The sequence below is a fragment of the Mauremys reevesii genome, linkage group 1 (genome assembly GCF_016161935.1).
Source record: "Mauremys reevesii isolate NIE-2019 linkage group 1, ASM1616193v1, whole genome shotgun sequence".
Classification (NCBI taxonomy): domain Eukaryota; kingdom Metazoa; phylum Chordata; order Testudines; family Geoemydidae; genus Mauremys; species Mauremys reevesii.
Genome location: NC_052623.1, coordinates 317362313 through 317434401, shown reverse-complemented (window position 1 = coordinate 317434401; position 72089 = coordinate 317362313). Strand labels below are relative to the sequence as shown.

The window sequence follows — 72089 nt, the reverse complement described above, 5'->3', positions numbered from 1 at the left end:
GGCCGCCCTGTAGGGTTTTTTGTTTGGTTTTGTTTTGTTTTTCCCCTGCTTTGTCAGCCATGCCATTGTTTCCACCACCCCCCCGCTTTGCCGCTCCAGCCGTGCCATGTTCCCCCCCCCCGCTTTGCTGCTCCAGCCGCGCCGTGTTCCCCCCTCCACCAGCTTTGCCGCTCCAGCCGTGCCATTTTTTTCCCCCTGCTTTGCTGCTCTGGTGGCCTCGCCCTTTTTTTTTTTTCTGCTTGGGGCGGCAAAAAAGCCAGAGCCGGCCCTGCTTGAGGCCCTGGGTTCTCCGCAGCATCTGGAGCTGGAGAGAGAGAAATCCTAGGAAGCATGGGGGTGTGGGGAAAGGGACTTGCTCCCAGAGGTTCAAGTCGATATTGGGGACATCTGAGGTCTGTCACATAGGTTTTTTAAATAGTGTTGGCAACCTTTCCTGGAAGATGAATAGAAGTTCTTTGCAAATGAGCTGAGCAAAGGGCACAATGAGAAGCAGATTGGGAAACAGTTACTGAGAGTGGTTCCTCACATTGAAAGAAAGGCTGGGAAACTGCAAGTTTCTTTGAACTACTCAGGAGCAGCAGTTCAGTGTGCCTCATGGGGTGAATAACACATTTTCTATCTTTCCTATACTGTTTGTACAATGCAGCATCCTGATGCAGAGTAGACATCCTGCCAGCATCATGTGAACTGAAATGTACAATACATGTAATTTTCATTGCATAGAAATGTGTACTTTGGAACATATACAAAGAAATATTGGTCTTTGGCAGGAGGCACATTCCCTCAGTTGGCAGTAAGAGAAACAATTAGTAAGAGCTGGTCTACCATTTCTTGTTTGTCTAAGCTAATTAATTATAGTCATTTTTAAAATAAAATTACTTGGTGTACAACAATTTAAAATTACCCTTTTCTATCCCACGAGACCCAACTTGGGCAGAATCTTCCTGCTGATTATGCTCCATCTTTTGGTCCCTGAGACACCACAGAAGCGTGCCATGGATGCACCACAGGGACTGGGCTCTGCAGGTTTTCCAAAGCAGGAACAGATGGAGCCAGAGACCAGTTGCTTTTAATAGTATCATTTACAGGACTCTACACTAAGCTGCCACTGAGTAGCTGTGAGACACTTGGCCACAGCAGCTGAGCTTCTACTGGAGTCATAATGCCAGTGGGAAGAAGACTAGTGGAAAAATGTGGTAGGGGCACCAGCTTCATTGAGCAATCCCCAAATTCCAAACCTTCTGTTTGGGAGTGGAGAATCCCACTTGCCTTCCACTAGGTCACAGTCTCTTGGACTTCCATAGCTTTTGGGGAGTCAGGAATTAACCCCAGAAATAAATGTTGTACTCGGGTATAATATTATTACCCCTTTTTGACCCAAGCAATTAGCCAGTATTTGGGGTCTTGTTGATTGTTTCTGTTAGGAAAATAAATTGATGATGGAACCAGATATTTCTTTGATACAATCCTGTTTATTTACAAAGAATGTACACAAAATCCTGTTTCCCTAAACACAGTAGGAATAAAACAATGGGGGTTAATTTCATTGCTCAGAGTTCCAAGACTCTTTTTAGCTAGCTACCCAAAAGTGCTCTCTGTCTATATCTCTTAGCTTTTTCCTCAAGGTCTTGCTACAAGTGCTTCTCTGGCTATCTCTAGGGCTTCCTTCTTTGTGTAGTTCAGGGATGTTTTTGCTGCTTCACACACACACACACACACACACACACACACACACACACACACACACACACACACACACACACACACACACACACACACACACACACACACACACACACACACACACACACACACACACACCTACCTCCTTTAAGTAGGGTTCTGGGGTGGAATGACCACTCCTCTCTCTGCCTTTCCCCTAATTAATCAAGGCTTACATGGGGTAGGGTTGGCCCATCCATGCTGGTGACACAAGCATGTGGAGTGAGGATCTCCACAATGGCAGAAAGACCAGCTCGAGCCCTCCATGTGGCCACCTCCTATTTCTGGGTATCTAGAATTTATTTTATTTATAGTATGCTATTACCTAGAGGCTCAAAGCAGATTGTACACACATTGTGTTAGGTATTGTACAAACATATAGTTAGAGTCATTCCCTGCCCCTAAGAGCTTACACGTTAGTTTGCCCTCTCTGTGGAACCCCAGAATCTGCATCTACACTGCATTCTGCCCACTCTGCACCTCCCAAATCTTCTCTCACATAAAAGAACAATTTCCTGGCAGCTCAGCAGGGTCAGTTTTGCTATGTTGCCCATCGCCTTGCCCCACCACCTTGCAGGTGTCTCTGTGAGAGAGGATTATCTCACTCCAGATGTGTAACAACTATAAGAACAGACATATGACACCTCAGAAGACTGTGTTGGCAAGACAGGAATGGTTGTTAACTTTTTAAAGGGCAGGGGTATGTGGGGAGTCTGCCGATCATTTACACTTGTTATCTGAATTTTGTGGTGAAAGCTTTGTATATCTAATGCTGTATAATAGACTATATCAAGGGTAGGCAACCTATGGCATGAATGCAGAAGGCGGCACGCGAGCTGATTTTCAGTGGCACTCACACTACCCGGGTCCTGGCCACCAGTCCGGGGGGCTCTGCATTTTAATTTAATTTTAAATGAAGCTTCTTAAACATTTTAGAAACCTTATTTACTTTACATTCAACAATAGTTTAATTATATATTATAGACTTATAGAAAGAGACCTTCTAAAAATGTTAAAATGTATTACTGGCACACGAAACCTTAAATTAGAGTGAATAAATGAAGACTCGGCACACCACTTCTGGAAGGTTGCCAATCCCTGGACTATACCTTTCATGGAATGGCAGAAGAAGGAGAGCAGTAAAACAAAACCCAAACATCTGCTGAAATGAGTGGACGAACAGAAAAGTTATAAGTAGAAAGGAGAGGTTATTGTTATTAACCTTCAAATGTAGATTTTAAAACCTTTTTGTTCTTCTGTAAAGGGAATTGTGACAATATAAGTAGATATGTCATTCAACTGCCTTTGGAACATGCTTCCACTGAATTAGCAAAGTGTGCTATTAACTCTTATCCATTCCTGCCTATGGCACCTTTTAAAGATTCTTTTTATTAATGTTATGTCTGAACTGAAAAATCTATTAAAGATCAAATATTACATTCCACAAAAGGTATAGGCACCTGATATTTAAATATGGTACTTGCAGAAAACCTCTGAGAATATTATAAAGGAAAAACAGAAACATTCTCTTGCTGATATGAAGCACTAATAAACTTAGGGCTTGTCTACACTGGCAAGTTTTCTCACTAAAACCTGCCTTTTGGCAACACAATAGCAAGAGCATACACACTACAATGGGACTTTTGTCACAAAAAACACTCACTTTGGGCAACAAAAAACTTCCACCACTAGGAGAGACTTTTGTCTTTTCTCCTCACTCTATTGTCAACAAAGAGCCAGTGTAGACACTGCTGATTGTTTTGTCTACAGACCTGGCTTCCGCCAGTGTCCCATAATGCCTGCCCTGATCGCTCTGCTTGGTGTTTTGATCTCTGCTGCTCTGCAGGCATGCGCGCCTCCCCTTTCAAAGCTCCAGGAAGTATCTGTGTGCTGCTCCATTTGGGGAACAAACAAAGAGCAAATAATTGGAATGCTCCTGTTCTTCCCTGCACTAGGAACACAGCAGCAGGCAGACTGCTGCTGCAGCGGGAGCGGGACAGACTACTGTGCTGCTTTGCCATCCTTCAACATGGAGAGCTGACAGAGCTACTCATGCTTCTGCTCTCGTCAGGGGCGGCTCTAGACATTTCGCCGCGGCAAGCACGGCGGCACGCCATGGGGGGCGCTCTGCCGGTCGCCGGTCACACAGCTCTGGTAGACCTCCCGTAGGCGTGCCTGCGGAGGGTCCACCAGAGCCGCGGGACCAGCGGACCCTCCGCAGGCATGCCGCAAAAGGCACCCTGCCTGCCGCCCTCCCAGCGACCGGCAGAGCGCCCCCCACGGCATGCCCCCCCCAAGCATGCGCTTGGTGTGCTGGGGCCTGGAGTCGCCCCTGTGTCCAAGAGTTTGGAGAGTTTTGTTTCAGGTTCAGCTCTGATTTGTTACTATTTTTCTACACATTGTCATGCTGATTTATTATTTCAAAAAGCTGATGTATTTGTGGCTTGTAAACTGAGATCTGACAGTGTGGATCATAAAATGAGGAGACCTCTTAACAGAGCATATTTATTCTGTATGTCTTTCTCATTGTAAGGAGAGTACTGAATATTATACAGGCTATGTGTATAGAAAGTCACAATTAATCCCACCCAAGAAGCTATTCAAATACTGCTTCAGAGTGGACATTTCCAGGCACATTTTCTCTCTTTTTTAGGAGGGGGTAGAAGAAGAGAGAAGAGCAGGTTTAAGTGCCTTTGTGTTCTGATTATACTTTTTAGTTATTATTTATAATTTGAGTGAATGAAAACTTGGGGAAATCATATTTTCCAGTTTGACTTGGGCAGCAAAAAACCTAGAGCATTTCCTGATCAGTTTTCCTACAAATTCCTGGGTAAGTTTATTTCGCTCTAATTTTTTGTAAATTTCCAAGGATTTGCATCTTATTATTTAAAGAGAGCATTGTTATAAACAGCCACTTAAGTCTGCAAGATAAATGTTTCCTGAAATTATACTACTGCATGGAAAGCAATACTTTTTATACCACCAAATATCCAAACTCCAAAAAGCTGGCTCTGCACTCATAACCAACAGCCTAGTGGTTTCTAAAACAAGCTGGCTCATTCACAACTTCAGGGTAAGATCAGTTAAGGCAGAGAATTAGTTTGTAATATATGAACATGAGGTCTATACTTACTTATGATAAGCCATATTTTTTAAAAATCATGAGGAACTGCTTTGACACCAGATCAGTGAATTATGACTGACAATTTCTTATGAGAAGATCCATTGCCAAGGGCCAGAGCCAAAGGGTTCAGCTGATAATCTGCAGCCTGGAGACATAGCACTGGAAAGTTTTGACCATGTAGTTGTACATATTATTTTCTTCCATTGGCACAGAGTCCTAGATCCACATAGGTTACAGAGGCCTGGGTATAATTTTTTTAGCCTATGAATAATTATATGAATATATCGTGTTTTTTTCATAAAGGGACAGTGCTCATTTAGTTTATGTTTGTAAAAATTAGAGCTGAATCCCAAATACCTAAAATGAAGATCAGGAACTAAGCCAAACATGCTCAAAGCTCTGGGGTGTTTGGATTGAGGGATTTTGTTCTGTTCATTATGGTGGCAGCAAGTATATGTGTATATGTTTTCTGGAATCATAGGCATTTACATGGGATCAACATAAACATTTCAATATATTGTTTCTTATTCCAAAATTTTAAAAAGTAAGAATTTTATTTTTAATTAATAGATTACATTAAATAATAATAAATGCGGTGTTATAATCCAAGCAAAGATTTGTTTAAAATGGCTTTTAACATGAAAGTATCTCTTAAAATATGATTACACTCTAGCACAGTGTTTACAGCAGACTGAAAAGAGAGGTGTTGAGGTGCCGTCATTCCAGTCAAAATAAATGTTTGTGCACTTGATACAGACAATTCACAATTTTTGGATACATAACAAAAGCATTCAATTTTTAGCTCAATACCTGGTTGTTATTGTTTTTCAATGAGACAAAAGGCCTCATACAAATCAATTAAATAAAGTATCAGAGGGGTAGCCGTGTTAGTCTGGATCTGTAAAAGCAGCAAAGAATCCTGTGGCACCTTATAGACTAACAGACGTTTTGCAGCATGAGCTTTCGTGGGTGAATACCCACTTCATCGGATGCAAGTAGTAGAAATTTCCAGGGGCAGGTATATATATGCAAGCAAGAAGCAAGCTAGAGATAACAAGGTTAGTTCAATCAGGGAGGATGAGGCCCTGTTCTAGCAGTTTTTGAGGTGGCCATAAAAATATTGGCATATTGTGGGGCCATGCGGGTGCCCATAGCGGTGCCACTCCAGAAAACACCATCCTAGCCACCATGGATGTGGAGGCTCTCTACACAAACATCCCACACACTGATGGAATACAAGCTGTCAGGAACAGTATCCCTGATGATGCCACAGCACAACTGGTTGCTGAGCTCTGTGCCTTTATCCTCACACACAACTATTTCAAATTTGATGACAATATATATCTCCAGATCAGTGGCACCGCTATGGGCACCCGCATGGCCCCACAATATGCCTGGAACAACGCTTCCTCAACTCCCGTCCACTCCTATAAGGAATCACACATACCACCCAGCAGTAGTACAATGCACTGAGTCCCCAATTCTTATAGAGAGAGAGAGCATTATTTTCTTCTAACCTAAGGGTCCAAACTCCCCCTCCCTCTCCAGCCTCAGTGTTTTAGTCCCAAAGTAGGGTATCTCCCTTGCTCTCCCCAGCTGCTCACCACATCTGGCTCCAGGTGGCTCCAGTCCCAGCTCCAGTTCCACTCTGCCTCAGCACTGATGCTGCTCTGCTCTGTGGCCGTGCTCCATGGGTGGCGGGTGAACCCCAGCTTTGGAGGGGCAAGCCCGCCAGCCCTGCTCCTTCCACCCAAGACTCCGAGCCTCCAACCTTCACACACCAGAGCCCTGAGACCCCCCCTCACACCCTGTAAAAGGAGAAGGCCTGACTCTGAGGGGCTCCCACGACCAGAGGAGCCCCAGCCCACCCAACCCAGCCGCATCGGGCTGAGCTGCTGTGAGCCCCCTAGTGCCAACTCCTTCCACCCCTGAAGGCCCTGCCACCCTGCTGAGCCGCTGGCCCCAGCACCTGAGGAGGAGGGATGTGGCAAGCAGCAGGGACAGGGTTGTTTGGAGCAGAGGAGATTGTGGAGGTCTTGGGGAAGGGCTGGGGCCATTGCGGCCCAGATGTCCTGCCGCCCAGGCCCTGCTCCCAACATGGATCTGCTCCCTGGGCTGCTTCTCTGGTTCTCTCTGGCAGACACAGCCCTGCTCCCCAGCTCAGCTCGGGCTCCTGTTCGCTCCTTAGCTTGGCCTCATTCTGTTCCAGGCAATTCCAGCTCAAACGGAGGACAGGACACCCCTGGGGTCTCCCTCATTAGCCTCCCCAGCCTGTCAATCAGGCTGACCTGGAGCATTGGCCTCTCCCGATTGCTCCTGGGGACTGTCAATCTCAGGGTCCCAATTTCCCATAGACCTTCCCCTTTCTTTTTGTACTGGGAGTTAGTCAACCAAACCCACACTGAGTTTTAGTAAGGGGCCAACAGTCCCCTTATACATTCAGCCCCCTCCCAGGGGCTATGGTGGGGAGAGGTGCCTCTCTCCCAGCCCCAGCCCCAGCCCCAGAGCTGCTACGGTGAGGAGAGATGCTCTTCCCAAGCTCAGGTGCTGCTGTGAGGAGAGAGGGCTAGGGGGAGTCCTCTCTCCCTGCTGCAGCCCTGGGGCAGCCTGCACCCGAAACTCCTCATCCACGGCCCCACTGCAAAGGCTGCACCCCTGGCAGGCCTCACTCCCTCCCCACGAACCCCAACCCTCTGCCTCAGACCTGAACCCCTCATCCCCGGCCCCACCCCAGAGCCTGCACCCCCAGATGACCTCACCCCCTTACCCCACACTCCAACCCTTTGTCTCAGCCCTGAGTTCCCTCCCACACCCTGCGTCCCTCATCCCTGGCCCCACCCTAGAACCCACACTCCCAGCCGGAGCCGTCACCCCCTGCACCCAAACCCTTTGCTGCAGCCCTGAGGCCCCTCCCACACTCCAAACCCCTTGGCCACACCCCCACCAAACATCACCTCCATATTGGTGCACACGACAAAATTAATTCCGCACATGGATGGAAAAATTAGAGGGAACATTGGTTAGAGGTCCCTCTCAGCGTGAAGTGACAGTTGTGACATACTATACCTTGGGGGGAGCGTCTTGTAACCTCCATATTCTTCATCTGTATATAATTGTGATATTGTATATAAAGCATGCCATGTGAGGTATCAGGGAAAAGGTTATGATCGGCTGAAAGTCACTGTTCTATCTAAATATGTATATCTTTAGTGCATATGAAGTTATGAGATTGTGTTTTATGGTTGTCACTAAAACATGCTGTAAGTTGGGCAATCAGCCAGATATTAGCTCCCCAGAGACAACAGCAAGGAAAGTAACCAGTGCCCGGGTGGGGTGTCAAACAACCATCAACAGTCATTGTCCAGCAACGGAGCTACAATTCAACGACTCACTTGCATAAGGCCACACCAGGGGAATTGCTCAACCTTGCCTGGGGACTCAGCAATGCCCACCACACGTCTGGACTTGTGTTCTCCAAGCACATGGACTAAAGATATAAAACAGAACACAGGGGGCTCATGCTTCGCCTTTCTCCTGCCCCCACCTATGCTGCAAGCAACCAAGACACTCAGAAGAAGACTGAAGACTCCAACAGAGGAGAATGGCCTGGGTTTAAGAGACAGACCTGTATATTAAGGACTGCAGTATCCAGTGGGGTGAGAAAAACTGCTTAATCTAGATGTTGCCCAGTCTAATAGAGTTGAGAGTTTAGACTGTGTGCTTATATTTTATTTTATTTTGGTAACTAACTCTGACTTTTTGCTTATCACTTATAATCACTTAAAATCTATCTTTTGTAGTCAATAAATTTGTTTAACTGTTTATCTTTACCGGTGAGTTTGCCTGAAGTGTGTGGTAAATCTGCTCACTTTTGCAAAGGCTGGTGTAAATCCACTTTCCATTGATGAAGTGGTGAACCAATTAATAAATCTGCATTGCTCATCTTGAGCAGTGCAAGACGCTATATTCCTGGCATACAGTGTTGGGAGCTGGGGGGCTTTGGCTGGTGCCTTTCTCTGTGTGATTCATGAGTAGCTCTGGGAGCATTCATGCAATCTAGCTGGGTGCGGGGCTCCACATGCAGTTGTGCTGAGCGATAACAGCACCTGGAGGGGCTTGCTGCTTGTCACTAGCAAACCACAGTGAGACACAGCCCGGGCTGGAAAGGTAAGGGGGCAGAGCAGTCCCACAGTCCCAGGCTGCACTCCAGGGATCTCATCACAATAGTGTTAGGACAGAGTTGGGGGGGGAGTCTCTCTGGTGCTGCAGTGGGATTCAGTGGGCCTGGGGTCTCTCTGGGAATAGGGGACTGGGGGTGCAATGACAGTCAGTGGGAATGGGGTTCTCTCTGGGGCTAGGTATATGGTGACAGGCAGCGAGGTCAAGGAGCTGAAGTGACAAAGCAGTGAGAATGGGTGGATCTTTGTGGCTACATTAAGTCCCTGAGGCCTGTGCCAAGGAGTTCTGTCCTTCCTGGGGTGCTACCTCTGCCCGCTTCTTCTCACTGTTCCCCACCCAGTCTCTCCTTGCTGCCCAGCTCTGAGCCTGTCCCTATAAGGTGCAGGGCTGCCAGCCAGATATGATGTGTCCCCCCTGCCATTTCTCTTGACCACTTTCTTGCTTCTAGACTGCATCAGGGCAGAGACCACACCAAAACTGCTGCATGTGCTGCCCTTAGGGCTCAGTCAGCTCCACTCTGCTCCTCTTCCCCACAGACACAGGCACTCCCAGTCCCTGGGTGCTGACTCCAGGGCAGCTATGCCAGTGAGTCGGCAGTGCCTGCCAATAGGGGAATGGATTGGAAGGGAGCCGTGTGAGGTGGCAACGCTGGTAGAAGCTCTGCACCAATCAGAGACTCCCCCCCTGGAACTTTAAAATTCCTCTCCTGAGCTGTTGGCAGAATCTGAGCACAATGGAAAAGAAATTTTGAAACAGAAAATATCCTTCTTTAATATAAATTTATTTTCACTGTGTTTATGAGGATCAGGGCTTGTGAAATCTTAGAGGAAGTATAAGTGGAAATGGCTGGGTAGGCAGGGTTCAGGCCTATATCATCTTTGTGTTCAGAGCAATAGCAATTACAAGTGATTTGGAAAAATAACAATTTGGTTTAATAAGCATGTAACTGAAATAAATGATACTATACAAAGTGGAAATTTGATGGAAATTCAGTAGATTTCAACTCTAAAACAATCAAGCAGGAGTTCAAGAAAAGTACTCTCAACCAACTCCAAGTTAGAAGCATTACAATGATTTCATTATCAGAGCAAACTCTCATTGGCTGATCCTGTCCAGAGGGCATGATTACAGCCAGAAAGTGACAAAAAGCTGAATCTCCTCAGTGTGGAGAAGTCTCCAGCTATTCTAGTTGGCCATGATTCCCCTTGAAAATTCCACTGGGAGGGGGGCATAGCCAGAGTGCACTGTGTTCTGCTCATTCCTAGCTGATACCCTTGAGTGCTTGAAGGCTGGCACAGAGCCTGCTCCAGAATCACAAAGCTCCCCCTCTCAGCTGTGCCCTGTTCCTACTGAGCACAGCTGAAAAACTGGCCATTGTTTCCAGCCCTTTCTGAATTCTGCTTCTATCACATTACAATTTGTTACATACGTTACAATAAATGTTACATACTGTACTGCAAAGTAGAATTTCAGTATAGTTCTTCTGTCTGGCTTACTACAATGCTATGGACCTGGGCAGGCCTCTATAAACCATGCATACCTTGTGTTGGTGGCCTGATTTGCTATTGCTATGGGAAATCAGGCAATTTCTTTCTTTCCTTCTCTCCTACGGTGGGAGCCTGGGGTGATAAAGGGGAATTATTCTTTTTAATACTGATGGTCAGTGAAGGTAAGTATCAGTGACCCTTATACTAAGTATAGTGAACACTGCTGGATACATTATTATCCTTTTCTTTTTGTTACTAGTTTGGAAATATCACTTTTTAAAGAGTATTGTGGGGAAGCTCATGGTTAGGCCTGGTTGAAGTATTTTGGATGACAAATTTTTCCACTTTTGGAAAGGAATGAAAAGACAGTGTTTTATCCCCACTTTCTCTCACTTTTTATCTCCCCCAAAAACATTTTTTCAGTACATAAAAACCAGGAGAGAAAGGGAGACAAAACCAAAAATGATTTCTTTTAAAAAGAAACAAACATTTTAGTTTTGGTGTTAAAAATTTCATGTAAAATTCTGTTCATCAAAAAAAGAAAGAAATGAAAAAATGTGAAAATGTGAAAATTTTCAAATAGAATTAAAACTATTTTCCCCCCAAAATGTTAATGAACCTTCACCTTCCCTCCCCCAAAATTAAACCAGCTTTACATAAGACCTCAAGAAGAGCTCTATGTAGCTCAAAAGCTTGTATCCCTCACTAACAGAAGTTGGTCCAATAAAAGTTATTACCCCACCCACATTGTCTCTATGGGTATGTTTACACTGCAATTAGACACCTGAGGTTGGCTCTTGCCAGCTAACTGGGGCTTAGGCTAATGGGGCTATTTAATTGCAATGTAGATGTTTCAGGCTTGGGCTGAAGGCTGAGCTCTAGGACCCTGTGATAGGAGAAGTTCCCAGAACTTGGGCTGCAGCCTGAGCCAAAACGTCTACACCACAACTAAACAGCCCTGCAACACAAGTCAGCTGGCATAAGCCAACCACAGGTGTCTAATTGTAGTGTAGAGTCAGGCAAATAAGGGCTTTGATACTATGATGATTGGCACTCTAGAATTACAATAGGATAGTTAGGATAGAAAAGACATCCATCTATGTTCTATTCCTGGATTTCCTACAGACTTCCTGTGTGTGACATTAGGAAAATCTCTTAAGGTTATTTTCAGAGATACAAAGCACCCTTAGCTCCCACTCTGGATGTTCAACAATTCTGAAAATCATGCCCTTAATATCTCTGTGTTCCAGTTACTCCGCCTCTAAAACAAATATAATAATACTTCCTCTCACACAGGGCCGGCTCTAGGTTTTTTGCCGCCCCAAGCAACAACACCGACAACAAAGGTGGCTGGAATGCTGCTCAAGCTGGGGACAGTATTATTCCTTATGACAGTATTTCCCAAACTTGGCACGCCGCTTGTGTAGGGAAAGCCCCTGGCGGGCCAGGCCGGTTTGTTTGCCTGCCGCGTCCGCAGGTGCGGCCGATCACGGCTCCCACTGGCCACAGTTCGCTGCTCCGGGCCAATGGGAGCTGCAGGAAATGGCAGCCAGCGTGTCCCTCGGCCCGCCTCACTTCCAGCAGCTCCCATTGGCCTGGAGCAGCGAACCGAGGCCAGTGGGAGCCATGATTGGCTGGACCTGCGGATGTGGCAGGTAAATAAACCGGCCCGGCCCGCCAGGGGCTTTCCCTGCACAAGCTGTGTCCCAAGTTTGGGAAACACTGCCCTATGAAATAATAATTTTCTAATGTACTAGCCATAGTTTATATGTAGCAGTGCTCTCTAGTGGATGGTATCTCAAACCCATTCAAGAGTATGTCACAGGCCCTAGTACAGCAAAAAGAGATTCTTCTATAGCTCATGTCAGGACCTATGCTTTTGGAACCACAGAACCAGAGTTCTATTATCCCTATCTACAATCAGTGTCTTGAGTGGCTGCTGTGTATGGCACAGCAGAAACTCAGGACACCAAATGACCATGGAATGCAACATAGCAGCCACCAGGAATATTTGAGTGGCAATGCTCTCATAGCATACAGAAAGCAGGAGAAGCTCAGGTGCACAGGACCTCAACAGTGAATGCTGATCTTTGCACATTTGATTTAAATTACCCACCCTAAAACAAAAATGAATGTGGAATTGCTGCATTGATTATTGTTGCAAGATCTCTGCTGCTGCGGGTAAGTCACTGGTCTAGCAGTGGGGGCAATACCTGGTGGAAGAAAGCCACCTGAGGGTGGCACTTGTGCGTGACATACCTGGAGAGAGGAATCCCTGGGGCAGACCCTGGGGAGGGGGTGTCAGTGTGGGGGGGAGGGGGCCTTGGGTGGGGGTGTTGATGTGAGGGAAGGGATGTGGCACAGGCCCAGAGGAGGAGGTGTCAATGTGTGGGGGACAGGCCATGAGGTGGTGCTCTCATGGGGGCGAGGGGACATGGGGAAGGGCCCTGGAGTGGGGGTGTCATTGTAGGAGGGAGGGGCCGTGGGGCAGGCCCTCAGGAGAATGTGTCACTGTTGGGGGGTGGGGCTGTGGGACCAGCTCTGAGGAGGGTGTGTGGGGGGAGGGGCCGTGGCATGGGGCTCTTGTGAGGAAGAAGGGTGGTGGGGCAGGGGTGTTGGTGTGCAGGGGGTGGCCTTGGGGTGGGGGTGTTGGTGTGAGGGAGCAGGGCTCTGGGGCCAGTATGAGTTTACAGTGGCGCCAGGCCCACACTTGGAAGGGGCCCATAACGACTACATGGGGACCCACAAAAGGTTAATCTGGCCCTGGCCACAGCCCAGCAATGCAAAGAGTTAGCAGCTACTCAGAGCCTGCTGAAACATTCAGCAGCTCAGGGAGTGCAGTGCACAGGCACAACAGGGACTGGGTGTTGCGGGAGTTGTAGTTCATTGCATTCCACCGGAGCCCTTGGACCTGCACCACCACCTGCACTACTACTCCCAGTATGCCCTGCACCATGCTGCGAGCCACCCCAGTTGAAGTGGGTGGCAGAGGAGTGAACCAGAAAAATTTATCCAAAACAAGGGAATTGGTTCAGGGAGAGGGTTCTTGGTGCTGGAGTGCTGATCCCGCTGCATCCCCTTACCCCATGAAGCATGGCGTGGGGGCTCCTGGATCAGCCTCCCCCTGCCCCCGCTCTCCTGGAGTGGAGAGCCGGGAACGGCAGCGGTGCTGTGACTCCTGGTGTGCACCCCCCAACAACGCTGATGCCTGGCTGCGGGCTCCTGGACACCATCTTGACCATGCAGGTTTGCGCCAGGGGGAGGGGTGTGTGTCCTCAGTCTCCACCGGGGAGATGGTGCGGAGAAGGCTGGTTGTCTGTAGCCCACGGGGCAGGGGCAGGTCCAGGAATTTGGCCGCCCCAAGCACACCAGTCCCGCAGCTCTGGGGGACCTCTTGCAGACGTGCCTACGGAGGGTCCTCTGGTCCCACGGCTCCGGTGGAGCATCCGCAAGTGTGCCTGCGGGAGGTCGACCGGAGCCGCGGGACCAGCAGCTCTGGTTGACCTCCCGCAGGCATGACTGCGGAAGGTCCGCCGGAGTCGCCTGCTGCCCTCCCGGCAAAATGCCGCCCCAAGCGAGCGCTTGGCGCGCTGGGGTCTGGAGCAGACCATGCCACGGGGGTAGGGGACAGTGACAGCAGAGCTGGGCGGTGCTGGTTGACACACCCTCTGCCAGTGGGAATGCCCAGAAACTTCCCCCCCACACTCCGGGGAGGGAAGGGGAAGTTGTGGGGCAAGTCCAGGTGCAACAGGGGAGCTGGTGGTAACTCTCTGTCAGTGGGTAGGAGAAGTAGGGTGTGAAGGTGGGGATTGGGGGTGGGTGAAGGGAGGGGAGAGTCTGAGTTGGCTCTGTGGGTGGGGGCAGTGGAAGGGAGCAAGGTGACAGCTCTGGGGTGAAATGAGGTGGTGGGGCAGTAGCTTGGAGATAGAAGGGAGCCCTTGTGTGAAGGTGGGGGTTAATTGTGTGTATGGGGGGGGCAGTAGGAAGGATGGTGGGGGGGAAGAGCCCTTGTGTGAAGGTGGGGGAGGGGTTTGAGGCTGGATTGTGGTAGCCTCAGTGATAAAGTATGTTTATATGTCTCAGTGGCCCTTTCTCCCTGCAAAAGATGGGCACCAGCAATTTTTCTCCCCACACTCCACTCCAGTAACTTTACTGTTTCACTTGAAATCATGAGAAGGGCCCTACCAAATTCATGGTCCATTTTGGTCAATTTCACTGCCAGGGTTTTTAAAAATTGGTCAATTTAATGATTTCAGATATTTACATCTGAAATTTCACAGTGGTGTAACCCTGGAGGTCCCAACCCAAAATGGGATCCTTTCTTCATGGGGGGGGAGGGAGGGAGCCTCACAGGATTGCCACCCTCACTTCTGTGTTGCTTTCAGAGCTGGGCTCAGAAGGGAGCAGCCGCTGAGCTTCCTGCAGCTAGAGGAGGTTCCCAGAGGCGAAGGTGGGTCCCATGCTATTGGGAGCACCCCCACTGGGGGCTCCTGGCTGCTAGTACCAGCCAGTGGAGGATTAATTCAGGGGCCCTTGCTAATGTGGGGGCCCCCAGAAAAATGGGTACCCCAATCTCCAGAAGAAGCCCAGGGGCAGAAGCCCAGATTCCGGTCACCCCGAGATGCAGCAGGAGCCACAGGGGCAGAAGCCCCAAGCTCCGGCTGCAGCCACAGGGGTTAGGGTAACCAGACAGCAAGTGTGAAAAATCAGGACAGGGGGTGGGAGGTAATAGGAGTCTATATAAGAAAAAGACCCCAAAATCAGGACTGTCCCCATAAAATCAGAACAGCTGGTCACCCTAACAGGGGTTGAAACCCGAAGCCTGGATGCCCCAAGTCCCAGCTGCGGGGCAGAAGCCCCGAGCCCGGGCACCCAGAGCCTCTCTGGAGCCACAGGGAGCGGAAGCCCCAAGCCTGGGGGCCCGGAGTCCTGACTGGAGCCAGGAGAGATGGAAGCCCTGAGCCCGACTCCAGGGCTGCTGCAGCGCAGAAGTGAGGGTGCCCCGCCCCCACTTCTGCGCGGCCTCTAGAGCGGGGTCTGAGCTCCCCAGCAAGCGCGGCCATGCAGGGGAAGCCCAGCCCGGCGGCCAGGAGCCCCGGCTGGGGGCTGCCAGCAGCGCGGGGAGATGGGCTTTGTCGCTATGCGGGAGGAGGGGCTGTCGGTGGGGGTGGGGCAGAGGCTGTCGGTGGGCGGGGAGGGCTGTCGGTGGGGTGGGGCAGAGGCTGTCGGTGTGCGGGGAGGGGCTGTCGGTGGGCGGGGGCAGGGGTGGGGCAGGGGCTGTCGGTGGTCGGGGAGGCTGTCGCTATGCGGGGGAGGGGCTGTCGGTGGGGTGGGGCAGAGGCTGTCGGTGTGTGGGGAGGGGAGGGGCTGTCGGTGTGCGGGGCAGAGGCTGTCGGTGGGGGTGGGGCAGAGGCGGTCGGTGTGTGGGAGGGGAGGGGCGGTCGGTGGGCGGGGTCAGAGGCTGTCGGTGGGGTGGGGCAGAAGCGGTCGGTGTGCTGGGAGGGGCAGAGGCTGTCGGTGGGGTGGGGCAGAAGCGGTCGGTGTGTGGGGAGGGGAGGGGCTGTCGGTGGGGTGGGGCAGAGGCTGTCGATGTGCGGGAGGGGCTGTCGGTGGGGTGGGGCAGAGGCAGTCGGTGTGTGGGGAGGGGAGGGGCTGTCGGTGGGGTGGGGCAGAGGCGGTCGGTGTGTGGGGAGGGGAGGGGCTGTCGGTGGGCGGGGGCAGAGGCTGTCGGTGGGGTGGGGCAGAAGCGGTCGGTGTGCTGGGGTGGGGCAGAGGCGGTCGGTGTGTGGGGAGGGGGAGGGGCTGTCGGTGGGGTGGGGCAGAAGCGGTCGGTGTGCTGGGGTGGGCAGAGGCGGTCGGGGAGGGGAGGGGCTGTCGGTGGGGGTGGGGCCGAGGCGGTCGGTGTGTGGGGAGGGGGGAGGGGCTGTCGGAGGGCGGGGTCAGAGGCTCTCGGTGGGGGTGGGGCAGTAGCGGTCGGTGTGCTGGGGAGGGGCAGAGGCTGTCGGTGTGCGGGGGGAGGGGCTGTCGGTGGGGGTGGGGCAGAGGCAGTCGGTGTGTGGGGAGGGAGGAGGGGCGGTCGGTGTGTGGGGAGGGGCCGGCGGAGCGGGCCCTGGCGCAGACTCTGGCCCGAGTCCGCCAGCACTAGGGGGCGGGCGAGCTCTCCCCGCCTGTGTCTGCAGCTGCGGGGCCGGCAGGGCTGCTCGGTTCCCTGCTTCCCTATCGCCCTTTGGGCTCTCGCCGAGCCGGGTCGAGTCCGCAGGCGCAGCCGCCGAGCGAGGAGGGCCGGGCAGGCAGCCGGAGCGGAGGCGCAGTGCAGGTAAGGGGCTCTCCGCGCCCGCACCCCGGCCTGGGCTCCCTCCCTCCCGCCAGCCAGCCAGCCGGCCGCGCACACCAGGCTCAGAGACGCGGCGCAACCCGCCCCCCTCTCCCGGCGTGTCCCCGCCAGCCTGTGCCCGGCCCCGTCCCCCCCTGCGCGCCCGGCAGCCTGTGCCCCTTGCTCCGTCCTTCGCTCGCCACCCAGCGTGTGTCCTTTGCGCTCCGGCGGCGGGCGCTGCTCCTCGCCTGCCCCATTGCCACGTTCCCACCTCCCGCTCGGCTTCCCTCGCTCGTCCGGGTGCCCTGCTCCGCTGCCTTCCGTCGCCTACAGACCGCACGTCTCCTTTCCCCTTCCCCACCCCCGGCCTGTGCCCCTTGTTCTTCCCCTTTGACTGTCTCCTCTGCCCGCAAAATAAACCACCCTTCCAGCCCGCAGCCCGGAACCCTCCATTTCGACCCTCTGAGCTTTGCTCTTCTTCCTTTCTCCACCGACTAGTTTCCTCCTTCGGCTCCTGCCGCAAAAATGCATGCTCCTAAAAGGGAAAAAATTGGGCTGTTCTATACCAGGTCTCTATATCGCCCCACCCCCACTCCCCAATGTGGGGGGGAAATACAAAAGGTAAAAAATGACTGTAAATTTAGGCTTGCACAGGACCAAAGGGATGGAAACGAGAGTTTGTGTGCTGGCTCTAGGCTATTGAATCAGAGGTGAAGTGTGTGAAAAGAGGTATTTCAGGTGTGGAGAGAGAGCTAGAGACTTCCCAACTTAGTGCTATGGATGCATTCCTCACGGAGAGGTGATAAAATGTGCAGATGTCTGAGAACTTTTGACTGGGTAAGCTTACAGTGCTTTAGGACTTAAGTATTAATAGCTGTAAACTGGTTTTCACTATTATTTGCAATCAGCTATTATTGGTACAAAACTAAAAAAAAAGTACAAGTAGCTCTTCAGTTTCAGTTTTGAATTGTGTAACTTTGCTTATCTCTTCACATCTTTATGCTGTTATTTGTAGAAATGCATTCCTAACATTTTATCCTTGATACATAATAAGTAAGCTTGATTTTGCTTCTCAGCTCAACTTTTCTCCTATGTTACTTTGTAGCCTGATGCCAGTTCTGATTCCATCAATCATCCAACAGTGAAAAGCTTTAGTTTCCCTAAAGACCTAGCCTACTTTTATCAGTATAACTATGTTAATTAGGGGGCTGACTTTTTTTTAAACCAGTATGGCTTTACTCTGGTAAAAGCCCTACTGTGGAGGCAGTTATACAAATATATCACACTAGTATAGTTATTTATTTTCTTGGATGGGAATAACAAAACCAGTGTAAAGTGTCATTATATTGATATAACTGTATTTATACTAAGGGGATTGTACTGTGTTAACTCTGTCAATTTTCTAATATAGCCATACCTCTTATGTTGTTGGAAAAGGAGGAAATATTGCTGTAAAGAAGAAAAAGTAATTTTTTAAAATAGCATTTTACTAAATGTTTTGTAACTGATCATGGAAATCATCAGTACAAAAGTTATCAGTAGTTAACCTGACATTCAACAAAACGCTAAAAATATTACTGTAGGGACCAATCCTGCATTGGCAGGGGAATGAGCAAAGGAACCAATTCTGTAGTTCAGTAGATCCTCATGGATCTTGCTGTGGGATCTGGGTCTAAATGACCTAATACATCACTTTGATCTCCAGTTTTTCTACTTCTGTGATTGTGAAGTAGAAAGGTAAATATAGATCATAAATCTATATCTTTGAGCATCTCACTATAGTAGTTACTAGATAGTATAAAGCCCTGTCTACCCTCCGTTCCATTTTTGCCTGAGCCACTAACTATTTATGGGATCTTGGTCTTTACCCCAATTTCCCCACATGTAAAATTGGTATGATGATACCTATCTAATTTTGTAAAAAGCCTTTGATAACTGATGAAAAGTATTATATAAATGTCAAGTTATTTAATAATAAAATAAAAATACATGAACCCATCTAAATGGCTCACACTAAAATTACTCTCTTGTCAAGGACTGAAAACACTGGATAACCAGATGATATTTTATATTAAGTTTTAGAGTTCAATTGTGCATTTGTGGTATGGAAATAATTCACTAAGGCCCTGATCTTGTGAACACTTGCGCATATGCTTAATTTTACTCACCGGAGTATTCTTATTGAAATCATGGGACTACTCACATGAGTAAAATTAAAGGACGTGCATAAGCATTTGTAGGATTGAGGCCTAAAGGATTAGGCATCTATACTGCGAATGCTTACTCACACTCTGTTGGTCCTTTTGATATCAATAGGATTACTATTGGAAGGAGAAGGGTTTTTTCAGGTTTGTAGTTACTTTTATTTTTGTAATCATTCTACTACTAAACACTAAAGCATTTAACCTAATCCCCATACAACCAATTGTTAATAGTACTTAGTAGCTGTAGCAGTACTGGTAGCCCTAATGGGCTGGAATCAGAGTGTAATCACTAGCTGATAGTTGATCATGGTCAAAGTTTCTAGCAATAAAGACTATATGGTCTCCATCCAGCCTCTTCCTTTCAGATTATAAATACCATAAATACACACCTACCGGTTGCTTTTAACATATCACAGAAATTAAGTAAGACTGAGATGGGCTGGCATTTCTCACTAGTCAAGAATATACCTGTGTGAGATACCTAAATGTCAAAGGCTCTAGTGGAGGCTTCAGTGAAGCAGAATTTGCTGTTAATTTCATGACAAATTTGTCTCCATGCGTAACTAAATGAATGGTGTTATGCTTGGAGGGCTAACTGCATCTCTGTCCTCTGTCTGAGTGTGCCTCTTAAAGTGTTAGACCTTGTATCTTTACCTCTACAGGGGTAGAATTCCGTATTTCTGCCACATTTAGACCAGGTGTGGTGGTACCCTGTATTACAAGTATGTTTTCTCAGCCAAGTCCGACTAGATTCAGCACCGGTGGTTCTTCTCTTTGGGAGTTTGTGACCAGACAGCTGACTTAAAACCAAAATATTGTTTAATCTTAATAATAGGAATAAAGCATTTGGACTTTTACAAATTATTTCTCTATCTTACTTAACGCCCTACCATTCTGTGATTGTGGGCCAGATTGGCCTAGCTTCTTTAGGCCTGGTCTACACTGGGGGAAATCAATCTAAGATACGCAACTTCAGCTACAAGAATAGCATAACTGAAGTCAACATATCTTAGATCAACTTAAAATCACTTACTTTGCGTCCTCACAGTGCGGGATTGACGGCTGCCACTTCCCCGTTGACTTTGCTTCCGCCTCTCGCCGAGCTGGAGTTCAGCAGTTGACGGGAGAGTGATTGGGGATCGATTTATTGCGTCTACACTACACATGATAAATCAATCCCTGATAGATCGATCACTATCCGCCGATCCGGCGGGTAGTGTAGACGTACCCTTAGACACCCCAGCAAGCCCTGGGTGTCAGCTTGAATAGCTCCCCAGCAACAACAGGAGTGGCCTCTGAATCACTTTAACCGTTGATAGTGCAGTTTATCTGCTGGCTCCCAGCATTGGGCGCATGTTGTAAAACAAGTTTTGTAAGGAGACTGAAGATAGCATATTCACAGCTAATAGCTTGGGTGTTTCTCTAAAGTCTAAACAACTTTGAATCGTCCGTGGAGAGGAGCAGATTGGGTGGCTTAATCTCAAGCCATTGTTTCCCTTCCTGCTTATTTTTCCAACAACCCTGTTGATTTACCCATACAGTAAAGACCCTAATAACCAGGTAACCATATGGTATTCATAGATGATTACAGAGCAGCTCCACATCCGGCACAGGTAGGACAGGACACATAGGAGAGAACTTGATTTAGATGCATAAATGGCAATATTTTAAGATGAGAAGGATACTACAGAAAGTTTAGGAGTTTAGTGATAGATATTTGTAAAATATTTTCTGAAATTTGTGTGTAGCAATCGTTCTGAATACTTATTTTCTGTTTTGTATACAGTAACAGGGCATAATACAGCGATACTATGTATGTATTTGTTTTTTTGTATGATTATAATCTAGTGTATGCATGTTCCAGTCACACTTTTTACCAGTGGGAATAGTGTGTTGGCAAGTAACTGCTTTCTGATTTTAATTAACGCATTTATTTTGTTCTTAGTTACTATGGAATGATTGACTAAACCTTGCTATAATTTGTTATGTATACTTCAGAATACATTAAGACACCAAGGTGGTGATGCGCTTTTTTTTTGTGAGCTATCAAACAGGTGGTAATTGCAGCTACACTTGAACTTCTAAATATATTTCTCATAGCATTAAAAATAAATAAAATCCACCCCACCCTTAATCTCAAGATTCCTGGTACCCGGATTAGCTAAATCTGCCTGCAGACGCCCACTCTGCAGAGCTGCACTTGACTCGTACCCTTGTAGCCACATCCACACTGGCACTGCAGGTAACTCGGGTTCAGTGCTAAGATTTCTGGGGGTGAATTCCAGAGTCTTTAGTACCTGACTAACTTGAGTCCCTCTAAGAATTGTTTCATGTGTGTTGTGGAAGAAATTGTCTGTCCTTCCTGAGCACCTGTGCTGTGCAGAAGTTTTCTTAAATCTCCAGCACTTTAAACTGGGGGACTTCCAGCTGTGCATACTTGTCACTTCTGTGCTAAGGCAGGGGTCTCAAACTCAAATGACCACGAGGGCCACATGAGGACTAGTACATTGGCCCGAGGGCCATGTTTACTCCCCCCACTGCCATCGGCCCCGCCCCCACTCCACCCCTTCCATGAGGCCCCGTACCTGCCCCGCCTCCTCCCACCCCTTCCCTACCCAAGGGGGTGCAGGAGGGGTGTGGATGTGGCGGGGGCTCAGGGCAGGGAGTTGGGGTGTGGGGTGCAGGAGGGATGCGGGGTGTGGCGGGGGTCAGGGCAGGGGGTTGGGGTGCAGCAGGGGGCTCGGCAGGGGGTCAGGTTGCAGTAGGGGGTTCAGGGCAGGGGCTCAGGGTGCAGCAGGGGACTCAGGGCAGAGGGTTGGGGTGCAGGAGAGGTGCAGCGGGGGCTCAGGGCAGTGGGTTGGGGTGCAGCAGGGGTGCAGGATGTGTCAGGGGGCTCAGGGCAGGGGGCTCAGCTGCAGGAGGGTTTGGGGGGTGGGCTCCGCGCTGCTCCAGGAAGCTGACGGAACCTGGGGAAGGAGGGGTGCAGGGTGTGTGTGGCTGTTGTTTCAGGCACCGCCCCGAGCAGCTCCTATTGGCTGTGGTTCCCCATTTCCGGCCAATGGAAGCTGCTGGGGTGGTGCCTGAAGCAAAAGCCACACACATCCCCCGCACCCCTCCTTCTGCAGGTTCCATCAGCTTCCCAGAGCGGCGCGGAGGAAGGGCAGGCAGGCAGCCTGCCCTGCCCCCGGTGTGCATCTGGCCGGAGCAGCTCTAGGTAAACACGGGGGAGTACTGGATCTAGCACCAGTGGATTAACTGTTCCTGCTTTTGGCTGTGCTGTTGTTGGAGCAGGATGTGGATTGAAGGTATGGGGCCTGGTTGAGGTCATTTCAGCAGTGGCTGGAGGCAGGTGGCAGCAGCAGGTCTTTAGGCAATCATGCTGTCTGGATGTTATGGCAGAGTGGAGACAGCTGCTGCATGCTGTAATTGCTGCAGATTCCCCCTGTGAAGACCAATACATCTGGTGCAGGACCACAAGCACAGAGTGGAACTACATTGTCATGCAGACCTGGGATGCGCCAGAAGTTCTGTGTGAGGATAGCCACTTTCGTGGATATCTGCTAGGGCTTGGCCCAATCCTCCAGCACCAGAATATCCAAAACAAGGGTGGCTGGTACCAATCCAGAAGTGGGGTGTTAGCACAATCTGTAAGTTGGCCATCCCTAGCTGCTACAGATCCATAGCTAACCAGTTTGGTGTTGGCAAGTTGACAGTTAGTGGTGTGGTGGTGATTTGTGAGGCAGTTATTGCTGTTGATTACAGATGGGTGATGGACATAGCTATTGTGCCTGAAGTAATAGCTGGCTTTGAGAGAATGGGGTTCCTGAACAGTGCTGGGATCATTGATGATGCATGTGTGCCCATGGTTTGCTCATCACAAGGAGCACATAAATATGTCAACTGTAAAGAATATTACTTGATTGTTATTCAGGTATCGACCAACCATAAAGGCAAGTTTATTAACACCAGTGTGAGATGCAAGGGTGCTAAGGTGATTTGGCATTTACTTGTTAGGAGGGAATAGGGTCCTTTTGTGTTCAAATAACATGGTTATGAATGGGGTGTCTGTACCCACTGTTGTTTTTACTCTCTGTTGGCACAGCTCATGAAACTGTACCATGATATAAGAGCACCTGGAAGAGAGAGGTTTAGTTGCACACAGAGTAGCAAGATGGTGACAGAATGTGCAGTTGGCCAACTGAAGGCAGGATAACACTCACCTGCATACCCATTTGAATGCCAGTATTTCTAATGCCATGTGTATTGCTATGGTGTGCTGTGCCCTACACATCAGCTGGAAGGAAATGGGCAAGAGCTTTCACCAGGAGTGCTCTCAAGACACTACTGATTTGCAGGCCTGGTACAGACAAAGAGCCCCTGTCATCACTGGAACTAGGTCCTGGTGAGTAAAGGAAACAAGGGATGCCTTGTGCACCCACATCCTTGTGTCACATGATGACATGCTGAGGAAATGCGATGCTGTCTAGTGCTTTAGTATATGTATCAATTTATTTGCTATTGCTTTCATGTGATAGGAGTTTTTGACTTTATTAAAAGCTTTGAATACAACTTCCTTCCTCTTTTTTTCCCCAAGCCCTCTGTGCCAGTGTAGTGTATAAAAAAAAATACTTGATTAGTAAAAAAGTATTAAAATAAGTGACTTGAGCATGACTACTATCCTCAGGGCAACCTGTTAGGAACCATGGTACAAACCGCAAACTGGCCATGAACTCTGTGTCCGTTCCAGTGTTAGATTTCACCAGCCAATTATCACACACAAACTCCTTAGGCACTCTAACAGCCTAAACATGTTCACTTGGGTACACCTATCTGTCTTGCCATCCAGGTGAGCATACCTTTGTGATATCATTCATCATTCATTCAAACAACAGATCTCCATAGTCTTCTATCCTGGGCCATTCGCCTAGCTGGTTCCAGGTATAGCCCATTTTTTCCACTGCAGTGCCTGTCTGGTGATGTTGGTTGGCTGGCTGCAAGAAAACCCTCCTCCTTTACCCTGACTTGGGACAGGCAGATGGCCCCAAAGGACCTCTCTGGTGGAGTTTACCTTTGTGATAGATGGTCCCTTATAACAAGAATTTCAGCAATATTCAGGTTACTCCCAGTCCCAAGGGACCAGTCATTTACCCCAGATCAACTGACAATGCTTCTATCCAATCTTATAATAAATTATATAAAGATTTATTAAAATAGGAAAGAAACCAGCAAGTTATTTACAAGGTTAATCACACACACATGAGTTACAATCTGAAGTTTCAAAAGTTAATGGAAGCTTCTATAATAAGCCAGCTCTCTCTGTCCTTAAGGGCTAACCCATGCTAAGCAGTTAAGGATCTCTTGCTTATACCTAGAAAACATTGCCCTCCAGAGTCCAAGCAGCATAGGGATACACTTACTTCTTGTTAAGGGTTTTTATTCCCACTCCTCCCTTGTGCTCTGAGCTGAAAACTCAGCTGATGGGAGGAATCCACTTGCATGGCTAATCTTCAGCGGGGTGGAGGGACAGAATAACCAATGCCTTTTGTCCTCGTTAACATCCCACAATAGTATGTCTGGGGTTGATGGACCTTTCCTGTTGACAGGATCTAACACCTGTTGGAGATCAGTACTTCACACTAGTTAATGTCTGTCTCCTGTCTGGTGATTTACAGAGTCACAAAGGCTTACAATACTACTGCTCAGATATTACCTTACAATATGGGATACAGATGTAATAACTGAGATTAATGCATGCAGCAACTCACAAGCATTCAATAAAGCCTAAACACATTCTTATAATTCTGCTACTTATTTTAACAGTACTAACACTCAAGTGAAGCAGACAGATTCCAGCTATGTGTATATCAGTTTTATTTGAGACCTGTGGACTTTGGCATGAGTTGGACCCTGATCTGCTAGTGTCACAATATCAACTACTGTAATAAGAGCCATCCCAGCTGCCAATAGGTGTGCAAACAGAAACAAAACTAGAAAGTGCTGTGTGTTTCCCCTCTTTCCTCCCTCCCCTCCCAAAACCTGGACAGCGTGCTGTGAATGAAGAGCACCAGGAAGCAGGATAGATAAAAAAATCCAACCCCCCCTACCAAATTTTATGTAAATCAGATTATTTTATCATTTAAAATATCATTTTAAAAATAGTCCTGTTTAAAAGGAAATTTGAACTGAATACAAAAATATGTTGAAGCCTACACTTTTATAATTTAGTTGTGTGTGTGGTATATGTATTTGTATATACTGGAAATCAGTGTGTTCAATCTGTGTGTATGTAGGGAGGGGTGTTGTCAGTTGTCTCGAATGTGTGTTCTTTCCATGGTCTGTCCCAGCTCTGCTCAGGTAGCTGACCCAGCAGACCTCGAGAGTACTACCCAAAAAGATCAGACTCGGTTCAGTGGCAAAGGCACGTAGCCAGATTTATTGTCAATGAAGCACAGTACTAGCCACCCCATGGATTCTACAGATACACTAGCACAAGTATATCCGCTACAATGGAGCAGCTCAGACAGCAGTGGAACTTTCTGCTGTTCCCTAGGCCGGACAGAGGGTTAGGGCAAGTTACCCTGACATTTATAGACTGAGACAACCAACTGGGGTACACAACTTACATACAACTTTACGTATTTCATGACATCTGTTTGTTACTTCCCCTTGTTCCTGATATCTTGGACAAAACATCCCTGTTTATTATTTTGTCAACCATCTATCTCCTACTAGATTAGGATGTATCTGTACTAGCTGGAATATATTTGTGTAAATATTTAGTGCCTAGTGCACTAGTAACAACTTTACCAAGTTTATGTACTGGATAGTGAACTTGGAAGCATCTGCTTTAATGCACGGCCTGACTTTGGTTCATAGCCTCTTGTTCAGGCCTCAGATTTTGCACCAGGTCCAGTGTTCCAGGCTCTTTCTCTCTACTACTGGGGGCGGGAGAGGGAGAGGGGTTAGCTACTGAATTCCGTCTAAAGATTGAGAATCAAACATAAAAATCTAATAAATCACCACAAGCACTAGAACCCGGTGACAGTCAAGAGAGAGAGAGAAGCAACTTTTCTCCCTTTCTCCTACTGCTGTTACTCCATCCTTGTCTCTACTGCTATTCTTCTCCACTTATAGAGTTAGTTTCCTAGACCTGAAGAAGAGCTCTATGTATGCTCAAATGCTTGTCTCTCTCCCCAACAGAAGTTACTCCAATAAAATATAATGTACCATGCTCTGTTCTTGTGGAAGGCACTCCTTAAACTCTGGAACTGAAAGGCACAACAATTTGAAGTGGCTCCTTACTCTGGAATAGAATGCAGTGCAGATAGGACAGTGGAGTGGGAGGAAACAGCAACCAGTAACCCCACCCCGCAAATGTAGTTTCTTGTAACAGCTGCAACCCCTCAATCCTTTGTAACCATGTTCCTTGTTCATGGAAAGTCTGCTGTAACTAATAAAGTTCCAAAGAGTCCTGTGGCACCTTATAGACTTTACTAATCACAAATCTGCTACTGGCAAAATCTGCTAGCGCTCTGCAGGTCCCCCAGCAGTGCAGGGCCGTGTGGTGTGTGGCCCACAGCTACCAGCCCACAGCTACAGTGTGGCACATTTTTTTTGGCATTTTAGCATTTGCAGGGTTGATGGTGATGAATTAGCAGCAGCCCAGCAGCATTCAGCAGGCAGGTGAGTTTGGGTGGGGAGGGGGTGACAGGGACGGGAGAGAGAGAGAGAGAGGATTTTGGAACCGAACTGCAAAAAAAAAAAAAAAACCCCCCCCTGTTAACTGCAACTAAAAACAAACACAATCAACATACTCCCCCCCCCCCCCCCCCCCCTCTCTCTTTCTCAAGCAGCAAAACCCTATACCCTGGAGGCCAATAATAATAGTGGTGAATGTCCATCCACACACTTGAGCTGCAGCGCTGCCAGCGCTGCAACCCTACCCCCCCAAGCAGACCTGGGGGTGCCAGCGCGCGCAGCCCAGGGAGGCAGCAGCGTTTGTGCCCCTGCAGTGTGGACAGGTGTAATAATTGCAGCGCTGGAAAGTCTCTACCAAGTGTAGCCAAGCCCTAACAGATGTATTGGAGCATAAGCTTTCGTGGGTGAATACCCACTTCGTCAGACGCATGTAGTGGAAATTTCCAGAGGCAGGTATAAATATGCAGGCAAGATCCAGTCTAGAGATAACGAGGTTAGTTCAGTCAGGGAGGATGAGGCCATCTTCTAGCAGTTGAGGTGTGAACACCAAGGGAGGAGAAACTGCTTTTGTACTTGGCTAGTCATTCACAGTCTTTGTTTAATCCTGAGCTGATGGAGTCAAATTTGCAAATGAACTGAAGCTCAGCAGTTTCTCTTTGAAGTCTGGTCCTGAAGTTTTTTTGCTGCAGGATGGCTACCTTTAAATCTGCTATTGTGTGTCCAGGGAGGTTGAAGTGTTCTCTTACAGGTTTTTGTATATTGCCATTCCGAATATCTGACTTGTGTCCATTTATCCTTTTACGTAGGAATTGTCCAGTTTGGCTGATGTACATAGCAGAGGGGCATTGCTGGCATATGATGGCATATATTACATTGGTGGACATGCAGGTGAATGAACCGGTGATGGTGTGGCTGATTTGGTTAGATCCTGTGATGGTGTCACTGGTGTAAATATGTGGGCAGAGTTGGCATCGAGGTTTGTTGCATGGATTGGTTCCTGAGTTAGAGTTACTATGGTGTGGTGTGTGGTTGCTGGTGAGACTATGCTTAAGGTTGGCGGGTTTTCTGTGGACGAGGACTGGCCTGCCTCCCAAGGCCTGTGAAAGCGAGGGATCATTGTTCAGGATGGGTTGTAGATCACTGATGATGCATTGGAGAGGTTTTAGCTGAGGACTGTAGGTGATGGCCAGTGGAGTTCTGTTGGTTTCTTTCTTTGACTTGTCTTGCAGCAGGAGGCTTCTGGGTACACGTCTGGTTCTGTTGATTTGTTTCCTTATTTCCTCGTGCGGGTATCATAGTTTTGAGAATCCTTGGTGAAGATCTTGTAGGTGTTGGTCTCTGTCTGAGTGGTTGGAGCAAATGCGGTTGTACCTCAGCGCTTGGCTGTAGACGATGGATCGTGTGGTGTGTCCGGGATGGAAGCTGGAGGTATGAAGGTAAGCATAGCGGTTGGTGGGTTTTCGGTATAGGGTGATGGTAATGTGACCATCATTTATTTGTACTGTGGTGTCTAAGAAGTGGACCTCCCATGTAGATTGGTCCAGGCTGAGGTTGATGGTGCGGTGAAAGCTGTTGAAATCGTGGTGGAATTCTTCCAGAGTCTCCTTCCCATGGGTCCAGATGATGAAGATGTCATCAATGTAGCGTAGGTAGAGAAGGGGCATGAGTGGACGAGAGCTGAGGAAGCGTTGTTCCAGGTCAGCCATAAAAATGTTGGCATATTGTGGGGCCATGCTGGTGCCCATAGCGGTGCCACTGTTCTGGAGGTATATATTACCAAATTTGAAATAGTTGTGCATGAGGATAAAGTCACAGAACTCAGCAACCAGTTGTGCTGTGGCATCATCAGGTATACTGTTCCTGGCAGCTTGTATTCCATCTGTGTGGATCCATGGTGGCTAGGATGGTGTTTTCTGAAAGATCACCAATGCATTGTAGTTTTCTCAGGAAATCAGTGGTGTCACGGAGATAGCTGGGAGTGTTTCAGTGAGAGTGTTAATTCCAGAGATGATGAGGCATCCAGGATTTCCAGGTTTGTGGATCTTGGGTAGTAGATAGAATAACCCCGGTCGGGGCTTTAAGGGTATGTTGATTTGTTCCTGTGTTAGTGTAGGGAATGTCCTGAGTAGATGATGCAGTTTCTTAGTATATTCCTCAGTAGGATCTGAGGAAAGTGGCCTGTAGAATTTGGTATTGGAGAGTTGTCTGGCAGCCTCCTTTTGGTAGTCAGACCTGTTCATGATGACAACAGCACCTCCTTTATCAGCCTCTTTGATTATAATGTCAGGGTGGTTTCTGAGGCTCTGGATGGCATTGCGTTCTGCACAACTTAGGTTATATAAGGCAAGTGATGTTGTTTTTCCAGAATTTCTGTCCGTGCACGTCAGTGGAAGCATTCTGTGTATAGGTCCACACTGTCATTTTGACCCTCAGGAGCAGTCCATGTGGAGTTGTTGTTCTTGTGCTGGGGGGGGATATCTGTGTTCAGTTAACTGTCTATCTCCTGCTTTCTTTTTAGGGTTGCCAGGTATCTGGATTTCGACAGGAAAGTCTGGTTTTAAGAGGACCTGTATAGTCTCCAATCAGAAATATTCACTGGACACCAAAAGTCCGGTTACCGCAGTTCTGTTGTCCTCCCCATCCCCTAGCCAGCCCAAGGTCTCTTTAGCTCTTGAGCGTTGGCTTAGGAAATTCCAGTAGTGGTAAAAAATGATGAGGACAGTCATATAGAGCAATCTAGATCGCTTGATAAGCTGGGCCCATTCAAACAAAAATGTTGTAATATGACCAAATATAAGGTCATATAAAGAATGCATGTTATACCTACTGTATATGGGTCAGTATCCTGGAAAGCAGTGACTCTGAAAAGGATTTATGGGTCATAGTGAACAAGCAACTTAACAAGAGCTTTCAATGTGGTGCTATGGTAAAAAGGGACTGTTCTAAAACTTGGATGTAACTATAAACAGTGGAGTTGCATCATACGCGCATTTAACTTGCACAAATTCAACTATGCACAGTCTGGGGTTCTGTCCACTGGTTCCTGCCAGCTGGGGGACACAGCTCTGCTCAGTCCGCTGCCGGCCCGGGGTTCCGTCCATTGGGCTGAGTGGGGCTGGCGGCCGGGACCCTGTCTTGCAAGGGGCCAGCGGCCAGAACCCCAGACCGGCGGCGGGCTAAGCAGCTCAGCCAGCTGATGGTCTGGAGTTCCGTCCACCAGCTCCTTGCAAGCTGGGGTCCCGGCCACCAGCCCCGCTCAGCTGGATGGACGGAACCCCGGGCCGGCACCAGACTGAGCGGGACTGCAGCCCCCAGCTGGCAGGAGCCAGTGGACAGAACTCCAGACCCATCAGCTGGCTGAGCCACTCAGCCCGCTGTCGGTCTGGGGTTCCAGCTGCTGGCCCCTTGCAAGCCGGGGTCCTGGCCACCGGCGCTGCTCAGCCCGATGGACGGAACCCCAGGCCGGCAGTGGGCTGAGCGGGGCCATGTCCCGGTCTGGCAGGAGCCGACGGACAGAACCCCAAACCGGCAGCGGGCTGAGCCAGTCTGGGGTTCCAGACGCCGGCCCAGCTCAGCCTGCTGCTGGTCTGGGGTTTTGACTATATGCGATTTTTCGCCTTACGCACTGACTTTAGAGCCTAACCCCTGCATAAGATGCAACAGTTCTGTAGCAGTAGGGAGGTGATTTTACCTCTGTATATGGCATTGATGAGATTGATACTAGAATACTGTGTACAATTCTGGTGTCAACATTTTTGTTGAATGTTAAAAAAAAAATTGGAGAGGTGTGCAGAAAAGAAAAATGTTTTGAGGGCTGGAAAAAATGCATTGCACTGAGAGACTTAAATTCAGTTCACAGAACACTTGAGAGATGACTTGATTGTGACGTTTAAGTATGTTCTTGAGCAGAAAATACCAGGTACTAAAGGGCTCTATATTCTTGTGAAGAAAGACATAACGCAGACCAATGGCTGGAAATGAAAGCCAGACAAATTCTAACTAAAAATAGGGCACACATTTCTAACAGTGAGGGTTCCTGCCTCACCATTGGAACAAGCTAGCAGGGGAGGTAGACATTGCTTGATCTGGATACCTTTCTGGCAGATATGCTTTAGCCAGATAAAAAATATGCTTTAGTCAAATACAAGTAATTGGGCTTGATGCAGGGGTAACTGGGTGAAATTGTATGAGCTGTGACTTGATGATCTAATAGTCCCTTCTGGCCTTAAAAAATCTATGAGATGAATACATTTGGGAACAAAGATGAACTGAAGAGAGAGGATCTAAGACAGAAGTCAAAGGGGGAGCAAGTTCAACGCTCTGGATAGGGCCCACTACGTTTGTTGATCTGCAATATATAATGGTGCAATCATAAAACAAAACAAAAGGCTCAACAATATCTCAGATGCAGACAGGTGTTAATAAAAAATAGAATTCTTCCAAACTAAAATCAGTCTGCTACTATGTAAGTAGCTAATACAAAGAATGTGTGGTCTATGCAATCAGTAACCATTGCTCAGACCAGTGAGCAGATGTGCTGCTGTAAAACGTTCGTGTAAGTAGTAAGCTTGTGTGGCTCGTGTTTTTAGTGCTTTGAAATTGCATTTGTTAGGCAATTAGTCTGTCAAATGGGCGTGGGGGGGGGATGTATACTGCAAGCTGTTTGTACATCCTGCCAGCATGAAAACTATTCAGGGTGCAGAATTTTGTTTGGTTCCATTCTACTATGATGCCTCCTCTGAGAAGATAGAAGGATGTGAACGTTATACTAAAATAACCCTTTAAACCAACTTTTAAATGCCAAAAACTCAGCTTGCGCTAACATAAAATTGCTCCCTATTTTTAACAGTTTGTCTAACTTAGAGCTGAACTGTAAACTGAACTGTATGACTGTAGGATTGGCAGAATATAGCAGAATCCGAGAGTTAAGAACTAACTGGTCAACCACACACCTCATTTGGAACCAGAAGTATGCAATCATGCAGCAGCAGTAGCAGACAAAAAAAACCAACAGCTCAAAACAAATTCAGTACAGTACTGTGTTAAACATAAACTACTTTAACCCCCCCCCCCTTTTTTTAAAGAAATTGTTGACAAGGCAAAGAAACTGTTCTCTGTTTGTTTCATTTAAATTAAGCTGGTTAAAAGCAGCATTTTTCTTCTGCGTAGTAAAGTTTCAAAGCTGTATTAAGTCAGTGTTCAGTTTAAACTTCTGAAAGAACAACCATGACGTTTTGTTCTGAGTTAGGAACATTTCAGAGTTACGAACAACCTCCATTCCTGAGGTGTTTGTAACGCTGAGGTTCTGCTGTATTGAGGGTGAGGGATTCTGCATTTAGATGCATACTGAGGTAAAGTGTGTGTGGGGAGGGGTGGAGGGGGATGTGTGTGTGGGGGGATTTTCAGGAGGATTCTCAGTTGCCTGCACCCATAGTGATCCTACAGTATCACTGTGCTTGCTCATGGCCAGTTGCTTGTCATCCTCTGGACATTTTTTATAGCTTGTGATGCATCTGCTAGGAAAGTTTCACTCTTAATGTAAGCAGTGAACATTTAGCACCAAATTCCTCTCTACTGTTGAAAGTGCCTGCTGATATTTTAAGGTCTTTCTTTTTGTGGAGGGAAGGAGGGTTTCTCAAATCTTTCCATTTTTCTCTCTCATTTACTGTCCTCCTCACTACTAACCCTTACTCCCATAAAACTTTAAGCAGTATATCATAGGCCTTGGCTACACTGACGCTTTACAGCGCTGCAAGTTTCTCGCTCAGGGGTGTGAAAAAAACACCCCCCTGAGCGCTGCAAGATACAGCGCTGTAAAGCGCCAGTGTAAACAGTGCCCCAGTGCTGGGAGCGCGGCTCCCAGTGCTGCAAGCTAATCCCCTCAGGGAGGTGGAGTACCTGCAGCGCTGCGAGAGCTCTCTCCCAGCGCTGGCGCTGCAACCACACTCGCACTTCAAAGCGCTGCCGCCGCTTTGAAGTTTCGAGTGTAGCCAAGCCCATAGTCACTCTATCTGTGGCAGAGAGAGGCTGGACATGGGTCTCTGAACTCAACAGTGCTACTTTGAACACAAGCCAAAAGAAGTAGCTTGAATAATGGAAAGTTCTCCCTCTCCCAAGAGTTGAACATCAGGCTTATGTAGGGTTGAGAGAGTTTTCTGAAGGATGTAAAGCAAAGAGTAACAGACAGGTGCTAGAGACGAATAACAGGATTTGAATAATAATAACAGGACTTGCATCCAATGAAGTGGGTATTCACCCACGAAAGCTCATGCTCCAAAACGTCTGTTAGTCTATAAGGTGCCACAGGATTCTTTGCTGCTTTTAACAGGATTTTGTCACTGTCGTAGCATTCAAGAGCACAGAGTCTCAGGGACGTTGTGGTACTGTTGTATACAGCTGTTTCACAAAGCCTTGTATGAGGCATCAACCATTCATTTACACAATCTTTTCCATATACTCAGGCTCCCTCCCCATTTGGGGTGAATCTGCCAGAATCACCCCCCAACTAAAACAGGTTTGTCATCCTGCACAATACTGCTTTTTTCACTAGCATTTACATTTAGCAAAAGGGAACTTGAGCAGATTTCCTTTTACCTAAAGGAGATATTGGTTACAGGCTACATTATTGGTCTGAGTATCTTGTGCATTTTAAGGTAACCTCTAGAGCTCTGCTCAGGCCTGATTGCTGGGCCTGATTTTTTTAACCCAGACCCAAACTGACCCAAGCCCGAGAGGGTCGAGTCATTTTCCGACTACAGATGTCAGGTTTGGGTCAGGTTGGAAAACAACTGATCCCCTTGGGCTTGGTTTGGCTCTTCTCCTTCCTGTGAGGTTGGTATGGCCGAAGTTGCATGCACTGCTCTTGCTGTGGAGTGTGCGCGCTGCGGGATGAGGCTCTGTGATTTCTTGGTGCACGAGCTCCGCAGCAAACATAGCACAGTGTGGTGTCGGTGTCTGGCAGGAGCAGGTCAAGCAGCGCAATCACCATAGGCCAGGGGAGGAGAGTCGACCTGTGCCTTCGGGAGTCGATTGTTTTCCAAACCAACACGAACGTGACACTTGTATAGTAACTTGAATCTGAGGGGGGTTTTATGCGTTATTAAATGGTAAGAAATGAGCAAATGAAATAGTAAATAGCTCAATAGCCTAATCTTTTCCTGCTAAGTTTCCAGGCAGAATCTAATTTCAGCTCAGTGAAAAATGTGAAAATGCTTTCACACCAAAGGTATGGAAGTAGGTAATACTGTGGTTCTTAAGAGCCTCTGAGGCCCTATCAGTAAGTATTAGAGAATGCTGTCTCCTTTGTTCCAGTGTTCACCCAAATGCTTCCTAAATTACTTACCCAGTGTCACAAAAGCCAACACGTTAACACTTTGACTAAACCTAGTCACCTCTGGCCTTATTTTTTTCAGTGGATCAGAGTCCTGAACCTCTCATTGGGTTCTGAGCAGGTGCTCAGAATCTCTAGGCATCTTAGGCTATGGCTACACTTGCACTTCAAAGCGCTGCCGCGGCAGTGCTTTGAAGCGCTAAGTGTAGTCAAAGCGCCAGCGCTGGGAGAGAGCTCTCCCAGCGCTGTCCGTACACCACCTCCCTGTGGGGAATAACGTACAGCGCTGGGAGCCGTGCTCCCAGCGCTGGGGCTTTGACCACACTGGCGCTTTGCAGCGCCGCAATTTGCAGTGCTGGAGAGGATGTGTTTTCACACCCTGCTGCAGCGCTGCAAATTTGCAAGTGTAGCGATGGCCTTAGTTTGAAAATTTTAGAATTTTGTGGTAGTTTTGCCATTTAAAAATTGGAGATAATACTTAACCATCCAGGACTGTTTGAGGCTTAGTGCAAGAAATGCTTGGAGATCTTCAGCTGGAAGGTGCTATGAAGTGCATTTGATTTTTCCAGTAACTGAAAGATAATCTGTGCAATAAAAAAAAATTATTTATAAACACTCTATTTTATGTGAATGTTTTATAAATGTTGCAGATGTTTTCTAAAATATCTTTTTAGATTAGAATTAGCCTGTCATTATAGAAATGCTGAAGTTCTGGTTGAGGCAGTACTTTCAGTCTAATCCCTTATTTTCAGATACTTCTAACTTTTCTGGAAAGTTATCTCTGGAATTTAAATTTCTCATTCTTATGAGCCCTTGTGTGCATGCATGCATGTTAAGTTAGTAAAATTCTCTTCGTTGTTTGAGTATATCAAAATGTATACCTTTTCACATTCAATTTTTTGATAACTTTATCTCTAACTTACATGTCATATGTAGTCCTCAGTTAAGCATGCTTACAGATGGGGATGCGGGGGGTGGGGGGGAGAGTTCTTTTGCTTACCTTTTTGCATTAATGTGAATAAGTTACCGTGTATCCCCATGTATCATACACCAATAAACCTTCAGTAAATAATCATTGAGTTATTACTCAGACAATTTATTCTACTTGCAGGGATTGAGTGGGAAGGTTGGCTCATTGCTCCTGCCTCATATCCCCCCCTGTAGAGCTTTTGAGCTGCACAGGATAGATCAGGGGTCCACAATCTTTCAGAAGTGGTGTGCCGAGTCTTCATTTATTTGCAGTAATTTAAGGTTTCACATGCCAGTAATACATTTAAATGTTTTTAGAAGGTCTCTTTCTATAAGTCTGTAATATATAACTAAACTATTGTTGTATGTAAAGTAAATAAGGTTTTTAAAATATTGAAGCTTCATTTAAATTAAAATTCAGATCTTATCAGTTTAGTGTGATCTTTGCCCTTGCTTTTCCTTGCTGAGTTTTCCAATGTCTGGCATGTATTTGGATGATTTAAGCTGCACACAGGCTTCTTAGTGATCAGTTGTTAACCGGCGCTGAGAGGGACAAAGGACATATTTCATGTGTGAAAATACCTGTTTACACAGGTAGGTGAATCCAAATGCTGAAAGCATTGCAAACGCAATTTTCTTCAAACAGTTAAATTTCACTGGCAGGGACATCCAGCAGGTCAGAATAGAGAACAGCAGGTCAGAATAGAGGCCCCATGATCTCTCTCTCATTGCTTCAAGGACACTCCGCAGATCTCCAAACTTTGATGCTCACACTTCCGAGCTTTTTAACTGAATGAGCTGCATTTCGAAATCTTCAACATCCATCCAGTGAAATACAGACAAATCCAAGTCGCTTCCATTGAACTTTTCAGGTTTAATTAGAAAAGAAAGCATTGGGCCAAATCGCTGGAAATCTTGAAATCTGTCAGAAAATTCTGATTCCAGTTCTTGCATGTACATTCTAATCTCAACGTCAAACGCAGTGTGCTGTTCCACTTGGTGTGATAGTAATGTAAGCAGCAAATCAAGACTTAAAAATATCTGAGTACAGTGGCACTGGAACAGTTTTTAAGGTGGGGGTGCTGAGCTGCACCCCCTCTTGCCCCTTTCTGCACCCCTCACTGTCCCAAGCTGGGGCCAGTGGGACACAGCTGGGGGCGGCTGCAGAGCCCTGGGCCGGTGGCTGGGACCCCCAGCCGACAGCAGAGCCCTCCTGACCAGTGGCCGGACCTGGGGCCGGTGGGTGGAACCTTGGCTGGCAGGGGGCTGGCAGTCGGTACCCTAGGCCGGCAGTGGAGCCCCCGGGACCGGTGACCAGGACCTGGGCAGTGTGAGTGCCACTGAAAATCAGCTTGTGTGCCACCTTTGGTACATGTGCCATAGGTTGCCTACCCCTGGGATAGAGGCTCTGTCTTCTTCTGAGCGCTGTTCTTGGAGTGCCCTTTTAAGCACCAACTTTCTACAGCACTTACCATCTGTACATTTAACTAATAAAATGCATATAGGTGAATAGATTTATCAAGCTACATTTCAGACATCATTACTTTGCTGAAGGAAAGTGGAGTTTTTTGTGCACAGATTTTGCAATGTGGTCATTAACTATTTTTTACTATAATCTAGAGAGAAAATCCTCAAAAGTTTGACTGCCACTCTGCAATAAAACACAATCTTGGTACAAAAGGTCACTAGCAATTTGAAAGAGTGCAGATGGGTTTTTTGTGTGTGTGCACTCTGTTGCATGTTTACATTTGTACCATAAATATTGAACACCTTCAAGAAAACAAGGAACATCATCCGATTTCCTTGGTAATTGATTGAGAGTATAATGTGTCATATCAAAACAGGCTAAAAATGAGGTGAGTTTATGAAGGATTTAGTAAAGCTCAGAAACGAATGATTAGAATAACAAAACATTCAGGTAGCTTGCTTTATACTTGAGTGACAAATGAGAGCAGTGCATCAGAAATCAATCCAAAATACTCTTTCACTGTGAACACTAAGAAATCAAGGCTTGATGCTAACTATAACGGGTTAACTATTAAGTGATCAGCAAAATCTTCATTAGCACTACTAGTTTGGAAACCCTGAGTGTTTCTATGAATGAATTAACAAACAAAACAGTAGTAAAATGGCTTATTTGCCTCTAGTTCTAATTATTGTGCCTTCTATTTTCTCCTTTTTAGGTGGTTTGTTTAGTGCAGTAGTGCTGTTGACTGACTGACAAGACTAAACATGAGGGTAGCAGGTAAGAAAAACAGTCACTGGGATCAGATTGATGTGATTTTTAAACCAAGCCATATACTGCATTAATGAGTAAAAGATAACTGTGATGTCTTTTATTAATATCAAACTTCTGAAAGAAGCATGGCAGTGTTAATTTAATGGAAACAGTATTGCTTTGCTATTTCACTACCTCTTTAGCTGTCTGTGAAGCATGGCATTAAGAAATCATGAATGGCAGAAAAAAATGATGAATGTTATTTTCTCCATACCAGTAACATCTAGCTTCCCTGAAGGTCGAAAAGAAGAAGCAAATGTGAATTTGGTCTTCCTCTGAGTTTCTTGGTGTAACCCTGGCTTTCAGCTTTTTATATGTAGTTCATTCAATTATTGTATATGCATTTCAGTTACTAAACTGGAATTTTTGCAGGGGAGGAGATTCAAGTTTATTGGAAAAAAACATTTTCTCTAGTAAAAAGCAACAGTCCTGTGGCACCTTATAGACTAACAGAAGTATTGGAGCATAAACTTTCGTGGGGGAATACCCACTGCTAACATGGCTACCCTTCTGATATTTTGTCTAATAAAATGGCGAAATGTTTACAGGCCAGTCTTTGTTTATTAGTACCCTGGATATGACAGACATCTCAAAAGAATGCAGAAAATATTCTATACATCACTAAATTTAAAAAGTGTATTTAGCACCTTTCACATCAGATGTCTTATGGGTCTTTTTATATATCTTTCAATCTTTTAAACAAGAATCAGTTCTAATCGTAGTGCAAAATAACACCAAAGAAACACCAGTCATTGTAGTAAATAACACCAAGGAAGTGATATACACATTAGAAATTCAGGAAACCCAACAAATGTATACAGTGATGTTTAGTACAATAGGAAGAAATGGAATTTGAAATTTTTCAGGACTTGAAGATATGTCTTTGATGTAAATGTTATGAGTGGTGTTGGTATTTGTAAGGCAGAGGTCAGTAAGATGAAGGAATGAGAAATGGGTAACTGTTCCAAAACAGAAGAAATAACTGGAAATGTCCTGTATAGAAGGATACAGCATTACTTCTGGGGGGGATTCGGTGAAACTGCACACTCACAGAAAACGCCCTTCCCCCAGAATTCCTGTGCTTGCCTGCAGAAAACTGCAGGGAAGCAGCGTCGGGGAGATGACCATGGGCGCAGTTTTGAGAGGGGATTGCCCCCTTCCAAACAGAAGTGAGGCGTGGGGGGCACACAGGGTTACGTGCCACTGCGCGTGCCCCCCCCTCCCCATTTCTGCAAGTGCAGAGCTGCCCAGCTGAAGGAGTTCCCTGACTCTGCAGCTGAACGCCATCTTCTGGGTCCTAGTGCCAGTTGTGCTCCCCTTCTGTGTGCTGGGAGCCTTCTTTTCTGTGCAACAGTGAATGCTGGGGGTGGGGCTGGGTAACGGGGGTGGAAGGGAAGAGGCAGTGGGGAAGGAACGGGGGGTGGAATAGGGCAGGAGGATGGGGGAGTGAGGGGAGGGGAGTGGAGAAGAAAAGAGGATAGGGGAATCATGGGGGGAAGCGGGAGTCCAGCATGCGGCATCCCTTGGCAGCAGCTGGGGCTCCCCCGTTAAGCAGTACCATCGAACCCTCACCCTGACAAGCCTTACCCCCCTACTCCTGGACTCCTACAACAAGCCCCCACACACCCAGACCCCTACCACACTGATTCCCAAGGAGCTGCACCTGGACCCCCACTCCATCAAGCCACCTCCCCCAGCATCCGGCCCCCACCACTGAGCCCTCCACACCCAGGCCTCCCGACTCCTGCCGATTCCCATCTCCCCACACCCAGATCCCCCTTGCTGAGCCCCAACCACCTGCACCTGGAACCCCCCAACAAGCCCCTCTGCATCCAGATATCCCACTGAGCTGCCGGCACCCAGATTGCCCCACACCTGGATCCTGTACACACTAAGCCCCTCCACACTTGGATCCTGCGGGGCTGAGTCTTCCCACCCATACCTGGTGCACCTGGCACAGAGGCGTGTTTCTGGGTCAGGCCCAGCCCTTGCACTGTGTCAGGGTCAGGTGCAGCCTCACTGCCAAATCCCTGTACCGGTGGAGCTGGGGGCTTCAGGGTGATCTCCCACCTCAGTGTAGCCAGTGGCCTGTGCTCCCCACTGCCATGCTGGAGCTACATTTATTTATTGACAAATAAAATTTGCAGAATTTTAAAATATTGTGTGCACTATTTTTAATTTTTTGGTGCTGAATTCCCTCAGGAGTAACAGCATATCGGAGACCGAGTGGGTAGAGTTCAGAAAGAAACTGGGAGTGAAAGCTGAATAAACGTAACATTTGGAAGGCAGTAATAGAGGTCTCTGAGAAGCCTATTTACCTATGAGAAAAGAAGCAGGAAACATCAAAGAAAATTCAGTAGTGTGTTGCGTCTGTATCACAACTAAACAATTTCAAGGCATTCTATTGCGATGTAATTTGTAGTGTTGTGTTGCAGGAGGAATGTGTGAGTGTGCTAGTTAATAGTCTGACAAATGGTTAGACTTTTCAGCAGTGTGATTCATACATTAACTTAGTAACAGTTACTTCAAAGTAAGCCAGGACATTAAAGTTAACAGTAAGGCTGTGATAGAGAAATAGCACATGGAACATACATTTTTATTAACTGTATTATGTATGCTTACATCTGAACTTAGTTCAAACAGACTCCCCATTGGGGGTCTGGTGAAAGTCTCTATTTTATGCTATGGTAGGAGTGGGCAGATTTTGGAAAGACTGGGAAATGCTCCGTTTTCTGGAAGGTCAATCAGGTCACCAGTGGTGGTTGTCTCCCTCCTATAATCCTCCCCACTTCAGCCCTGCCAAGATCTCACAATCAGGGCAGAACCTGGTAAAATTTATATATGTAATCTTAGGTTGACATTTCTTAGGTATAGTAAGCAAGTACTTTAGTGAAGTGCTTTTAGTTCAAAGACTAAAGGAAGGGCTCTCTTAGAAATGTCTTTTCTTTTTTTATAGAAAGAGCCCATACAATTCCATGGGAGGGCTGAGAATTCTGTGGTGTTTCTTTGGTGCTGGTACAGTCTGCCCACTTTTTCTTGCCTGTTCTATATATAACAAAACATGCACCATCTGTCTAATTGACGATATGTCATGTTCCAAAATCTACTTTTTTTGTAGATGTGACTCTGAAAAATAAAATCAAACCACTGTAAAACCTAAAAATAACCTCCAAGAAAGAAGTAATAAATTACATCTGAGACTTTGAGAAAGTATTTAGATAAAATGTCAAATAGATGCAAATATTAGCATTAAAATACTTTCAGACAACTGTTTTAAGTTTTGAATTTGCTTTGAGTTTACCAAGAGTATTAGCTATGGTTAAGGCTGCGAGTCAGTCACAGAGGTCACAGATTCTGTGACTTTCCAGTCTGAGCAGCTCAGATGTCCCCAGGCCAGCCACACTGGCCACTGCTGGGGCAGTCTTGGGCCACCACCTTCCCCCAGCACCTGTAGTGGTCTGTGGGCCGCCGCTCCCTGCCCTGGAGCACCAGGTTAGGGTTGCTAATTTTGGTTGGATGTATTCCGGGAGATTTAATCACATGACATAATCTTTAATTTCTGGAGACTCCAGGCCAATCCTGTAGGGTTGGCAACTCTACACCAGCAGCGGTCCCAGGACACCCCCTCCCTGGAGCTCCCTCCAGAGCACCCGTGGTGCCCCTGGAGTCGCCCCTCCAGAGCACACAAGATTTAGTCAGGGGTATATAGTACAAGTCATGGAGAGGTCATGGGCCATGAATTTTTGTTTATTGTGACCTGTCCATGACTTCTGCTAAAAATACCCATGAGTAAAACGTAGCCTTAACTATAGTTTTGTCAAATAAAATTATTGTAGGCATGTAGCCCCCCCCCCAGTAGTCCCCCCGCAGCTCCCTTCCCCAATCCCCCGATTGCTCCCCACCCAGTTTAGGGTTACTATATTTCAAGTTCCCAGACAAAGGGCACTGCCAGGGGGATTGGGGGGGGGGGTACTGGATGGGTAGTTGGGGAGGTGCTGCAGGGATGTGTGAGTACTGGGAGGGGGTATTTGGGGGGTGCTGGCAGGGATATTTGAAGGGGTACTATTAGGGGTACCTGCAGCCTCACACTTGAAGTGGGGCGCAGTGTTGCTCCCTGTCACTGGAAGAGCAGCTGGCACAGGGCCGTGACGCCGCATCAGTCTATCAGTCAGTGCCTCACTGTGGGCTTCTCCCCCTCCCCAGGGTGGCGAGCCAGGGCCTGACTCTGTCACCCTTCCTGGCTGGGCTCTGAGGCCCCATTGCAGGGCAGGCGGCCCAGCCTAGAGGCACTTCGCAGCTCTGCTTTCCTGGTGGGCCAGGCGGCCCAGCTCGGGGCCCCCTCCCCTGATCACCTGCCACCTCCATACCCACTGCTCCCAGAGAGGCTCCTGCTGCCTCACTTGCTGAGCCCGGATGCCAGCACTTGCTCATTCGCCCACATGGCCACTTGTCTCACCCCTGCACTGCTGCTGGGTGGCAGATGACAGAGCTGGTGGGGCTGCGCTTGCACCACTCAGGGACACACTGTGTTCTGCAGCCCAGCCTGGCCCAGCCACCCACCCCTGCTAGGAGGCCCTGTGCTGGAGAGCAGGCACGGCTCCAGGCACGGCTCCAGCCCCGGCTCGGCTTCAGCTTGTTTGATCTTTGCAGTCCACTAAGAACTGTCTGGCAGTCCCAATTTGGCCAGTGTTCGCCTATTGACGATCCCGATCTAGCATATATATTGTTCTGTAAATGCCAGTGTGACTCCAACACACTATTGGTAAACTGTGAGATGTGAATTGGTGTCCCACCTCAGGGTGGAAGATGGCAGTCAGAGGTACAGCTGAGCCTCACAGTATCATTATCATTGCAGTGATTTAAGTTCACACCTTGACAGTACAAAGCTTCACTTTTTTTATTTATTTCTCATGTACATTCTTTTTGTTTACTTTATTCCACAGTTTGTTTGTTACATGTTTCTGGCAGCATTGTAATTTAACACAATTCATTGTGGATTTCTCATGCAGTTTATTTTTTGTGGTAAAAGCTGATATGTATAAATTATAAAATAGAAATAGATGCTGAAAACTTTATTTTCTGTGGTTCTGAATAGGTGCTGTAAAGTTGGTGGTAGCTGTCTCAATATTTCTACTGACATTTTATGTCATATCTCAAGTATTTGAAATAAAAATGGATACAAACTTAGGAAGCCTGTTTGGTAAGTGATGTCTTCTAACTGTTCTCCCAACACAAATCTGATTGACCTTGGATATAACTTGAGTGAGTGCTACATGCTCTTTCAGTGGTGAGCCTGGCATGGTCATGCTCCAGAAGAATGCATGTTTTTAAGAATATACTTTTATGTTCTGCACTAAAAGGTAAAATATTAATATTTACAAATTTTAATGTGAATATTTTAGCTTAAAACGTTCATTCAAAATATACACAAGATTTTATCCATGCACAGATCATGTTTAATAGTATTTGTGATTTTAGTCCAATGTTCTTTAGACTGTAAGTATAACAAGAGTGCACAGTGTGATTGTAGTCATCGTGTTGGTCCCAGGATATTTGAGGGACAAGGTGGGTTAGGTAATATCTTTTATTGGACCAACTTCTGTTGGTGAGAGACACAAGTTTTCATGCTACACAGCTCTTTTTCAAGCCTGAGAAAGGTACTCAGGGCTTGTCTACACTTACATTTTATAGCGCTCTAACTTGCTGGCTTGGGGGGGCCCTAAGCGCAGCAAGTCTGAGTGCTTTAAGGCACTAGTGTAAACAGTCTCCAAGCACTGGGAGCTAATCCCCTCATGGAGGTGGGTAACCAGAAGCACTCTCCCGTGGCGATGCTTTGAAGTGCGAGTGTGGTCGCGTGTGAGCACTGGGAAGCGCTTTGAAGTATCCAGTCTAGCTATGCCCTCAGTGTGTCATAGCTAAATACAAGATCGAACAGATAGTTTAGCTAGAACGTGCGTCTATATAACACAATTCATTTTAACGTGGTCCCCGCTATAACGCGGTCCCCATGTTAGCGTGGTACCGCGCATGGATCCCAAATCCCACATTCTAGCGAGGGTCCTGTGTAGTTAGCACATATTCCAAGGGACTACTTCACCTCCAATATGTGCTAAGTACTTATGCTATGCCATAAGGTAAATAGGGGTAGTCTATTTTTTGTCAAGTTCCAAATTTCTTGGTCAAGGTGTAGTCAAGGTCCAGACTCCAGAAAAAATAATTAAAAAAAATAGTAACAATAAATAAATAAAAAGATTTCAGGGTCTGTTCAAAAGCATCTGGTGATATGAATTTGGCCTGTGATCTGTCTATTGACTACCCTTGTGCTACCCCACCTCATCTCTCCGGTATAACTAGTGGGCATCCAACATAAACTGTAGAGGTGCTGCATAGACATTTCAGAATTTACTTATTTTCATTCCTTGTCCTTAGTATTAACATAAAGTGCACATGCTGGATGTAGTATACCAACACACATACAGTGATCAAACTGTGTCAAGTGTGCATGTTATTTTTCTGCTCTCCGTATAGATTCATAGATTTTAAGGCCAGAAGGGACTATGTTGATCATCTAGACCAGTGTTTCCCAAACTTGGGATGCCGCTTGTGTAGGAAAAGCCCCTGGCGGGCTGGGCTGGTTTGTTTACCTGCCGCATCCGCAGGTCCAGCCGATTGCGGCTCCCACTGTCCATGGTTCACTGCTCCATGCCAATGGGAGCTGCTAGAAGTGGCACGGGCCAAGGGATGTAAACAAACCGGCCCAGCCCACCAGGGGCTTTTCCTACACAAGCAGCATCCCAAGTGTGGGAAACACTGATCTAGTCTGACCTGCACATCGCAGGCCACAGAACTCACCCACCCACTATTGCAATAGACCCATAACCTCTGGCTGAGTTACTGAACTCCTCAAATCATGGTTTAAAGACTTCAGGTAAATAGAGAATCCACCATTAACCTAACTTTTGGGTAGCTTAAAAACCAGACTCCAAATTTTGAAAAGTGCCTTCTGATTATGGGAGCCCAGCTTTAGACACCTACACCCTGATTTTTTTCAGAGGGCCTGAGCACCTACAACTCCAGGGATCTCTGGGAGCTCAACATATCTATTATCAGATCTCCTGTATCTAAAATTGGCCAACCAAAACTTGAAGCACAGACTGTTAAAGACTGCATTTCAAAATTTGGCCCCTTAATTTGTGTCTTACTGTAAATGTTTGTGCTTTATATTTGAATATGATGGTGGGAGGTATTAAATGGAGTATCATAAACAATCAAACTTATTTTTATAGATATGCAAAAGACTAAATGAATGGGATTATAAACATTTTACTACCAATGAAATATCATTGTAACCAAAGCTTTTTAAAAACTTTCTTCTGTGTTTTAGCTAGATCAGCATTGGAGATAGCTGCACACCGTAAGTATTTCACATGCCACAGTTACTGCCGTTTGTATTTACTTTTGTCTGTATATACAATATTGCTGTGACTCTTAAATACTGACTCTCACTTTGATGTAGAAATTGCCACCTGCACATAAAAATGCAATGAGAATAGCTTCAGAAGTAGAAGATTGTTTCACATCTAACCAGAGAATTGCATTTGTTAGATCAGCATATGTCAGAATAGATATTTTAATAGTTTGTGATATTGTACCTAATTAATTTTACTGTTGCATGTACAGTATTTAAGCTACAGTTCCATGTGTGTATCGATCAGTATTATCTTTGTGCTCTTTTGGTCAAGTACAAGATAGGGTATGTGGGAAATAAATTTTTACTTTTATTCCAGGATGGAGACAAATTACACTAACTGGCATTATTTATTTATTAATCAAAGTAAAAATAAATTTCTTATGAAGGATATATGATGCGGCTCTTGAGTGTTAATACATTTTGAAGAGGGTTCCCGACAGCCCTTAAAAAGATGATCAAACCGTTCCCTGAAAATCTTCTGTCCCAGCTTTTAAGTAGAGCCCTGCACGGATACAAATTTATATCCGCAGATGCAGATATCTGCGGATATAAATTGATATCCATGGAACTGCAGGACTCTCCCGGGAACCACAGCTGCAAAAGGAGCAGAATGTGGGGCTGCTCCTCCCAGAAGCCAGCGGCCCGTGTTGGCAGCTCCTCTGGCACAGCTGTACCACCCCCAGCTCTGTCCTCTGGCACGGCTGTACAGACCCCAGACAGGAGACACAGTCATGCAAACAGCTGTGTGGAAGGGACAGGGGCAGGGCTCGGGGTGGTACTGCCGCACAGGAGAAGCTGCCGTCACAGGATGCTGGCTCCTGGGAGCGGCGGCCCCACATTCTGCTCCTTTCGCAGCTACAGGTTCCTGGAGAGCCCTGCAGTTCTGCAGATAACGATTTATATCTACTTTTAAGCACTTGATTCAAGATGTCTTTGTTACATTATTTAAGCAAGGAGAAAAGTTGTATTTGTTCATGTGTTACAGGACTGAAATCTGGTAGATGTAAGTTCTGTTTCTGCCTCTGCTGCAAAATTCTGATGTGACTTCAGGCAAGTCATTTAGGGAATGATCCAAAGCCCACAGAAGTTAACGGAGAGATTCCTGTTTACTTTAGTGGGTTTTGGATCAGGTCCATAATTTTTCTGTATCTGTTTCTCCATTTATAAAAAGGAGATACGCACCTACTTCGCAAGTGAGATTAAACAAATGCTTGTGAAGTGCTTTCTCCCAGAATTGATATACAGACTGAGTTATGCACTGTTGTCACTATGTTGGCCCCAGGATATTAGAGAAACAAAGTTGGTGAGGTAATATCCTTTATTGGACAAACTTCTGTTGGTGAGACAGACAAGCTTTTGAGCTTACAAAGTGCTGCTTCTTCAGCTCTAAGCTCTGTGTAAGCTCATAAGCTTGTCTGTCTCGCCAACAGAAGTTGGTCCAATAAAGGATGTTACCTCATCCACCTTGTGTCTCTATATAGACTGAGATCATTTGTGACTTGCCTCCACCTTTTCCTTAGATTTGACTAATATTTATTTACTTTCATATCTAAATCATATTTATTTCCTTTCTAAAGCTACAAAACCACCCAGATACAAATGTGGGATTTCAAAAGCTTGTCCTGAAAAGCACTTTGCCTTCAAAATGGCAAGTGGAGCAGCCAACGTAGTTGGACCAAAAATTTGTGTAGAAGATAATGTGTAAGTATTTGCTTATTTGTCAGATTATCTGTATGTACCTTTTTAAAATCTATTTTGGATAATTGCTCGGTCAGAATCTCTTGAATACAGACTATAATGTATTGATTGTTTTGCTAAAGTAAATAGAACATCTTGTGGTTTACTCTTAGTTTAATATGAAAACAAATATCTGAACTGGTACAAACGTACCTTTTTCATGTACTTTTGACACTCACTAGCTGTATGTGGGATTGTACTGTAGAATTGTTATACTTTTTAAAAAATACTTCCTTAAACTCCATCTGGCCAATGACAGATAAAATATATTTTTAGTCTTTCTTTAAAAGAGCCCTGCCAGGGTAAAAAGATATTTTAATAATAAAAAGGTAATTAAACTTTGCTGATATCTTAGGTTATTAAACCTAAACATTTTAAAAATCTAATTCACTTTTCATATTTACAATAAATTCACTTAGCCTAATATTATTAATCAAACTAATGAGTTTCACTTTTGTTTAAATTTCTAGTAACTTTCACTTTTTATATCCACTAGTACCTTGCTACAAAGGTTGGGTTGCATGCACTGCAGGGAAATGTTTGAAAAATTTTATTCTTTGAAGTTATTAAATTGAATAAAAACATACTAGTAGTTTTTTAATGCAGCCCTTTTAAAAATACAAAATCTGTTTTATGCCTGGGCTATTTGTATTCCTTAAATATTAAGCTAATTGGATTACTTCATTAGTGTGCTAATTTTGTTCCAGACAGTCTCACCTCTTACATCATGATTGCCCTTGAGTTTATCCAATAGAGTACATGTGACTTTATAGGTTACAGTTTACCAGCTCAGTTTCTGAATAAGTTACATTGCAAAAGGATTTCTAGTATTGCTACAACTACCTAAGAACTTTGTTTACTCCAGTCACAATCAGCATTCATGTGAAGGTTGGCTTTAAAATAGTACAGTTTAGTTGTAGGTTTCTCCCAGCGCACACTCTTCTGGTGCTGCATAATTCCAATATGTCTTATATCAGCCTAGGCAGAGTTGTTCCAAAATAACTGGCAGTTTTTCAGTGAACATCATAACAATTTATAATGCTGCAGATGACAATTTAACTACAAAGTAATTTTAAGTAGAGGACAGGATTTTCATCAGAGTGTACTGTGTCTAAAGAGACTTTGTAAAATTAGAAGCATTTGAGCCAAAGGATTGTCTTTGGCTTCAAGACTGTACCCTGTCATGATCACTTAACTCTAGTAACACAGATCCACTGAGGCTGGAATATACCAAGCTAACATGCTGAAGAATAGACAGATAGTTAACATGCTTAACTATGGACTAATGTTCCGTCCGCCCTTCCTTGCACAGCCAGTACTATACAAACCAATGACTCAGCAAGTTGGTTAGACTGCTTAAAATCCAGTTTGGCTAGATTGTTCACTACCCTGCCAAACTGGACTTTAAACAAACTATCAAACTTGATTAAGTGGCTGGCCAGCCACATTCATTATAGTCCAGTGATGTAATTTTCCTTAGAACTTACTCAGCAAACAGGTACTTATGAAATAAGTCAGTTCCAGAACATGAAACTAATTATGGTTGGTATAGCTGGATTCTTTAGGAGTTGCCCCTTCTTTTCTAGCTAGGCAGTGGCTATAATACTTTGCCTCAACCCTCTTGAAATCTTTCAGTGAGCAGAAGTGTTATCTTCAGTTTCTTGACCAAACTTTAACTTAGATAGTTATATTCTGTCAGCCTGAAAGTCTCCTTTAAAATTCCTTGTGCAGTTGAGGAAATTATTCTTTAATTCCTTCCTAAAACCCTGTTATCTAATGCTGGTGAGTGAATACTGCATTCTGCCTCAGAGGTGCCCTAATTTCCTGGGGGTGAGTGGTTCCAATATTGTTTTTATAAAGTGCTTGGGATCCATCAAGATGAGAATCGAGATGGTTTGAGTTGTCTTTATTATGTATTTTCAAGCTTAACACAAGGTTATGTTATGTTTGTAAAGAGGGAGTATAGTCTCAGAGCACTGAACTGGGAAGGGCTACTGCAGGGGTAGGCAACCTATGGCACACAAGGCGGCACACAAGCTGATTTTCAGTGGCACTCACACTGCTCAGGTCCTGGCCACCGGTCTGGGGGCTCTGCATTTTAATTTAATTTTAAATGAAGCTTCTTAAACATTTGAAAAACCTTATTTACTTTACATACAAAAATAGTTTGTTTATATATTATAGACTTAGAAAGAGACGTTAAAAAACATTAAAATGCATTCCTGGCACGCAACCTTAAATCAGAGTGAATAAATGAAGACTCGGCACACCACTTCTGAAAGTTTGCCGACTCCAGGGCTACTGGGTTGTATTTCCAATCTTGTCAGTGACTCAATTTGTGATCTTGAGCAATTCATCTAATCCCTCAGTCTACCAGTCTATACAGTGTATGTAATAAAACTTCCCAACTTCTCAAGGTGTTTATGAAGCAAAATATTTGCAAAGATTTTTGGAAAACCAGAGATGAAATGCTATATATGTGCATCATATTAATCGTCTGATTTTATTTATTTATTTTTAATCTCATATAGTTAAATAAGGAGTGGTATGTGTGTTGATTTGTTTGGCAAAGCTTCTGCTGTAATTGTCAGATTCTCCTCTGGAACAGGTGATAAAAAGCAAGAGGCACTTCTTAGTAACAAATAGCGTAATGGTTCTGTTTGTATGATGTACTATTATCCTGCATCATCTGAATAGGATCTTCTGCATCAATTTACAGTACTTTTTGCCAAAAGTGTATTATCTCTGCTAACTTCCTATGAGGGTGCCTTTTAATATCTCTTGGTTTTATATACACAGTTAAGAATCTATATTTATAGAGGTCTTTATTTTTTAATGCAGTGCCTTTGACTTATATTTTAAAAGCTCACATAATATGTTGACTCAATATTTGGATTAGTATTCTAAAACCAGCAAGCTGCTGCCCTCTTCTGAGAAATTCAGTATTACATTTGTACATGCTTATCACTGCTGCTGCCACCTGGAGGGTGAGGAGAAAGATCTAGCCACTAAGCAAGAATTCACTTTAGATAATGCAGCTGTTTTATGGTTGCTTTAGATTGCCCTTCATTATCTGTGCTCAGGTGATTATTCAGATCTGTTTGTACAGTAACTCATCGCTTAACATTGTAGTTATGTTCCTGAAAAATGCTACTTTAAATGAAACAATGTTAAGTGAATCCAATTTCCCTATAAGAATTAATGTAAATGTGGGGGCAGAGGGAGGTTAGATTATGTTCCAGGAAATTTTTTTCGCCAGACAGACTATAAGTATGTGTGTGTGTGTGTGTATACACATATACACAGTATAAATTTTAAACAAACAATTTAATACTGTACACAGCAATGATGACTGTGAAGCTTGGTTGAGGTGGGATATTTCCCAGGGAATGCTTTACTGCTAAATAATGAACTAGCACTCTACTGAGCCCTCAAGGGTTAACATGTTAATGTAGCCTCACACACTACGAGACAGTAGGAATGGAGGGAGGAGACACAACATGGCAGAGAGGGACAGACACACACACTGTGTGTGTGGGAGGAGGGGAGGGGGAGAGACACACCGTGTGTGTGTGAGAGAGAGATGCACATTGCCCCTTGAAGTACGCTGACCACATTCTAAGTATGCTGCCTTTTTAAGTAGATCAGCAAGTTGAGACAGCAGCTGCTGCCAGAAAGCTTCCTCTGTCCTGAGCCCTGTCCTGTCCCCCCTTGCTCTGTGGAGATAGGGTTCAGGAGCGGAGGGAGGGGACACCCTGATATTAGCACCCCTTTCTCCTGTGGAGGGCCCCCCATCCCCTCTGCACAGCAAGCAGGAGGCTCCCAGTAGCAGCTCCAAGGCAGTGGGTAGGAGCAGTATATGGCAGTGGGGGGAGGGACAGCTGAACTACTTGGCAATTGATATCCTGCTAGGCAACTGCTGCACAAGGAACTTAGGGGAGCTGATGGGGGGGCCTGCTGGTCTACCCTGGTTCCAAGCCCCCACCAGGTAGCTCCAACGGGCTGCTCTTCCTGAAAGCAGTGGACAAAGCAGGCGGCTGCCAAACATTATAAGAGAGCATTGCATAACTTTAAATGAGCATGTTGTCTAATTGATCAGCAACCTAACAAAGAAACACGTTAACCGGGATGATAAGTGAGGAGTTACTGTACAGCAAACATCCAACAGCCAGCTAATAAAGCAAGTCAAATTGAATAGCACTGTTACAGAGGTAAATGAACATTCAACATAAATTAATGCATTTGCTTTACGTTGAGTTCCAAAATCTATTGACATTTCAGACTAAACTTCATTAGGAAATTTTCTTTTGGATGGTTGGCGATTTTGAGGGAAAATACAATTTTCCTGTAGAGCTGGTGCAGTTCAAGATCATGAAAGTATGAGATGATATGGTTCGAAACCCTTGCATCTCATAGTATCAGTACTGGATTGGTCTGAATGATTACTGCAGAATACTGTCGTATCTCTTTTTACGTTTGATCCCTGAAGGCAGTTTTATTCTAGAAGAAAACAATTGTTGGTCTATGTTCCCGTAATACTATACTGAAGTAGAATGTTTCTTTGTAAAATTCCCTAAATAGTTAATCCTCCTTTGTTGAAATTAGTCACTTGTTTTTATTCTGATCAGAGAACAGATTAGGTAATTACTGAAGGAAAGCAGAGACTATTTCTGAGTTACTGAAGTTTTAGCTGTGTTCTGGCAAGTGCTAGATACTTCAAGCAACCGCAACAAGAGGTACTGAATACTAATATGGGTGAACTTGAGAGCCTTGTATTAAATTAGAATATTGATATAGAAATTTGGTGGAATGAGGATAATCAATGGAATATGATCATACCAGGGTACAAAATGGCACTTTATATGGGGGAAAAAAGCATAGAGTCCAATGAAGTAGAAATCTTAAATGAACCAAACTGTACCATACATTCTCTATGGATAGTAATTCCATGCTTGAATAATATATATAGTAGTAGGGATATACTACTGACCACCTGACCATGATGGTGATAGTGACTGTGAAAGGGAGGGAGATTAGAGAGGCTATAAAAATAAACTCAACAATGGGGATTTCTGCTATCCCCATATTGACTGGCTACATGTCACCTCAGGATGGGATGCAGAGAGAGTTTCTTGACACCTTAAATGACTGCTTCTTGGAGCTGCTGGTCCTGGAACTTACAAGAAGAGAGGAAATTCTTGATTTAGTCCTAAGTGGAGCACAAGATCTGATCCAAGAGGTGAATGTAGCTGAACCGCTTGGTAAAAGTGACCATACCATAATACAGTTTAACATCGCGGGGGAGGATACCAAAGCAACCTACCAAGGGAGCATGTATTTTCAGAAAGGGGAAGTACACAAAAATGAGGAAGTTAGTTAAACAGAAATTAAAAGGTACAGTCCCAAAAGTGAATTTCCTGCAAGCTGCATGGAAAGTTTTTAAAGACACCATAATAGAGGTTCAATTTAAATGTATAACCCCAAATTAAAAAACATAGTAAGAGGACCAAAAAAAGTGCCATGGGGCAATGAGGATGACCTTGGCCTTGATCCACTTTCAGCTGTGGATGGTCACAGGATGACCTGTGAAATGATCGGTATCGGAGGGTAAGTATACAGGAGTGTCAACTGCTGGCTGATGTGAAAGGCAGTCAGGGAGTCGAGACTGAGGACTGCTTGATTTCCTGTTGTCCCTCATAGCGAACAGGATGCCCCAAGCCGTGAAAATGATTTGCAGAACACTGGGCTTCAGGGACTGCTTGTGACATAGGGAAAAATTCCTGCTGAGATGGTCCACGAGATGATTCTGGACTCTGGGCAAGTGATTAGCTATTGAGAGATACTCGTTGATGCAGAATTGCCATAACCTGATTGACTCTTGGCAAAACACTCTGAAGTGTGCTCCCTCTTGCATCTTCATGTAATACATTGCAGTGGTGTTGTTGGTAAGTATGTGAACCACTGAACACTTGATGAGGTCTAGGGAAGCATGACAGGCATTATATATGGCCTGAACTTCCAGCACGTTGGTATGCAGTGAAGCTTCCTGCTCGGACCACAAACCTTGAACCTGTAACAACCCCAGATACTCTCCCCAACTTATCAGGGATGCATCAGTGACAACAGTCATGATCAGGAAGGGCCAGATGAAGGGAAGACCTTGACATATGTTCCCCTGAACCATCCACCAGTGCAAGGAGTCAAGATCAATAGAGGGAGGCATGGACCAACCTATCCAAGGTGTGGAGGGTTGGATGGTAAACTGTCCTGGGCAATATTTGAAAAGGCTGAAGGCACAACCTTGGAAGCTAAACCAACTGCATGCATGTTGACATATGGCACAAGAGCCTCAGACACATCCAAACTGTCATGGAAGGTTGAGACTGCAGACTGAGACAAAGGCAACAAACTGTCTGGAAACGGTCAGCTGGCAAAAACGCTCTCAAAGTTGTAGAGCCTATTAGGGCCACCAGTGAACTCAATTTTGAGTGTGGACCAACATTAACTTTCCAGTGTTTAGGGTGAGAGCCAGATGGTTGAGTAAGCGCAGTGTAATGCATACATAAGGAAGGATGACTTCTTTGACTCTGCCTCTTGGTAGCCAGTCATCCAGGTACGGGAAGACATGGATTACCTTCTTCGTGAGTTACACTATCACTATGACCCTACATCTGGTAATAATCTGCGGACAGAAGACAGACTAAAAGGCAGGACCGTGTACTGAAAATGACAATTCTCCATGACAAATCAGAGAAATTATCTGTGGCTCAGGAAAATTGCCACACGGAAATAAGTGTCTTGAAGGTCCAGAACAGCAAACCAATCGTTCTCAGAGAACACAGGGAAGATAGATGACCATTCGGAACCTTGTGTGCCTGTTATATTTGTTAAGATTGCAGAGGTTGAGCATAGGTTTTACCCCTCCTTTGGATTTGGAAACCAGAAAATACTGGTAGTAAAAACCGTGATCCTGTTATTCCGGAGGAACCTCTTCCACTGCTCCCAAAGCCAGAAGAGACTGGACCTGCTCGAGGAGTAGTATCTCATAAAAGGGGTTCCTAAAAACCTAGAGAGTGGGAAGGAGGTGTGCAGAGGAACTGGATAGCATAGCCCAGTCTGACAGTGCTTAGGACCCAACTGTTGGTAGTAATCGAGTCCCAAACACTAAGAAAATGAGTGAGGCTATCCCCGATTGGGGAGGACTGGTAGAAGTCATGACTGGACTACTGTTCTGGACCAATGAGTCAAAATGGGCACGTGATAGCTGGTTGGGGAGGGGTGTGTGGACTGGCCTAAACCTGGACCTGGATGCTTCCACATATGAGCCCCTTTCTGGGGTAGTCCTGCTTTCTCATGGGCGGGAAAGTCTGCCCAAAGGGATGTTGCAGGCAGTACAGTTGCTCCTGCTGTTGTCTGCTATAATAGCGCCTCTGATTTGCTGGTGCAGCCCCTGCACAAAGAATATAGGGTAGCCCTAGAATCCTTGAAGGAGTGCAGAGTTTCATCCATTTTGTCTTTAAAAAAAAAAAAAAAACAGCCCATCGTCGAGGGTAAGACCTCTATGTCCTGCTGCATATCTGGAGCAATTCCAGAACTCTGCAGCCAGGATGACCTTCTCATGGTTACCATGAAGGCCGTTACATTGGCTGAAGCGTCTGCGCCATCTAGCGTGGACTATAGCGCTGTCTTGGCCACAAAGTAGCCTTCCATGATAAACACCTAAAACGTCCCTGGAGGTTTTAGGCAGCTGGTCTGCAAATTTATACATGGCTGACTAATTTACAAAATCATACTTGGACAGTAGTGCCTCCTAGTTGTCAATCTGCATTTGCAGGGAAGAGGAGATACAGATTTATCTACTCAGTGAGTCCATCTTTTTCGAGTCCTTGTGCTTAGGGGTAGACTTAAACCTGCCTTGCTGAGCCCTTGTTGTTAACTGTGGTTACAACCAAGGAATTAGTGGCTGGGTGGGAGTAAAACCCTCAAGTCCCCTGCACCACTAAAAAGTAGTGTTTCTCCAATTGCTTTGTAGTAGGTGGCACTGAAGCCAGCATGCGCCAAACAACCTTTGCATGTTCCTGAAGCATGTCTTTGATGGGGAGAGCCACCCTTCCTGGGCCAGATGGCTGCAGAATATCCAGTAACTTGTGGGTATTTTCCTGCAGGAACTCTGTCTGAATGCCCAGAGAAGCACCCACATATTGCAAAAGGTCTGGTAGGCCCTGAAGTCCTCAGGTACTGGAGGGGAGGAAGAACTGGGCATTGCTGAATCATCCAGGGATGAGGAGGAGGCAGTTAACTCTGCAAGGGCTGGAGCCTGCTCCTGAAGTGGTGGACCTGGATTGAACAAATCCAATTAACCCTCGCCTGGCAGAGCCTCCAGTAGTTGAGCTTGCAATGCATCGATGGCCCCAGCCACCAACCTGCCTAATTATCTCACCTGGGAGTGAGCCGAGACTTCCATGACTGAGGATTGTTCCACTGATTCCATGGGGACCACTGGGCATAGGGGTAGAGCAGTAGTGGCGAGGAGACATCAGGCCATGGGCCCCTCTCTCTACGGCGAGATCATTGCCAATCCTGTACACATGTTGCTCCATAAACAGCCTCCAATTGGGTGATGGAGATCAGAAGGAGGATCCTGACTTGGACACTGAGGCGTCTTGGGATTATGGGAATAAGGATAGAGTCAACCCTGAAGGTGCAGTTTGATGAATCTGTTGCCCAAAACAAAGGAGGAACCAGTGCTGCTGGTGGAAATGGTACTGCCGTCACCAAGTGCACCTCCATTGTTTCCAGTGCTGAACACGATGTCGATTCTCAAATCAGCGGAGGTGGAGGGCAGAGAATGTTGCCACGGCAGCATGCCAAAGAGCTTCCAGTGCTGAGGAGGTCCCTTGTGCTGAGCCCAGTGCTGGCATTGCTTCTACAGTCATTAGCACGGGGAATGTTGGGATGCAGTGCCCACGGACCCAAGGGTTCAACAGCCTATCCAGACAGCAGGGCTGTAAATGTCGTAGCTTGGCCTACATTCTGGACCAAGGGAGAGCTCAGGACAGAAAGGCAGAGGAGGTCTATTGCTGCCTGATATGCTGCTAGTGTGAAAACAGCCGGTGCCATCACAACCTTTGCCAATACTGGATTCAACAGATGTCCCAGCGCCAGAGCTGGAGTCGATGGTATGGGGTCTCTCAATTCCCTACCTGGTAGCAGGGAGCAATTGGAAGGGCCTGCTTCATGCTGTGTGCCAGCAGTAATCCTGTGTCAATCTATACTTTTTGGAGGAGGAGGAAGACTCTCCATGAGGCTGCAGTGGTCTTGACTGGTATTATGAAACCTTTTCCTTGGTGCACTAGACAGAGAATGACTTCGGAGAGGTGCCAGCTCCAAAGTGTGAAACAGCCCTCTCTGAACCTGAGGGTAACCTCCGATCCCACACAGACCTCAGTGCCATTGCAGGCCAAATGGCCTGTTTGAGAAGCTGCTGCTGTAAGTGAATATCCCTTGCCATCTTATTGTGTTTTGTGAACTACACCTCTACCCCAATATAACACGAATTTGGATATAATGTGGTAAAGCAGTGCTCCGGGGGGCAGGGCTGCGCACTCCAGTGGATCAAAGCAAGTTCGATATAACACGGTTTCACCTAGAATACTGTAAGATTTTTTTGGCTCCCGAGGACAGTGTTCTATCAAGGTAGAGGTGTATTTGCAAATAAACACGGCTCCTTGACACAGGCTTCACCTAAGCAAAGCAACACCTAGTGTGGGGATTGTTGTTGGGGATTGTTCGCTCATGCAACAGACAATGTTTGAATCCTGGTGAGAGTATCATCAGGGAAAAACTAACTAAGCATAACTAACTCTCACTAAGGTACTAACTACAATATATACAACTAGAATAAGTCACTAAAAGAGAGATGAATTGTGAGGTTAAAAACCACACGAGCTCTGACTGTGGTCACAGGCAGTAAGAAGGAACTGAGGGGAGTCATGATGGTGCCACCTCATCTAGCCAGGGGAGGGGCTATGGCCACGAGGTGCAAGCACCATCCTTCTGCGGTTACTGGTAGGCACGATTCTCTGGCTCTGGTGTGCTGGGCACATGCATGTGGAATACATGGCTCCATCTACTTGAAGAAGAATTGAACTTGGGAAATCCGGTGTATTTCCCTTACAGTACAGAGTGCTGTAACTTCAGTCTTTGTGGTTTTATGGACAACTGATCACTCAAACGTTGCATTCTCTTGATAGGTACCTATTTGTGAAGAAATCTATAGCCAAATTAAAGGGAAATTCTTCTAACTTTTTTTGTGTTGAATAAAAACATGGTAAATTAAACATTCACAAAACTTTGACTACACAGAGAATTTAGTATGACCCAAAGAATGTACTTAGAACTTTACTGCCCTTTTCATTCACATTTGTACAGGTATTTTCATTTGCCATATGTTTCAATTGAATTAATGGAAAAATATGGAAGCCCGCCAGTCACCAAAATACCTCTGGTATCCCCTGAGAGAGTTAACCAGAGCCTAACTTTGTAGCCTAGCAGAAAATTACTTGTCTTTTATTTTAAAGGTTATTGAGTTTAAATCCTGTTGTGGGTCAGGGCCGCCCGGGGGGGGCAAGAGGGGCAATTTGCCCAGGGCCCCTGTGGGCCCCCACGAGAGTTTTTCGGGGCCCCTGGAGTGGGGTCCTTCACTCGCTCCGGGGGGCCCGGAAAACTCTTGCGGGGCCGGGCCCAGGAGCGAATTACCGCCGAAGCGGGACCCGCCGCCGAAGTTCAGCTCGGTCTTCGGCGGTAATTCAGGTCCCGGAACGGAAGAGCCCCCCGCCGCCGAAGACCCCAGGCCCCCGGAATCCTCTGGGCGGCCCTGTTGTGGGTTGTATTTTTACTCAAAATTCTTGGCAGACAGACTATAACTCAGGGAACTAGTAGAGGAATATGGAACCTTTAATCTCTAATTACTGGTTCAGATACAGTCACAGTAACAAAGTTACTATCAACTGATTGCTGTTCCGTGCCCAATCTGAAATGAGCTGGTGTCTACCAGAACTGGCACTAAGTAATGCCTTTATTTGCAGTCTCAGCAGAGGTGGATTGCATCATAGATTGAAGGACTTTAATAGATGGTATTTTGACATCAGTGTGGGGGAACAATAGTGGACCATTGTGTTGCAGCTCAAGTTGCTGCTGTTGTGTCGGCATGGATACTGCCCTTCAGAAGCAAATTCTCCAATGGGGTTTGTGAAATTGGACTGAAAATAACTGACCAGAGAAGTAAACTGATTAAAATTTAAAGCATATCAGAAAAACATGCTCCTTAAGAAGTGAGCACAAACTGAGATCCCAATTCAGGAGAGCACTCTATTCAGGCTAGCATGTAAGCACATCCTAAAGTCTCACTGTGAAGTCAGTGGGACTTGAGCAGGTGCCTAAATTTAGACACATGCTTAAGTGCTTTCTGGCATCAGAGCCTAAGAGTAGCTATGGCACCTTATTTCTGCAGCCTTCTCGAACCCCATCTCATGGTCATCTAATTTGTTTTCACCCACATTTGTTTCTTTTTAACTTGTTAGCTGTTTATTACAGGGACCTTATTTGTATGTTCTTTGGACTGTCCAACATATCTTTGGGTGCAGTGAAATAACTTTTTATCATAGATTGCTGCCATTGTATACTCTGCCATTGCAGTGTAACTGCACTCTGAGTGCTGAAACTTTTTACACATCTCATTTATTTTTTTATTGTGCTTTTTTAACTTTTTTTGCATTTCTTTCATGTGACCAATGAAAACAGGACTAGTTGCTTTCACTTTCTCATATCCTAGTTAATTGGAATTGGAAACATTTCCATTGGTTGTATATTTATAAAAAAGCATAACATTTGGGCCAAATTCTATAGTATTACTGGAAGAATATAGAGTCCTTATTGGTCAAAATTGTGTTTAAATCTTTATCTGAACAGAGACTATATCCTAGTTACTAGGACCTAGTACATAAGTGCCTGCCTTTTACTTCAAATGTATTGAGATGAAATCTTGTTAAAGTTGTATGTTTTATTAAAACTTCCATAAACATTTTGTATCCTTAGGGTCAATTCTTACCACTTCTTAAAACAAATAAACTTGCCAAAAATGTACTTAATTTTATTTCTTGATAATTTAAGAAAACATTAACAGTCCAGCCATATAAACATGGTTAGTCTATCAAAAATAGCCATAATAGAAGAAGTCAGCTGACCAAGTTAAGCAGGGAACAATTAAGGATGACTCCGTTCCCTAGCCTCAATTCAGAGCTTCCATAAAAGCATAATCATAGATTCCCAGGCCAGAAAGGACTATTACGATCATCTAGTCTGAATTCTTGTAAGGCATAGGTCCTAGAACTTCCCCAGAACAATTCCCAGAGCATATCTTTTTGAAAAACATCCAATCTTGATTTAAAAATGGTCAGTGATGGAGAATCCACCAAGATGATTGGTAAATTGTTACAATTATTAATTACTCATTGTTAAAAATGTATGCCTTATTTCCAGTCTGAATTTGTTTAGCTTCAATTTCCAGCAATTTAATTGTTACACCTTTCTCCGCTAAACTGAAGTGTCCATTATTAAATACGTTTCCCCATGTGGGTACTTAGAGACTAATCAAATCACCCCTTCCCATTTCTTTAAGCTAAATAGATTGAGCCCTTTAAGTCTATCACTATAATGCATGTTTTATAATCCTTTAATCATTCTTATGACTCTTCTCTGAACCCTCTCCTATTTATCAACATCCTTCTTGACTTGTGAGCACTAGAACTGGACAAAGTATTCCAGCAGCAGTTGCACCATTGCCAAATGCAAAAGTAAAATAGCATCTCCATTCCTGTTCAAATTCCCGTTTATGCATCTGAAGATCTCATTAGCTCTTTTGGCCACAGTGTCACACTTGGGAGTTTGTGTTCAGCTGATTACCCAATTGCCACCACCTCCAAATCTTTTTCAGAGTCACTGTTTCCCAGGGTAGAGTCCCCCATCCTGTAAAGTATGGCCTAGATTCTTTGTTCCCAGATGTATACATTTACATCTAGCTGTGTTAAAACAGCTTGCTTCCAGTTTACCAAGTGATCTAGATCACTCTGAATCTCATCATTTTTTTTTACCACTCCCCTAATTTTTGGTCATCTGCAGACTTTATCAGTGATTACTTTTTCTTCCAGGTTATTGATAAAAATGTTAATTAGTGTAGGGCCAAGAACCAGCCCATACAGGACCCCATGGGAAACAGATTTCAAAATGTAACTGTAAATGGGGAATCACCACCATGTGGCTCTATCAGCCACTTTTGAATCAATTTAATGCGTCTCATCTTAATTTTATATTCTAGTTTTGTAATCAAAGTATTATGTGGTACCAAGTGAAAAGTCTAAGTATATTATATCCACACCAAGTTAGTTTGACAGGACCTGTTTTCCATCAACCTGTATTGATTTACATTAATTACATTACCCTCCTTTACTTCATCATTAATGGAGTCCCATATCTGCCTGAGGTCATTAGCTTGCTGGGGTCAGTGTCAGGCTGATGGGCCTATAATTACCTGGGACATCCCATTTAACCCTTTTAAAAATTGGCACAACATTAGCTTTCTTCCAGCCTTCTGGAACTTTCCCAGTGCTCCAAGACTAGTTGAAAGTAAACGTTAATGTCCAGCAAGCTCCTCAACCAGCTCTTCTAAAATTTTTCTATGCAAGTTATGTGGACCTGCTCATTTTAAAAATGTATGACTAATGTAGCGTCTGTTTAACAACCTGCAGAGACGTGAGTGGAATGGAAAGTGTGTTGTCACAATATAATGAGACTACATCATCTGTTTTTCCCCTCCAAATACAGAATTTAAATATTTATTGAACACTTCTGCCTCTTGTGGTGTTGATCATTCTATCATTTCCATCTACTAATGGACCAACATCGTTGTCAGGATCCTTTTTGTTTCTGATATATTTTTAAAAACTCCTTATTATCCTTAACTCTGATCATAAATTTCTTCTTGTGTCCCTTGATTTTCCTTATCAGTTTTCTATAGTTCCTAACTTCTGATTTATAGTCATTACCACCAACTTTTCAGTATTGCCTTTTAAAAAATATGAAATGCTTGTATCAGAAGTTTGTCATAATTCTGATGTAAACATTTTTTTATTTTGTTTCAGTTTAATGAGTGGTGTAAAGAATAATGTTGGCAGAGGAATAAATATAGCTTTGATAAATGGTAAGTCATATTTTAAATGTACAAAGTATTTTCATTTAAAGACCATTTTTCAAATAGTTCTTAAGGCATTTAGGGAGGGCGGGAGAAAGACCGCCAGGAGACAAAGAGAGAGAGAGAAGAAAAAGTGAGGGAGGGGAGTCATAGGAAGCAAACCCTCAGATTTATATTGAAAGTAATGTTGCAAAAAATCTCTTAATTATAGTTTAGTTTAGAAATGCAGTGTGGAAAACTTCAAATTTTAGTTCAATTCTTCTCTAAAAATTTTACTGTAAAATGGGTTCACAGGCTCCATGTTTATTTTATCTCAGTGATTATCAGCTAATATATGTTCTGTTTACATGTAAAATGGAAAAAAACCTGCCATGCTTCCAAAGTCAAGTAGTGCTCTTTATTTGTTAATGTGACACCACCAGTAGTAAAGATTCCGTGAGCCAAATTCTTCTTGCACTTGTTTTCAGTGGAGCTTAGTTAAAAGTTCCATTGATAATGCCAGAATAGAATCAGTCATTCTTTCATAACTAAGTTTCATGCCATGATTCCACAGCCACAAATCTTTCCACCAAATGTTACTTATTACAAGATTATGTTCTATCCAGCTAATGTGCTTATGCCTCAATCTTAAACTGTCTCCATCTGACCAGAGACCAAAATATGGCAGTTAGGTAGGGAGCAGCTGAAATGCCCTGCTATCTTCTACAATGCAGTTATGATGTAGTTTTTTGTATTTTCAGTGCATATCAAAAACTGACTGTGGAACAGCATAAAATAAACTCAGATCAAAATGAACAGGTTGTAGTATTAATTTTCGTATCTAATTCATTGAAATCCTCTGTGTGTTTAATTTAAATGAAGCTGCCATGGAATTTCCAGTCAGCTGCAAAAAGTGCCCTGTTTTCCACACACTCATTGCTATTAGGGATAAAAAGTAGTGAAAGCTAATTTTTTTTTTTATTAAATACAGGAACCAGTACGAATGTGCCATTTTTTTTACTGTTCTTAAAATTGAAAAAAACCACTCATCTTTCTACTGCTGCATGAGTAGCTCTGTCACTAAGACGGCAGTGCTGCTCTTTGTCTGTCTTGTGCATAGTAGTACAGTAATAGGCAGTTACGGTGTTGTTTTCATGGAAGAGAACATACCAGCTGAGAATTAGTATGGTATTTTTTTGCAGGCTCTCAAATCTATAATGTTGAATATATTCTTAAAAGAACTTTGGATAGAGAGAGATAATGTAAGCTTTTTTTTCTAGGCAAAACAGGAGAAGCATTGGACACCAAGTTCTTCGACATGTGGGGAGGAGGTAAGTGTTTGTGAATTGTTTCTTGTATAAAAATAATGTTGAATGGCAAAAATAAATTGCTTCTGATTACATTTTAAATGTTCGAATTGAGTAGTTATGTAGTTATTTCATATACACTACTATAGTCGTGAGGGTAGGAGAGAAATAGAATAGAAGCACAAATATCTTCTATCTGTACACATGCACATAAAGGCATTTGCCCTCCTGACTAATGATCCCCCTAATGGCAATTCTAACAGCAGACTCAAGAAGCCATCGTATGCCAAAATGGCATGTAAACTCTACTAGTAAGAGTTATTGTAGTGCTAATAAATCGGTTTCCTAAATGACTAACACACAGCTCTTGGGTTATATAATTTTGGCTTTTTTTCCCACTAGACTAATTTGGTATTTAGCACTTTCCCAATTTGAGCTACCATAGCTTCAGTTTATTGCCACCATTTTGAATTTAAATGGAAACAAACCCCAGTTTCACCTATTATGTGTAGTAAAATACCTGCAGCTATAAAATTAAGGTACAGTTTCTCTGATGCTCTAGTCATCTTTTCCCCCACTTAATTTTCATGTGTTAAACTGTGTATAAGGAATATCTCAATGTTGAATTAGCACTGCAGAAGGAATAGTGTCTTGTCTAGATTTGTTATGGTAATTGTATTATGCGGTAATTTTGTGTATTCTGTCTCTGTTCAGATGTGGCACCATTTATTGACTTCCTAAAGTCCATTCAAGATGGAACTGTAGTGTTAATGGGAACCTATGATGATGGTGCAACCAAGTATGTATTGACCAAATATAGTAAATGTGGCATATCCTGCATTTTTAAATACTTAACATATATGTATGTGTACTGAAAAAAACCTAAACTGTTCCTAAAACATGTTTGAAGAAGTTTTGCTTCTGGGAAAATATCATTGACGCTATCCTTTATGGGAAAGTTTCTTAATTTTTATGATCTTGTAACCTGAAGAGTGAATACTCCAGGCTGTGCAGAAATAAAGCATACAGTAGAACCTCAGAGCTACAGACATCTTGGAAATGGAGGTTGTTCGTAACTCTGAAATGTTCATAACTCTGAACAAAACTTTAGGGTTGTTCTTTCAAAAGTTTACAACGGAACATTGACTTCGTAGAGCTTTGAACCATGACTGTGCAGAAGAAAAATGCGACTTTCCCTTTATTTTTTAGTAGTTTACATTTAACACAGTACTGTGCTGTATTTTGTGTGTGTGTCTCCCTACTGCTGCCTGATTGTGTACCTCTGGTTCCAAATGAGGTATGTGGTTGACTGGTCCGTTCATAACTCTAGTGTTTGTAACTCTGAGGTTCTACTGTATTTAGTATGCAACATGTGTAGCAGTTATGATTATAAAGCCTTTTAGGTTAAAAGGAGCAATGAATTGGGTATCAAATGGGCTTTTTGCAATGAAGGTGTCCCATGCACAACTTTGACAGTGGTTTGAGTATTAGCCTGCTAAACCCAGGGTTGTGAATTCAGTCCTTTAGGGGCCCATTTCCTGCCCCTAAAGGGAAAAACTCTGTCGGGATTGGTCCTGCTTTGAGCAGGGGGTTGGACTAGATGACCTCCTGAGGTCCCTTCCAACCCTGAGATTCTAAATAACTACATATGTAATGTATTAGGGGGTAGCCGTGTTAGTCTATATCCACAAAAACAACAAGGAGTCCAGTGGTACCTTATAGACTAACAGATTTATTTGTGCATAAGCTTTCATGGGTTAAAAAACCTCACTTCTTCAAATGCAGATATGTAATGTCTGTCTGTTTGCCATTACCATATCAATAGATTGTGCAAGTTCATTTTTTTTTGTTCTAAAGTTAATGAGTTCTTTGATTTCATATTAGGTCCATGGTTTGAGCATACATTGCAGGTGCAGTTGTTTCAGTTTTGCATACATGAATATACATCTATCTCAGGTTTCATCTAATCGTTCTCAAGCTCAGGCCCTAAATGTTGTTTAAACCAACACAAGCAAATAAGTCAAGAGTTAAGGTTGTCATCATGACTATTAGTTGATTCCCTTTTGCTTAAGTATTGTAATTGCCAGTGTATGTGACTGAGGTGGTGGCATTTGCACTATATCAGTAAGCTACAATAGGTTATGCTTTAGTAAACTGTTGGTCTACACAAGGAGATGATGTGAAGCAAACAGTCAAACCACCAGAGTGTTCACCAACAGCAAAGTAATGCAGACTCTGATGTGTTTTATTGCTATTAGGTTATAGGTTATCTATTATTTCCATTTTTAAAGCTAAATAGCCATTACAAATAATTTTATGCAACCTATACTTCAACTATGAAAAATAATTCCTTGTGGAAGAAGAGTATGAGAACAAACAAAAAAGTTGTGAGCAACTTTTTCCTAATTAGGAAATAAATTAAGTATTCAAAACATTTTTTGTAAATATTTTTCAAGTTCTGTTAACCCATCCCCCTCCAGCCCAGCTGTTCTTTCAGTAGCAGATCATGGCACAATAGCCACTTTCTATGGTAAAACCTAGATTTATAATATTGAACTGTTCCCAAATTAGGTTGTACAATAGAGTGGATTAAAAGTGGCTGCTTATTCCAAACTACTAGTGCTAGGGAAAGAAGGCAGTTAAAAATTATCACTTTTCTCCTCCTAACCTCCTTCTGCTTCTCCCCCACTCCTGAAGGTGTGTCTTCCACCATCCCCTCCCCTTTTGACTAGCTGCCTGTTGCACGTTTTTCCCTTCATGATATTTAATAATATGGATGCAGAGATATCTTTTGTTTTGTTTCAGTAATCATATCCCAGCTGTGTACTTGCGAGAGCTGGTATCTAAGTGTGACGACAGCCAAAAAAAAAAAAAAAAAAGCAGCAGCTCAACAGGTCAATAGGAATGTGGGTTTGGGCGGTCCATGTCAATACCCAGACTCTAATGTTCACTAGTAACTTCATATGAATAACAAAAACCTCATCAGTATTGCATCCTGGTAATAGTAAATGCAAACATTTTCAACAAAATCTGTGCCTTATCTGTAGAGCTGCATTAGTGGGATGTAACCGTCTAAATATTCTGTACAATCACAGGACAGTAGCCCATAAATTAACTCAATTTGGTGTGCCCAAAGCTCTGGCTTAATGTGATGTATTTTGAATTCATACCATATGATTGTACCACATTAGTTAGTAGTAATCAAAAGTTTTGTGGAGTGCTCAGAAATTGAAAATGAGCTAAATTACTGGCCAAAATATAGTAGCTGGCAGGAGAAAAAAGGGTTGCCTCATAAATTTGAAATAAAATGTTCTTTATCTTGTTATATCATCATTTTATCTTCCCTGCTATAACTGGTTTGTTTAGATCTAGAGCCATAATTATGGCAAAGGGCAGCATCATTAATTTTAAATTGGGACCTGAGCAATCATACGTTTCATCTTTCACGTAATTGTGATCAGACTAAATGGCCTGCTTTATGATATCCAAGCATTCAAAATATAAAATCAAAACCTAGAGAAAAGCATACAAAAGATAAATAATTCATCTGGTTGATTTGTAATCTACAGTCTATCAGGCCTACCTTGGAAAGGCTGTTTGATTGAGAGTGATACTATTCCAAAAATTGTTCTCTATAGATATGGGCTGAGCAGGTGGTGATCAGATCCTGATCCAGATTTCACGTGTGCTTAATTTTGAGCATGAGTAGTCCCACTGAACTCAGTGGAAGTACTAACATTTTTTAAGTTAAGCATGTGCATAGATCCTTGCAGCACTGGAGGCCTTGGTTTTTGCAAGTTTGGATCCGCCTGCTGGACATGTGAGATTTTGGCATCAAATGGTAGAAATCTCATTCGATCAACGGGCCTCATAAAGAGAGGCATTCCCAATTCTAATTGTAACACTAGCCCAAAAACCAACTAACTGGAAATTGTATTGTGTGAATTAGAAGCTGAATTGTGAATTGAGCAATAAAGGATCTAGCTACATAGATTCTATTTTTCACATTTAACACACTTTGCATTTTGTTCAAGGCTTAATGAGGAGGCACGGAAACTGATTGCTGAACTGGGAAGCACGTCTATTACGAACCTTGGTTTTAGAGACAACTGGGTCTTTTGTGGTGGAAAAGGAATTAAGACTAAAAGTCCATTTGAACAGGTTTGTTGCTAATATTACTTTTCAAAGTGTGATAAGTCAATTTGTACTAAGCGAGGCTCAGCCTATTATATGAACATCAATCATTGTCTTACACGTATCACAGTAAATAGTTAGTATTTAAGTTCCACAAATAATTCTTTGAATATTTAACTTCTTTTAAATATACAAAAGGATTCTGTGATATGCACCTTAGAAAAATGATACATAGATCTACATTAAAACTAATAAACTCATGTTACAGAGTTTTAGTTATTCTTACTTTTTAAAAAAACCAGGTAGCTATAATATGGTCATATAGGTCAGTTCAAAAATGGGTGTTTGAAATTCAAAATTTAGGCACCTAAGTAAGTAGCCTAATTTTCAAAAATGCCAATCACCCAACAGATCCCAATTATTTCAAGTTGCTTTTGAAAATAGAACACTTATTTCAGTGCCTACATATAGTCTAAGGCAAGGGGTTCTCACAACAAATTTTTTGGTAGCCTCAGAGTGTGGCCACCAACTCTTGCTGGTGGCTGTGCTGACAATTTTTCCTAAAATACTAAATTAACTTTAGGAAAAACAAAATAAATATGCACGTATACATGTCCAAATCGTAATTTATTTATAGGGTTTTTTCAGACTCCAGTAATAAAAACAATTTACATTTGTCTCTATTCTTTACTGGACCTAAACAGACTAGAAACACCAGCTGCCTGCACTTCCAGAGTTTGTCTCTCCAGAGGGGAGCAGGGCCCAGCCGCTGCTGGAGGCCCTGGGAGAGGGGCCACTGCTTAGAGCCCACCTTCCCCTCTTCCTCCCTCTCCCCGCAATCACAGCCCAGGAGGCTGTGGCCACAAGAAAAGACCATGGTGGTCGCATTTGAGAAACTCTGACTTAAGGAGCCTACTTAGCATCCAATTTTCCAGATTCATGGCTATTAGCAGATATTCTATTGTGGTCATTGATTTTGTATTCATGATTTGGATTAAGATTTAGGTTATATATAGATAAGGGAAAATAATTTATTTTGTCTCTAGTTCTGTCTCAGACCTACAGAGTAGCCTTTGCTAAAGGATGTATATGCATTTCTGGAGGGCATTTTTTTATTATTATTATTAATCAGTGGTAGCCTAGTTTATTATGGTAACAGGACAAATGGTTTTACTTTTAACAATGGATTCATGTTCTCTCTTTATAGCATATAAAGAACAACAAGGATACAAACAAATATGAGGGCTGGCCAGAAGTTGTTGAGATGGAAGGCTGTATCCCTCAGAAGCAAGATTAAAACACAGATTCCAAACAAAGAATGTGAGAGAAAATGCACTTTCTGCTATTATAAGGGAGAGGGCTATGAAGAAGATACTGTGTAATGTAAATATTTTTAAAGCATGCATCCATCTTGTCGGTGTGCGCATGAGCATTGACAGTTTGAATATCAGAATTATTTATTGCTAACGTATCTAGAAATTGTTTTGTAAATAGACCCAAAATAAAAAAGACAGTGAACCATTTCTAAACAGCGTTCCTCAAAGTGCACCATTTAGTTTGCCTATGGTAAATAATGATGTTAGATCTACTGACGAAGAAATTAAGTACCCAGTAAAGGAATGAACTCATACTGAAGGATATTGTACTGTCCTCTAACAAAATATAAATGTTGCTGTGAGTCCTTAACCTTTGTGGAATATGTAGATTTTAGTGAGAAATTAAAGAGCTTTAATTTTTTTAGCCTCTGCCTTTTGATGGCAGCATCACTTTTTATTAAAGATCTATTTGGTTAGTCTAGTACAAATGCTTTAGAATTTTGTTTTGCAGCCCCCCAAAAACCTAATAATCAACAAAATCAGCATACTTTATACAAAAGTGTAGATCAGCCATGAGAAGCACAATTACATTTTTTATTTAAAAAAAGTAAATTATATAAATACTTGTACATGATATTTAAAAAAAAAGCTTGAAGAGATTTGTATTTAACATGGAAATAGTGTTTACTTTGTAGAAGATACTTGGCTTAATAACAGTTCTATGACTTAATTGTTTTGTTTTTATTACAAACAAATAGGCAGGTCTGCCTATGGCTGTTAAGCAATAGTTAACTAGCTGAATGATAGAGCTGTATGATGGAATGCCGTTCTGTTTTAATTCTAGTCCTAGGAGCAAGATTTCCCAGTGAGGAAAGCATGTTAGAAAATGGGCTGTATCCTCATAGGAATTTAGTATATGTAATTATTCACAATTTCACTACTACCTGTACTAGTTCTAATGTGAATCAAGATACTCAGTCAGTACTTAGGATGGGATGTTACAGAGAGCACCACATTTTAAGATATGTATCAATTGGTATTGAAAAATTAGCTAACACTGTTATCTTCATCCCTTTCAGCAATGGATTTTAAAAAACTGGACCAAGTTAAAGTGGCCTTAAACCATAATTCATGTAAGAGTAAATGGAAAACCGAACATTTTCTGTAGAAATTATTTTTTTAAATCACTTATTTTTTAGTAGGGCAGGCTTAGAACTTTTTTCTGAATACAAAGTGAGTACAGTGAAACTGACTATCCAGGCATTTACTGTACAGGAACTAGAGCAGAATTCTATTTAATCTCTTGGAGTTCTATTTACACTGTATGTTCTAGTATAAATGGTCAACATCTTTGAGCAGTACCATAAAAAAAAAAGTCAGGAACTGCAATATGAATCACAAAGAGTGCTATTCAGAATGCTATATAATCAGTATCTTCTGAGACCAACTTAAAACATAATGCACTAAAATCTTTAAAGCAATATAGGGAATGATTACTTTGTTCAGAATAATATCCACCTCTAATACAGGAATGAGTAAGACTGGAATTTGAATTTTTTTCTCTGTCTAACTAGCCTGCTATGTAATGTTTTTCCCTCAACTTTAATGTAGAACAGCAATAAATGCACCTTATACAGTGAAACCATTTGTAAAATATCATGCAAATTTTTAGTTCTTATTTGAGAGAGATTACATCATACGTGTCAATACCATGTATATTTTTTTCATCAAATAAAGTAAAAATCCCCTCAATTCTATAAACTGGAAACTAACTTTATTTCACAATGTGAGATTAATCAAGAAAATGAATGTATAAGCTTTAGTGTTTAGGTAATGGCAAAATACATTTATGTTTGTACTGTGAATATTCCATTTGAAAGAATCTTGAAGATACAATACTTAGGGGTTTATATAGCTATATTAAAAAAAAAAATCCAGTTTGTATATGAATAATCTCTCTAGGCTATTGTCTTACTAGCCTGTGTAATACTATTCTGATATGAGTGCCAACAAAATGACATTCATACGGGGTGTGTCTACACTACAAACTTAAATCAACCTATGTTAGGTTAACGTACTGTTCACACTACCTTTCTTTTGTTGGTGGTGCACATCCTTACCAGGAGCGCATCCACCGACTGAAGATGGGTAACCTGGGGAGCTGAGAGCCAGGGCTCATAGCTCCCTACCGGGAGCCCAGCGGCCCCTTCAAGCTTCTCACCTCCTCGATGGGGGCAGATGGGCGAGGGAGCAACTGCCCAGGCTTCTCATCTCCAGCCCAGTGGGGAGTCTGGAGGCAGCAGGGCTCTCAGCTACGAGCACAAGCAGCAGCCTGGTTGGGAGTGGGAAGCCAATCTGTGGGGCAACCAGGCTCTACCTAGAGCCCACCACGAGCCCCAGGCTTTCTTGTCAATTTCACGGCTCCAGCATGAAGCATGAAATTGACAAGAATGACAGCCAACTTAACGCAATGTCTACATGGACATTGCATTGCCCTAACTACACTGACATAAGCCCTATGCATCTCGTGGAGGTGCAGTTATGATGTTGGTGTAGTAGGGCACTTACATTGGCAGGACAAGGCTGCATTGTGTACCCTGACCTAATTAGGTTGACAGAAGCTGCCTTATGTCGACCTAATTCTGTAACAGACCAATTCTTAGTTTTCATACTAAGTTGACAAATATTACAATGATTGGATAGATGTGCTGAATGTCGAAGGGTATACAAGAAACAGGTTTGTGTTCTAATCTGTGCTTTGTGGTTTGAGCCAAGTAATGCAATCTGCATACTTTTTTTAATACTATTATCATTCAGTCCTGAGGCAATAAGTGTTTCACAAGCTTCTGACAGTTCACACAGATGCAGGTAGGGAGCTGCTTGACTTTGATGGAATGATGAATTAACCCATCATGTGACTCCTAAAGAGTAGGTATTAAACAATTTGATGGTATTAAATGTAGAACTGCAAATTATTCTTCGAGAGATGTCCCTGTGGGTGCTCCACTCTAGGTGTCGGTGCACCCCTGCGCCTTTGATCGGAGATTTCTGCAGCAGTACTCGTACCGGCCATGCATGCTCAGAGCCTGCCCCCCACTCTGAGTATACCTCTAGTGAGCATGCGCGGCCGGTTCCCTCAGTTCCTTCTCTACCGTCCCCAGCTTGAGACGGAGCTCAGAAGACTCCTTAAAGAATTTCTTTCCTCATCTTAAAATAACTTAGTTAGACAGTTTCTTGTTAGTTAGTTGTTAGTTAGTGTTACCCTTTTTTCTACTGTTAAAAAAAAAAAAAATTCTCTCTCAGCTGCTTCAGATATGCCTGGCTCCACAGGCTTTAAGCGCTGCTCCTTCTGTAAGGACATTATCCCTCTCTCCGATGGACATTCACAGTGCATAAAATGTTTGGGGGAGACCCATAATGTGCTCACTGCACTAAACTAAGCTTCAGAGCGAGAAAGGACAGGGAGCTAAAACTTAAACTTATTCTACTTCAAAAATCCTTAGGGTCCACCTCAGACCCTGGCACAGACTCTGCCTCTGCTCACCGACACAGTTCTCCCACTTCTAAAAAGCAGAAGAAAGCAGCAAAACGAGGGCACCTTCTGTCAAATTCAAAAGAAGCCCTTAGACACAAACCTTCTCCAGTCAAATCCACAGTCTCCTTACCGGTGCTCACCCGCCTGAGCACTTTCGACGAGCCGGGCTCCTCCAGCACCGCGTTAAACCCGCCTGTGCTTTCAGCGGCAGCGCATAGCTCCGGTGCCGAGGCGACAGGCTTTCAGTTGCCTGCCTCGATTATGGCACCTATCGGCACCGCAATGAACGCGGTGCTGACATATCAGGACCCCCTGAGGCACCACAGCCTGCTATTAATAGTGCGGCTCCAGCACCGGCATTAACAGTGCTACGTGGCACAGAGCCAAGATTTAGAACTCCAGTGCAAGCCTGGGTTCCCTCACACCAATTCTATCAGCCTTCACTTTCAGCTGCCTCAGTGCTGCTGTTTACCCAGTCAAGTGACCTCTTAGGGTATGTCCAGACTACCCGCCGAATCGGCGGGTAGCGATCGATTTTGCGGGGATCGATATATCGCATCTCATCTAGACGCGATATATCGATCCCCGAACGCGCTCCCATCGACTCCGGAACTCCACCGGAGCGAGTAGCGGTAGCGGAGTCGATGGGGGAGCCGCAGACGTTGATCCCGAGCGGTGAGGACGGGAGTTAAGTCGAGATAAGATACTTCGACTTCAGCTACGGGATCTTACCTCAACACTGCCCCCCAGTGTGGACCAGGCCTAAGTGTCACCTACACTGCAATCGCCCTTCCTTAAAGATTGCTTCTCCCTTACGAATGATTCAGGGTCTGAACAGCCTTCCTCCAGTGAGGAGAAGTCTGAACTACAGGGTGATGTTTCAATGCAGTCAGAATTCCATCCTCGGATTCCTGTCACCTGCGGGCACAGGAAAATTGTCTCAGACTATCCTCAAGACCCTGCCTCTTGGTGTGTTAACCCCTGGATGGCACCACCTATGCCTTTTCCACCACCGTGGCAGTATTGGGCCCCAGGGGCATCTTTCCCTCGGCAGCACA

The 72089-nt window shown here is 44.5% G+C and overlaps 1 protein-coding gene across 1 annotated transcript; it reads left to right on the top strand.

Annotated features, from left to right (window-relative positions):
• The first annotated feature begins 16645 nt into the window (after nt 1-16645).
• Nucleotides 16646-69257, top strand: FAM3C (FAM3 metabolism regulating signaling molecule C). Its single transcript, XM_039519710.1, has 10 exons — nt 16646-16828; nt 37210-37271; nt 42400-42504; nt 44689-44718; nt 46353-46476; nt 60711-60769; nt 62020-62070; nt 62761-62845; nt 66081-66207; nt 67388-69257. Exons 2-10 carry the CDS (start codon nt 37259-37261, stop codon nt 67475-67477), a joined length of 684 nt encoding a protein of 227 aa, XP_039375644.1. The 5' UTR covers nt 16646-16828; nt 37210-37258; the 3' UTR covers nt 67478-69257.
• The last annotated feature ends 2832 nt before the right edge of the window (nt 69258-72089 follow it).

Coding starts and splice junctions, on each gene's coding strand:
- FAM3C (XM_039519710.1), top strand. Junction 62,846..66,080: donor TATGATGATGGTGCAACCAA/GTATGTATTGAC, acceptor ATTTTGTTCAAG/GCTTAATGAGGAGGCACGGA. Junction 66,208..67,387: donor CTAAAAGTCCATTTGAACAG/GTTTGTTGCTAA, acceptor CTCTCTTTATAG/CATATAAAGAACAACAAGGA.